This window comes from Papilio machaon, chromosome 9, assembly GCF_912999745.1.
Source record: "Papilio machaon chromosome 9, ilPapMach1.1, whole genome shotgun sequence".
Taxonomy (NCBI): Eukaryota; Metazoa; Arthropoda; class Insecta; order Lepidoptera; family Papilionidae; genus Papilio; species Papilio machaon.
This window is the reverse complement of record NC_059994.1, coordinates 6044707-6116795: the sequence shown is the minus strand read 5'-3', so window position 1 is coordinate 6116795 and position 72089 is coordinate 6044707. Positions and strand designations below refer to the sequence as shown.

Sequence of the window (72089 nt, the reverse complement as noted above, 5' to 3'; positions counted from 1 at the left end):
ATATATTTAATTAATTGAAGTAATACATGAACGCGTAATAACGTAAAATAGCAAAACATTTATTACTTTCAGTTGGTATTTTCGTTATATTTTGATCCCTCTTCAAGCCCCTCTTTCTACATGTCCATTTCAACGACGTCCCCTTCCCCTGTATACGTATCCCCTTTTTGGAGGAGTGTTGATTAGATCAGCTTCACTGGATTACAGAGGGATAGCTGACCACTCGGCCATTGGGAATTGGGAATTAACACGTCTTCTGTCGGACTCTTGGTATGAAATTATTGTTACCCCAATGGATAAAGTTCAAGAACAATTTCCTTTTGAGTTTCAACTTTTTAACTACCTATTCAGCTTTGAGAAATACATGCATTTACTAGATGTTATAAATTAATTTAATTATTAACGAAAATTATTTTTTACGGTTTCCGGTAAATTAAGAAAAAAACGAATTAAAAGTTACATAAAACCTAACACAAACGAAAAATTTCACCGTGTATCTGATTAAAAAAAAACAAAATATGAATTAAGAAATATTATTAAGAGAAAAATAGATCAGGAAACCTTATCTCCGCCGTAGATTCTTCACTGCACTTTTTGAACAACCCTATTGCGGTATTTCCAAATTTTTATCACTGGACAGTCATTCAAAAAGAGGACGTGCTTCTAGTCAAAGCATCTAATAGTCAGGATCACTTAAGCTGTTTTAACTCTTAGCTCATTTGCCCCTTAACTTAAAAAGTAATGCGAAGTTCATTTAAAATGTGTTGTCCATCAAGTGCAATAACTCTGTTTGATTGCGGTGTTGCTAATTGTACGCATAAATAATTCTAATTTCGTATTCACTGCATTTTGATTGCACGTTTCATAATTTTCATTATAATAATATTAAATTTTTAATTCAACAAAATTAATTAAAAACAAAATACATCATCCATTCCTAAGAAAAATTAACGACAGCTCATCTGACTTGTGCTGTATTTTGATGAATAAAAATATTTCCATTCAAGCTGCAATTGAAAATTAAAATACATTGTTAAAACAATTGTATTGACATCAAAATATAATTGATTATGTATATATAATAATACCTGGTGACAAAAAAACAAAAGCACTTACATTAAACACTCGTACTCCCAGTTATCACTTCTCTATGCCCGCGCCGGTCACCGTCCAATAAAACTGTAAAGAGCCAACAAGTTATTGTTTATACTTGATTAAATAGACTTTATATAATTTCTATAAGGGAGTTATTATAATAAAATCATTGCCTACCTAACATAAATGTTTTCAAGACAACGCGTCCTGCTTTGTACGACCCAGTACAATATCATGACATCTTTGTTTACATTAATTAAGACGATTAATTTAATACTAAATATTATAAGAACATGGAAAGGAAAAGAAGAAAGTATTTACCTTAAATCTTCGCCGCCGTTTTAGTTCAAAGTTATTTAACACTCCACTGCACTGTTTCAACATAAAACCTCACCGTACCCCGCAGACCGATTCTCAGTTTGTTACTTACCTTGGTGCAAGTACTATAAAATGAACATCAATTGAATTCCTTTTAAAACTTATATATAAAGTTAATAAGAGAAAGCAACATTTGTAATGTAATAATTGATATCTTGTAAGTAAATTAGGAATTTTCTAATGCAATTGCATTTGATAACTCTTAGTAACAATTAACATTTGATATGAAATTCATGTAAGAAAATTTGAATTAAGAGACACTGCATTGATTTGTAAATAGATACGAGTATGAAAATTAAAACGAAGTTATTTAACTGCTACGTTATAACTGGTGATTACAAAAATACGTTCTTTAAACCAATTAAAAGCTAAACTTAGTTACCATTTAAAAATACTTTTACATGTGATGCGGAAACAATAATAAATGTAACAAATTATTCTTCTACGGATATATATGGAGATAATGCATATTAAAATTACATACATGAAATTAATGGATATACATCTTTATAGCCTGGCCAAAAATATAAAAACCCTCATCATAATGCGAAAAGGCATCGAATTAGTGATGTTAAGAGAGGTCAATTGTAGCGCTCCCAGGCAAGGGTTTTATTTCTTGGTTAAGTTTTACTTATCTTTGTTTCAAATGCTTTAAAATCTAACTAGGTTTAAACTTCTATATTGATAACTAGTTTTTTTGCATCATAGTGTTAAAATTATTTCATAGTAAATAAGACATGAATTTAATTAAACGATGCGTCGCAGTCGGACGAATACGAGTATAGTGAAGAATGTTCTTAAACTCACATTGTCCTCGCGGAAATGGAAAAACGGTGACATCTACGACTGACGCATTTGAACGCATTGAATGGTGCAATTTCACGCGTCATAAAGCATCGCCTTCGGATTCAAAATTTCGACGTGCGAGATGAAAACCGAGCGGGGTGACGGCGGCCGGGTCGAATGAAATTAATCGATTTTTCAATAGTGACATCATTATTTTTGATATGGGATCGAAAGGCATTGACAGTGTGACAAACTGAAGAAACAGATAAAAAATATACAATGTTGCTGAGTTTATTATGAACGCTGCAGATTTCAACAATTTAAATCACATCCCAAACTAGAGAATTTAATTTGATTATATTGAAAGATTTCTGTCACTTCGTAGGCGTGCATTAAGAAAGGATTTTACTATGTCCACCCTGTAAAGATCTTGGGTTTCATTAAAAATTGATTGTCCTCACAGATCAAATCGTGGGCGCTAGTTAATATATAGTATGTAACAATGAAAGTAAATTTATTACATTGATATATTTAATCAAAGTTAATTAAAACTTTTACGTAAATTGGAAGAAAGACATTTTTTTTAATCAGACTTTTTAAGCTTAGTGTGTAATGGATGCACAAATAATTGCCAGTACGTAACTATTTGGATAACTTAAAAATAGGTTTAGCGCTTTTTGATCATTTAAATAACGATATAACTTAATTTTATAACGATGTTATAACAGTTAAAAAATAAGTACAAGCTACTTTTATACATAAATCAATACAATGACTTTGAATTAAAATTTTCGCATATAAATTAATATTTCAAACATCATTTCAACTAAAACACAAATTTATTTGCAAGATAAAGCAATATTGATTTATTTTATTTATAATTAAGTTTAACGTTATTGAATTGACGTCTATTTCTTTAGGGGATTTGTGTTTTAACAAACCTGGACGTGGTGTATGTACATCTACGGGGTTCACAAGGTGATTGTTACTACTATTCTTAAGTGAAATAGTGCAAATTGTGTTATAAAAAGTGTTGTTAAAGTGATGTGATGTAAAAGAAAATTTCAAAGGAGTTTGACTGGTGTCGTTAACCCTGTATGTCAACAATGTTACTATCACCCAAAAATGTCGATGTGAAATGACCATTGGCACATTTATACCAGAAAATTTGCAAATACGTGGACTTTAATAAATAAGTAAGCTTGCTTCTTGAAGTACTTGTATTGGGAAAGCCGAACTGAAGAATCTACAGAAGCCTTTGTTAAGGTTTAAATGTGATGATTACTCATTTTTCTTATGTTAAATTCTTTTACTTCGTATGTATTCATACAACTAACGTGTTATTGAATACTAACTAAAATAAAATAAAAAAAATATAAGTTGGTTTTAATTTTTTTTAATTAAATGGTTCTTAAAAGTCACTTATTAATTATATTTTGCGTTCAGGGTCACGGCCGTGATTTCGTTTATTTCTTACATATATATTTTAAGCTGTCATAAAGAAAATCTGGTTAATGAAGCAAAATAGGGCGGCGTTTCGTCTTTAAGTTTATATTTAGTCTGTGGCAAAGATCGGAACACGACACGGCTTGGATGTGTGATTAATTGTCATGTCTGTCACATAACTTTGGCATACAAACAAACCGATAGTAATGTTTCAAGGCGTTTCCAACGAAAATAGCTATGCAACTTCGAGTTTAATGAATAAATGAAATACGTATAATGTTCAATATCACATTGTAATGTGTAACGCAAATTTTATTTAACGTTCAGTCATTAAATAAAAAAAAAACTGTTGCTTAATTAATATTTTAACAAACTTGAGGTAATCGAGTAAAAAAAAAAAATTTTATACTCGTATATGGCCGATATACGTTATCAGAGCTAAAAAAAACTTAGTACATAATATAGTGAAATTTATTGAAAAGTATTACAAAAGTTAAAAACATTACACGTAGCATAAAAATTTATGTGTGTGTGCTCTTCTATGTTAAATTTAAGTAGAGATAATGAAGTACTATCACTACCTAACAAAATGAACATAACAATAGACATACAATCCTCCAAATAATTAAAATACTGGTAGCAAAACAACACCGCGTTATGCCCATGAACCATCAGCCTCCGTTTTTGTAAGCCAAAAATTTACGCGCTTGCAACACGTACACATGGTCATTAAGATATCTGCAATATTGCTTAAATATATTCACGCGAGTTTGATTCTTGGCACACAGGAATTGAGGATATAATCGGTTGGAAGGTGTGTAACTGTCAGTAACGATCAATGTTAGCTTCAGTTCTCATTGAAGGTGTAACCCGTTGACCTACATCCTTCAATCATTTCGTTTTGTATTTAGCTCGCTGTATCGTGCTGCTTGAAAAATAGCTTTGCGAATGAAAAACTCGAAGTTCTCGGAGACAAAAGGAGTGCGTAGGCGATTTGAATGTTAAGACGATCATTAAGGAGCCATTGTTGAAAATATCAGGGAGTTTTGCGAGCCAGTGGTGCTCAAACTATGACCTTAATTAATCATAATATCTTTAAAGTTATAATTAGATTCATCGTACAGTTGTCACAAAATAATACTCTGACCTTTGTGTACGTTTGCCTTGCATAAGGTTATGATTGAATTTTCCTCCAACCTCACTTGTAAAATTTTTAATGCATATAACTTATTACGATCTCAAAATTATATCCACTTTTAAGCAAGCAAGCTTGCAAGTATTGAATTGCCAATTTAATAAACTCAATAAACATAAAAGCGCATACTACTTTCTTATAAGGGTCCGTACCCTTTTTTATTTTAATGTGACAAAAGTTTGAGAGCAACAGTCAATGTGATACAGTTATATTATCAGTATAGGGTAGCAGCTAGTAACTGACCTACAAAAGCTCGTGACTTGCAGAACCATGGCTATTGTCGCGCAGACCACCTAACAGCCGCCATAAATTACCCCCAGCTTGGTATAATTGTAACAGTGCGAAACAGTAGTTACTAAAATTCGCAAAAGGGTTAACATTGTCAGCTGTATTGGCAATAAATCAATAGTCATTATCTATGCTATGCTGTGACATTTCGTATGCGGTAGTCATTTTAAAGATCTTTTTAAAATACTTTTGGGTCAAAAAAAGAGTAGTTCTGTGTGAATTAGTTGTTACAATTTGTTTGTGCTTGTTCATCGACCGGTTAAAAACGGTTAAACTAACTTGAAATAACGAGTAAATCGCGAGCTACACCGCAAGTTACATAGATATGAACACTCTATGAAATTTCGCAACATTAAAGCCTTTTAACACTTACATTAAAATTGAATTGATTATATGGTGTGGAGAACTTAAGTGCTACCGTGTCAGAATAATTACGGTCTATAAAAGATTTAGAAATCCACATTATTTAATATTAGCATTTTTAACGAATCTTTATTTATATTAAATTCTGTCTTCTGCTCAGTTAAGGTGGCAATCTGTTTAGCTGCAGTGTATGACTCAGCGCGCAACCCTTGCACAAACGACACATGCTACCAAATATCAGATGCATCAATTAACAAATTGACAGATTATTTAAAAAAAATGTGTGAAAGGGTTGTTTTAATTCTTGGTTTTTACACATGGTATTTAGGGAAAGTTTCGCAATTTTACAGACTATGAGGTTTAAGTTTTGATTTTAAGTACTACTGATTTTGTCCTCATGCTATAAATGGTAGAGACTTTATTCTCATCTCTTTCTGTTCAATGTTATTTTTCTTTCCATCATATTTTTTTAAAATACTTTAGACTGACGTTGTGTCATAATTTTCCTTTTGGATTTTGGTCTTTAACAAAAGTGATTCCCCTATTTTTTTTTAAATCATAATAGATAAAATTATTCCCCTTTAATTTTATTTCAAAACAAAACACTGAGTTATCGAAGATTCCACGAAGTATCTGTGTATTGTATACGGTAGGATAGTGGTGGAATATCGAAGGTTTACTAGCCCTAGCCCTAGTGAGCGGCATGGTGTGGGTAGAGCGTGCAACTAAAACTTGTGATTAATGATGGCTCGCGGCGGGCGCCGGCCGACGACTGCGGCCTTATACTACTGGCAAAGAATAAGAACGCAGAAACGCTAAATTATAATTTTGTGCCTAATCCATTTTTTTAAATAAAAGTAGGACTTTAGAACTGGTTATATTGGAACTTTAAAAAACTTAACTAATAAGTTTTGTGTTGATATTAATATTTTTCTTAGTTCATTTTACTCATAACATTTAAGGTTACTTAATAATAGATTTAACTTATTTCATTCATTTAGGATTTCATTGTTATAATTAAGTTTTTCAACTTCATCATTAGTACATTCTCTATATTATTTGTGTTCTAATGTACTAACACCAGCAAAGTTGATTATAGTTAAATATTAATTACTAGAGAAAACAAAATATCATATTTTAATAAAAATGTGGATTGTCTGCGTGTGATAGATTATGTTGTTCTATGATCATAGTAAATCGTTTCTCTGGGACTTGATTAAAAGTTCGCTGTGCAATGTTGCAATGGGATTTCGATATGGAAAATGCAATATTGTAAACTTAAAGTTCTTATTTTAGTACTTTAACAAGAATCACTTATTTATTTATGTAATTGTTATGTAAGTTTGCAAAATAATTTATTTAAGCTTAAATCCTTTTTGTTGATTTTAAATTTTCATGATTATATGACTCAACATTAAAAAATTGTACCCTTTCTCAATTCACAAATCCTATTTTCCTCAGAGCCTGAAAAATTAAAAATTGTTTGCCTTCTTAATTAAAAAAAAGCTTCAGATAACAACTGTGTATCTGTAAGATCTATAAAAATACTCCACAATCTATCTCTATAATTGAATTTAAATTAAAAAGTTTAAACTTGTTAATGTCTATTAAATAAATTGCACAAGGTAGGTAGGTAGAAACTGCAAAATTTTTTAATTATTTTTTTTTTTTTGTAAAAAAGGGTCCTTTATAAAAATCAGCCGGAACATTTCAAACGTAAACGGCATGAATAATAGTTTTAAAAGTATTTGAATAAGCAGTTCATTAATTATCTGCCAGGGTATAATAGTAATTTTTGACGGGACCCTTCCTGCTTTCAATAGTTGGTTCAGTTACACAATTCCTGATGTGGGGGCTTATTCTAGCATGAATTTTCTAATATTCGTGTGAATTTAGACATCTGTCGCGATTATATATTTGCCAATTATATAAAAATGTTACATTACACTCTTTAACTTTTGATGGTAAAAAAATTGCAAAAATTGCTATTTGTTTTAAGGCAACTTTAATATTTTTCGTGAAATTTTATCGTGATCGTTTGATTGTTCAGTCGTTCAAACAATTTAATTTGGATCTTTATCTGTGGTGGCTTTCGTTATTCACGATAATGTTCTTACTTTAACCGATTTAAAAAACCTTAAAGACATAATGCAAACCCTTAAATTAAATGTGAGACAGAAGAGATAGTCCAGTTTGAAATTTATTTAAAAATCGAACGACATCAGAATAGACCCCAGTTTACATACATTTTTTTATAATCCCTTAAGTTCATTAGTTTTAGCACAGATGTCGGGGTTTAAGATGCTGGCCCGTGTTAGCGGACTCTTAAGAGTAAAACCGGTCTAAGACGCTACTGGGGTCGGTTCATATGATTAATAGTTTTCATTACTAGGAAAGGTGAGCCTCTGTATGTCGGATTTCCATGTCCCTGTATCTCGTTACATCCGTTGTCCGTTACTTAGATAAATTAGTAAGAGGTTTTGTAATTGCTTGTTCAGTCTACAAGCTATGGGTCCAAAAGGTTTGTCAGTTTTCAGAAAATATTCAGTCAGAGTGAATCAAAATCATTCAAAGTTCAAAAATTTTTCACACAATATCGGCTTCGACTGAACAACATAATTTCTTATGATGGCAATGCGTGTATTCTCGATGTAAACGTTTTGTTACACTCTGTGTTTAAATAATTTTTTTGCAACGTTTAATTTTATTAGCTATTTGTGTAAAATTTTAAAAAAAAACTCAAGGAATCGAAGCGTCACTGAAAGCTGAAAGGGCTCGCTCAGCAGAGCTCAGCGGTTCGGTCCAATTATGAAAATAGCGCACCTGCGCTTGTCAAACACGGCCGCGCTTGTCGGCCGGCCTGCACTAATCATTAATCTTCTTCGTTCCTTCTACATTCCTGGTATCTCGCACCGGTTTCGCGATATCAAAATTTGTTATCTTTGGAAATAGCTACATGTTTTTACGACATTTAGCTGCCTCTGAGTGTATCTAAATGGATACTAAAAGCATCCCTTAGTAACTTTTTAATGAGTATGACATTAAGTGAAAATAAAATCCAAATTCTCATTATAAATCTTTGTTTCTTTTACTTAACTTAGCAATAATGTTTAAAGCGGTATGAATATGAATTTTCTCAACTCTTTTGGTGTATACTAGTATATTGTTCTACCACTTTTTAATCGATAAACTTGACAACCTTGCCATGATATCAAACCTTGAATTAAAGTCATCGGATCATATGGCTTTCATGATGTTTTACATTGAAATTAGAGTTTCTTGTAGAAAGTTTTGTTTAAAATATATTATTAATCAAGTTTAGTGTTTTTCATTTGTTGTTGCATTCGAAAAAATCAATACTTTTCTTTTTTCAAGAAAAGAGTGACATCTAACGCCATCTATCGACTAGCGGCATAGCGTATAAGTTTCGTGTTTTAAGTTTTGTTTTTAGTATTAGTCTTTTAACGCCATCTATTGTCAAGTGGCAATAGCTGTGTGAAACAAGATTAAAAAAAAGGCACTGTATTGATTTTTGAATACACTAATAAATTATAATTACATACGTTATCACCATTTTGACTCTAGTATCTCTGATGCTTATATAATTGAATAAATACCATTTTACGTAAATTTATTTTTAGTCATTACTTTAATTCCAAGGCATAATATCGAAGCTGGAAAGCGTAAACGCTGTAACCCCGAAAGTATGAACTTTACAGGAGAGCCAAAAAATCATAACTCGTGAGCTGATACGCCTACAAGCATGCGGTATTTAGCAATGTTGTGTAGTTTGTGCTAACCTATAATAAAATCATTATCGTTTGATAATGGTCGAAATTATTAACGCGTGAAAAACATATTCGCGATTTCAAGGGTTACAGCGTTTATACTTTCCAGCGTCGATATATAGATTTTCTTATCTTAGATTACATTGAAACTAATTTGTATATTGTTGTCATCATTTAATGTTTTCTTTCTTAACATTACATGCCTAACATAATTTGTAGACCAACATATTTTGTTTAGCACTCGAATCGTCTGACTTAACAAAGCCTATACGAATATCATAAGGAGGAAAGATTTGATTGTTTGTTTGTTTGCATTGAATATGCTCCGAAGCTACTGAACCTATTTGTAAACAATTTGGAAGCTACGCTATCCCCAGGTGACATTTATAACTAGATATTTTTTTAATTACGCAAGGACAAAGTCGCGGTTAATTGATAGTATTAAATAAACGATATAACATTAATTTCAATTCAGTGAAAAAAAATCTTCAGTATTACAAACATGTCAGACACAAGTACTTTTTAGACCTAACCTTACCTACTGTGTTGATTTAAGTATAGGAAATGTTAGCATTGTTATAGAATGCAAAATATGAAATAAAAGAACTGACATAATTTTAAAAACGTTTAATACTTTCAATTAATTCTTTCCAGCATCGAAACCGACACAAAACATTTATATCTCAACATTTTAAAAAACGTTATATCATTGAGCGTTCCAGCAATGGAACTGAATGGAATCCAAGGTACCGTACTCTGTGACTTCGTAACCTCATAATAATTTATTTAAGATTAACTCTAAGACTATTTTAACAATTTCATTCATTATTTTTTTATTATTACTAATGAACACTATTTAATTATAACTTACTTGAGCATGATTTATCAATGTATTCCGCAAGATGAAGAAAAAAATAATTACATACTGTGTCTTTGTCCTTTACCTACATTGTAATTTAAAATTAGTTTTTTATCATTAAACTTTCATAGTTAATATAAATCACTGCATCTTGCAAAAGGTCTTTGTTCGTCAACTTAAAATAAACTTAAGTAATCTATTGTTTTTCTTTTTCAAAAATAAATATAATTTATTAATGAAAATCTTAAAAATTGAATTTGTGTAAAATAATAATTATTCATATTGTTATAATATGCTTTATTGATTTCCTAAATATCGTAAAACGTTTTGATAAAGCTGTTATTTTGTGGTACAATAAATTGAATATAAATTCTATAACAATATAATTTTCATAAAAATAAACAAAGGTGAAATTCACTTGTATAACACTTGTATAATTCTAAATACATGTATCAAATAATACAGAGTTATCTCAACTTTTAAAAGTAAAGAATAATTAACTATTTTTATAAAAGTTTTTTGATAGTGAAAATAGATAAATACAATTTTTAATTCAATTAATATATTACAAGAACAATGTTGAAGTTCGTCGCAATTTTTTTCGCAGTCATATATTTAGATATGCGATCACATGTGCGTCTCTAACATGGTGACTTCATAGTGTACTTCATTAATAAAACTTTATCATAAGACATCTAGCAATGAATATTTTGCAGTTGAAGTGAGTTTTCTCAGACAAAATATTAATGCTAAAACAGTTTTTTTACAAATACAATGAAAAATATTTTTTACAGGTTTTTTGTATTGGAATCTCACAGTTCTATTCTTGTATTCGATTAATACAAATTTTAATAATAACTACTAAAATTTGGGTCGTCATTTATCTATATATCTAAAAAACATATCATTCATTTATTTAAACATTAGACAAACAAACTTAAAGTAAGATAGATTCAATACTAAGAGCGTGACTTTTTTTTTATTTAATACAAAATTAACGCACTAATTGTCACACTCTGTTATTTATTTGTAACAGATGAAGCATGTCTTTAGTGTATATTTATCATACTAAATCTACACTTAGGGGCTTGATGTATGTGTACATTAAATCTATACGATCTTCTTTGACTATTATTGCATAAAACATAACATGTAAATTTAAAAGATGTTTTTAATCAAATCATAAAAATATGTTTAGACAGTGGAATTAGCAACGTATCCAAAATTCAATAAAGAATATTGGAGCCGACGCAGATTGTCTTTTCTTTTCTTCTTTATTCCCCTTTGTCTGGTTGGTCTTCTCTTCATGGGATCGTAGCAGTGCATGCACCACACAAACCTCTCTAGAACCGAATTTGTCGCCTCACTTCAAACAAATTCGGATCTACAGGGTAGATGTAGGGCACTAATATTGATGCCGATGGCACCAAATTTTGATGAACTTCTTTCTTGAAACTGAAAAAGAATCTTAAAACTAATACATATATGTAAAGCTATCGAAGACAAAAATTAAATAACAAAATTATTAAAAGTAATTTAAACGCGAAATATCGTAAGAGTTCATCTGATTAAAATAATGAAATGTTCCCGTAGTAGGGACGCCGCTCACTCGCTCACCCAACACGCAGACTCGATCTGAAATAACAAAAAAAAAAATGTAAAAATTTTGTTCAACCGGTTTATGAATCACTTCGCGTCTATATTTAAAACAAACTGTCAAAACATGTATATCCATCACAATTTGTAGTAGTGATGTCAACGCGCGCAGCGGAATTTTTATCGATTACAGTAAAATTAGCGAGCGTCGAGAGCTTGTTACACGCACAATGAACATATTGTAGCGTGCAACAGACACGCGCGGCGCGGCGGGACACGGCGCGATCGATCATCACAACACTAGTACGCCATTTATAAACGAGCGTTTTAAAATAAACACCGACGACAAGTGAGGACGTCCGTGTTTGTACAGACTTCACTAGCTTCAACAAATCGTGATCGAATCAACGTGACAAGGTTAGAAAGCGACAGGTGAAATGAGCCGTTTGGAATTATTTTCGAAGCGTATTACGTAAACCTAAGCAACGGAAGGAAACCGTACATAATGTCAGGAATGCCTTTTAGATACTGACCGCTAATCAAAATTCAAAGTACGTTGCGCGGACACGTAATAAAATATTGAGCTTCGCGATTGTTTCATCATCTTGAATAACTGACGAGTCGTTTGTTTCTTTATCTTATGTTTTCGATCACTCAAATTAAATTCATGGTTTAATAATTTCGATACACACGAGGTACGGCTTAATATTGATTTGACTTTAAGGCGTGTCCGTAGAACGAGAGCCGCGTCGGTAAGTCTGTCGGCGGCGCTACTTGCCCGTGTGATTCGCCAGCCTTGGTGTAACGAGGCCGGCATCCGCCGCGGCGCCGCATCTGGGTCAGAGGACGCGCATGCGCCCGGACGCCGGCAATGAGCGCCGCCCCCGGCCCGGGATCGAATCAAACATGGACCCCCACTTTTACATCAACCGCTGTACTCTGACCTCCCCTTCTTGTACCCGACCCCTGTAATATAGATTTATCCGTGAAAGCTCCGAAGCTCTTCATCCATTGGGCGTCGCTTAAGCGGCCGTTGGATAAATCTGTTTAACGTTCAACCCACTAGTTGCTAAACTGAATCTAGGATATTTTATTAGATCCATTGTCGTCCGCGTAGACATTTCATTACTGTTAGCGACTATGAGCCGACCTAATAACGCCGCCTACTGGAAGACTTATTGATCTATGGAACGTTCTACTTGTTTCTCTTATGGCTTACGTCATGTTTCGTATGATAGAACGAAAGGAAATTATCACGTAGAGGACATCAAAGTCCCAGTACATTAGGATACAAATTTACAAATTAATTGTTTGCAATTATACAAAGTTCCTTTTTCAAATTTAATGTTATATCAATTATATTGTAAACACTAGCTGTCGCCCGCGACTCTGGCCGTGAAGCATTATATAAAAAGATAAATAAGTAGCCTATGTGTTCTTCCAGACTATGTTCTAAAACCGTGCCAAATTTTATCAAGATCCGTTGAGCCGTTCTGGACATACCTTCAAACAAACATCAATCCATCTAAACATTCGCATTTATAATATTAGTAAGATAATATTTCCACTTTATAACAAGACAGTTAAGCCTAGTACTAACTTATTAGTAAGCTTAATCGTAATCCAGCAAAATAAATTCACCGGTGACCGTTATTACCATAAAATATAAAATAAAATAAATAAAATTTGTTTAGAATTTATTTACATCAAATTAGGCAGCTATAAGAACATTAGATACGGCAACTCTACAAATTCGTACAAAAAGATTGACAGTTTTGTGTCAATGGACACTTGTAAGGTCTTGGGTAGAAAAAAAGATGTCTATATTTGAATTTATTAATATTGTAATACTGAATGTAAAAACATACATATTAAATGTTTGAATGACCTGGTATGAATAATATGGCAATAACATGTTGTACAAGTGAAGTAATAATTGAAGCAATGGTCAGTAAATAAAAGCAAGGGAAGTATGAAAATATTTTTAAAACACTCACCGATAGATAGGCTATTTATTAAACTAAAAAAGTACTAGATGACATCACAGAATAACAACTAACGAACGAAATATAGGAATAACTAACTAAGATAGATCAGAAGTGTGATGTTCTCTCAACGAGAGCCGATCTTGGTCTGATGTGTTCGCGCGGAGCATCGTCGATATTGGTGATGAAAACTGTTAGCATGCCACTAATTGTACCGCAGCCTACATAGAGGTGGCGGTAATTGGCCCATTTACACGTTTTGTTAGTCCGCTCTGCATAATTGTTGGATGTTTATACGTGAGATATGAACGCGCGAACCACGCACCGAATACAAAATAAGGAAATTATGTCGACCATTTAACTGAATCAACACAATTAATTAATGTACGGAAATGCTAATTAATTTGTAAAATTTGGTGGAAATTTTGTGGAATTCCCATAATCTTTATTCTCAGTCATTCAAAATTTGATGTATTTATTGAATTTTACTAAAATTTTAACGGAAAATATTGTGCACAAAACTAATGATTTAGTTTATTTAAAAAAATAAACGTTTTTACTTTAAGCCTCTTCGAAAAATTCCAAATTTTTTTTAATCAAACAGTGAGTATTGTGTTGAAATCAAAAAGATGAACTCTGAATGTTTAATAAATCAGACTTTCGTATTAACCCTCTACAAACTTTTAATACGCAATAATGAGTTCCTTTTCGCTCGCTCTTCGTTTAAAGTTAATTATACTCAACATTTGTAAATTTGAAAATACTTTCATCATGATAAAAGATAAAATATTTTCCAGCGAAATATTTTGTACCTCTCAGAAATGATCGTACAAACACCCGAATGGGTCATAAAACACAATAATTGTTGCAAAACAATGTACCAGATGAAACAATAATGAAAGTTTCCAAAATATTAAAAGCTTTTGTATGCGTGATGCTAATAAACATGACCCAGAAAACGGTTATGGTTTACAATTATCAGGATGCCTTTGTTAAGTGAACTAATATCTGAATATACATAGAATCTATTGTCTATGAAACTTTAAATTTTATGGGTGCAATTTGAACTTTTTAAGAATTGCCGCTTTGAATACAAAAAGCTTATTTATCTTGTAATAATACTTATCTAACAGTTGCAAGCTGTTTAAAACTACGGAGTAAAAAAAGACGATTGCAATATTCAGGTCTAAAATTAATTCCGAAAGATTATATCCGAAATTTTCTTCAAGTAATGAATTTTAAAAAGCAGTGTTAAAGATGATTAAATTTATACTTACATATTTAGCAGGCTTGATGCACCCGTGACGCTTGTTGGAAAAAATTGATGTGCCCTGAAAATAATTTATCATCTTTGTAATATTTTATAAGTTAAAATGTAGGTATTTCTTCGAATGGATTTTACCGTTTTAAAATATTCTAATAACATTATGTCGATATTCAATGTACAGATATCGGACCAACCTTGTTCATCCCGCTCCGTACGCGCCAAACTGGCGCTTGACAGACCCGCCAAACATGGCGGCCACTCGTGTGGGAAGCGGAAATACACGAATTACTACGAGTCGAAAAAGGATGGTACAATCTGAACCCGTGTGCAAAAACGAGACGGGAGGCAGGTCCCTGTTATTCCATAGTGTTGAACAGGGACAACTATATGGAATTTGGCGGGCGGGTGAAAGGATAGGAATCCCGTCTAAACGGTTTTTAGGGTGGAGTTGTCTGGAGTCCGGGACCGGCGCGGCGCGCAGATGGTAACAAAAAGGGACCGGACCCGACTAAAATTTGGGAATAAATTGAACGACATTTTTGCCACATTGCTACGCTGCCCTTTTCTCATTGCAAGGACACACATTTTAGTTTTTACGCTGACTTGCATTCTTTACAAGTATTTGTATTATTTTCACTTGTACGTCTAACATTTACGTTGCATGGTCATAATAAAATAATTCTACTACTGATATTACGTAGTACTACTATGATAAAAGAATGTATGTGCCAAAACTTGTTTCTCACAGTCGAATTAGTCATATTCAAGTCACGAGGTCACTGACTCCAGAGTTATTGTTCGCTTCCTGCGTTTTATTAAACTTCACATTTATAGAGCTAAATGTAAGCAATATGAAACGCCGTTTCAATTACTATTCTTTTCTTCTTTCGCCTTGACACGCATATACAATTTCTATTTTTACTACATAGGATCGATTTAAACAAAACAGTAGCAATGAATTGATCATTTGTTAACATGTCATGAACTAATTTAATATCTAAGGGCAAACTTCGTAAAATCCACAACACTGTTTAAGATTAAATGGATTCGATAGGAAGCGGAGTTAACTGGCTTGTTAAGCTTTAACATAATCCTAAAGTAGTCACTCATCTGACTAGTTCCGAAGTGGTCCATTCTAAATCCTTATAGGTGTGGTCTAAATGTTCCAGTTTTATTTTAAATCGAGAGAAAAATTATGTTAATCTCCATCGTGCTATAGTCGAATATATTTTCAACATTAAGAACATGGTTTAAAGATAACCGATTATATATTTAACCTTATTAACGGTTTAAATTTACTTTATAATAAGGTTTGAGCCAGATAAGAGATTAAGGCGGCGGAAGCTGAGATATCAGATGTTTGCTTGCACCTTATGACTTCATATCAATGTTGATTATACCTGTATATTGTTTGTCATGCGTTGAACGGGTAGCTACTGATAAAACTATATTTGAACAATATACCTCAGATTATCGCACGAAAGAAATATGGTATCTAGCTTAGACACGAGGCCGCGATGATATCTAAAATAGTTTAATAGTTTGAATGAACAAGTTGATAATAAAAATGGGACAATGTGACAAGCGTTAGCTTTCAAACAAAAAAGAATCATCAAAATCGGTTCACCAGTAGCGAAGGTCTGAAGTAACAAACATAAAAGATATGAAGAACTGGGAATTAGTGAGGTAACAGAGATCTTTTTTTAAAGTCAGTTAAAAATCAGAATTATGGAATGAAATATGAATCAATGGCTGATATGTCGGATTATTTATTTGAAAATTAATTTCGGTATTGTATAAACTTATGTCTTGCATGTCACCAATAAGTTTTTAGAAGTTTAATAACGAATTTAAATAAATTCAAATAGAAATACATTATTTCTGAATAGATTACATACAATCACGACAAAAGAATATACGTATATAATTGATTTGCAAGAATATTTACGAAGCAAAGTTTTAATGTGAATAACTTTGTAGCTTAATGAATTATATTTGATATATTTTAGTCACGCAACTTAACGGTTCTCTTTTCATAACGAAGTTTTAAGGGGAAATTTTATAGCTAACATAAAACTTACAACAGCTTTATTTCGATACTTATCATGACATCTTGTTTTACGATAAGTTATTTTCGACATGATTTTGTCATATAAAAGACATTGACAGACATTACAGTCTTTGTACAATTATATTGTCAAGTAGATTTAGAATAATTTTGTACTTCGTACTAATGGTACGAGTTTCCAGTGCGTAAACATTTGTACAAACATATTTTCATCACTATCAGTCTTTATACAAAATCATATTACCTCTTTCAACTTCAACCAAATTTAGAATCGTAAAACAGTCGAACGTGAATAAGTGAGGCATTGTTCGGTCCCGACAGGCGACCTACTCAAGCGAGAAACTCGTGTTAGAGAGATACTTCGATTAGCGAGAAAAATATCGCGGTCCTTACGACTCTCACCTATCCAGGTTCAACTATATATTCTTATCGTTTTTTGGTAGTTTACGGATATGTTCATATTTTTCCCGTACTCTATAAGTAATAATATAAACAACCAGTGATCTGTCTTTACTGATATAGAAACTTACATTGCAATTGGAAACAATGTCTGAAGTAAGATTTTGTTTATTCGAAGGGTGCGAGCGTATGGTTACCACAGCAACACTCATAGGGAGGGACAGAATTACGGACATGGATCCAAATTATATAAATGTGTAAGAGAAAGAATAATAAGTACAGAACGAACAAATACATTTTCCATAGACGGTAGCGCGTTCTAATAAAAATACCATTCAACCACATCTAAAGGGTGTTGTAAAGTGCAATAGGGAACTAAGTTTATGCAAAAAAAAATTATCAAAAAGGTACTACACAAGGTGTTTAGCTTTTAGTTAACCCAAACTTAATAAAGATGAAAAAAATATTTCAGAGCATCTTCGGTAAATAATACATTGTTAGATAGTTTAAAAATATCTAATCAACGAAAATATAATAGTATTTAAAAGAAGAATGTTTTTTGTGCAATTCTCCTTTATATTAAACTTATTATGGCATTGCGATAGATATCAAAGTAATATTCAAGACCATACATACCAAACCTATTTATATTCCATACAATGTAACACATCTTGTTTTATAGTGATGCGTATCCGTTCTGAACCATAGCATAATTAAGATTGTCGCTATGTCATCGATAAATCAAATAAAAAAATATCAGTTTTATTTGTCAATCGAGTTTATTAATTCTATCGTTTCTGATAAAGTTGCCAGTTCTTTGCAAAGTTTCATAAATATCATGAATTACTCGTATACGTATAGATTAAGATACTTTTGTAAATAGTATATTAACAATGTATTCTGAATTAATCGATATTAATAAAGATCATAACGATAGAAATCGTAGAATAAGTAGATTTGTGAATTTTTTCCATTGTTTTGTAACGCTGTCATATAAAGTGACTTTGTGATTTTTTATGTCGTCAGTCGGTGACGTCATCATTGTTTAATACATGGAAACTTTCCGCGATTACTTGCTTTAGATTTATGATTAACAATGTAGGTCATTTGTAAGATAATTGTAAACTTCGAATAGATAAAAATTTGATGTTTTGTAGTTGTTTAATAACATAACTAAGTAAAAGTTGTATTTTATATTTAGCTGTCATTTTAACTAAGGCGTTTCATATTTGCTCGTAAATTATGTCATTTCGTTTGAGTCGTAAATGTAGTTTTTTGTTCCACACATATTTAATTACAATTTAATGGAAATATGTGTTGTCTCCCTCATTTCCGGTGTATTCAAAATGCTTGGGTATTGCAGAAAAACCAATGGAAATGGTTGCTTTATTGACTTTGTTTATATAAAAAAAAAAAAAAAAATCAGTCGAATTGATAACCTCCTTCTTTTTGAAGTCGGCTAATAAAAAGATGTTAGGATGTTACACACTTGGATTCCTGACAAGTATAGTGACCATACCTCTCTTGCAGATGGTTATGTTGCTTTATTGTTATAATTATAGTTAAGTATAATGAACACATTTAAAGTAAATTTAAAATCAAAGTATTGCACTAGTAACAGAGATAGATTATATGAGTAAAGATAGTCGCTAGTTTATTCCTTATATGACTTAATTTTTTTAATTGATTTAACTAAAAGTAAGCCCAGATATTATATTAAATAAATGAATAAATATTCCACCATTAAATATTGTTACCTAACGTTTAGGTATGTAGGAGGATGGGCCGTTAAGCGTCTGAGGCGTTCCGCACATGCGCAGTGCAGGATTTGATATCGACAAGTTGGGGCGCGACGCAAGCTCTGTTCCACCCCAACCTATACAAATATAAGTAAATCTCCCTGTTGCTAAGTATACTATGTTAAATTTGGTATACGCGTGTACATCGATTAGTTTATTATAATACAATCTGAATCTACTGCAGTAATATGAGGAAAAGCAAGAAGATTCCATTCTATTTGTTTGACTCCTTAGATCACAAATACTGACCGGAATTATTCTAAACTATTGTAATATTCAAGATTGGCAATTTAACAGTAACTGAGTTTTTGGAATACGTTGGTACTTTATATGGTTTCTTAAAATACTATATGTTACCTATTGATTGAATTTCATACTAATACTGATGTAAAAACAAAGGAAAACATAAAAAGTCTTCTAAAAAAACTCTCAACATTACTTTAAGTTATACCCTGTTAATTTTAAACCTTTTCGTGTTTGTGGTATATACCACAAACACGAAAAAGCCCCGTCAAAGTACCGGTCTAACATATATATGTTATTTCGATACCATCTATAATCAGAAAAAAAAAAGAAGCTCAGGAAACTAATTTTGATAGAGAAAACAATTTAATATATTAATATAATTCCTATTCCTAATACCTATTTGTTATACTCATTGTCTATTTTGTATGATGCAATAGAAATGGAAGTAATTGGCTTCTTAAATACAAGTGAACCTAGTTAAGGGGCCAAGGCGATGATGCTGTAATAATTTAAGTATGCATTAAAGAATCTTTACAAAAACAATCATTCATATGAAAAATAAACGTTTAACTACTGTTGTTAGTTCATTGTTTCTATTGGGTTGATATAGCAATATAATCTGTAGGAACTATTGTATTGGACATATAAATTTGACAAGCAATTTAGACCATTATAGGCAGACTGCGATGACGCGTCTTGTATTGTTGGACCGATTTCTTTAGAGATACCAAAGCTAAAAACCAGTCGCATCAACTAAACAAAGGCGAAAAGGTATACATAACTTTGAGATAAATCATGTCAGAAAAACGAAATACCTACATACGATGAAATCTAACTCTTTTTTGCCGATTAACTTTAATTTTAGGTTACATTTTATAAATTTGTTAAGTACAAATTATCTATTTAATTGTAAGGAGAAATGAAATAATCCAAGAGTTCTTGTTGTTAATTAATTGATTCTGATAAAAATAATTACATTATGTCGTAATGTCCGTATACGACTTGTACGTATTGTATGAAATATATTATAAAACTTATGGCTATTATGTAGGTAATTTTCTAGCTATGTAAAACAATTACAATAAAATTGATAGTGGTAAATTTGAACGGGCTTACTGACAACACCAAATTTTAACTAACTTTATAAAGTAGGGCCTTTTTCTTTTTACGATTAGTTCGGTATATTCCAAATTAATTTAATCTAAGTATAAAAATAACCAAACTTTTTATAATGTTGATAATATTTTGTGTAATATCTTTAAAACTTTCTGTCAATAATTTTAATTATAAATAACTACTAGAGCAAATTAAAAATGATATGAATCTCTAACGATATGTGAATGAGAACGATTATTAAATGAAAAAAAAAAATCTAAAAATTATTAAAAATCCTTACCATTTGTCAATGTGGCCGCATAACCACCACCTAGAAAAATAATTATATCAGAAATATTGTCTTAAGGTAACAAAGGCGAACACTGTAGGTAAAAGAGATTTCTTACCGTCTGCGCAGTCGTGTGGGGCGGCCGCTCCGAGTGCAGGGCGAGAGCGCACAGAGCCGGCCCAGCCCCCGCCCCCGCCCCGCGCGCGCCTCCGCCTCACCCCGCACCCCGCAGGGGCCATCATTCGCCCACCCGGGGTTGCCAGTCGCCCGGGCTTTCCCAACTTTATTACATTGGAAGTCTCAGATAATTTAGTTTAAATTTTATCGGGAAACGTTAATTCATTAATTATTAAGAAGTTCTGAGGACTTATTTTCTACAGAAATTAGATGTGTGATTTTGTAATCCGAAATTAACAATTTCAATACATATTTTTATTCTGATACGCTGGACGTTCCCAATCTAATACTTGGTTGTGACTCAATTTTTGGGATGCTAGCTGTCGCCCACGACTCCGTCGCGTGGTTAACAATTCTAAATTAGTAGCCTATGTGTTCTTCCAGACTATGTTCTATATCTATGGCAAATTTCATCAAGATCCGTTTAGCCATTCAGGAGATACATTCTAACAAACATCCATCTAAACTTTCGCATTTATAAAATTACTATCTGTCGCCCGCGACTCCGACCGCGTGAAAAAAAAAATAGCCTATGTGTTAAATTTCATCGAGATCCGTTGAACCGTTCTGGAGATACCTACCAACAAACATCCATCCATCTAAACATTCGCATTTATAATATTAGTATGATAAAGATTAAGAAGCATGGTGTATTGTTTGGGATTTTTTTGTGACCCTATATTGCATTTTCGACGTGCTTGAATTTTTAAAATCATTTTACATTAAAACACCTATGTATTAAAATTAACTTCAAAAAGTAGAATACGATAACAAACAAATTAATAACATCAATATTTCCTTGCGACTATTTGATACGGTATAGATACGAGCCTAAAACCTAAAGCGCATTTGACGTTAAAGTTAGTCCAGCAGAGATTTCCAATCTAATTAATTTTTAATAAGCTAATTGGTTCTAAATTGTTTAGACATTATTCATATTTATTAAGACCACGGTATTGATCATAAAGCTGAGGTATTATAACGGAGACAAACGCGATTGCTGTAATATTTTCAAGTTATTCTAAGTGAATTAATAATTCCTTAAATATGTTGCACGATACGTTTACTTTGTCTTATGTGAAACGGAAAGGAATATAGTTTTAAATGTATTCATTGCATATCAACTTTTTCTGTAACTAGTGTTTACAAAAATGTATATAGATTTTGCTACTTTAAGCCCTTCAAAATATGTAATGTATTTGTTTTCAGAATTGTAATTGTTTGTATCGAAATACAGGCAAAAAATAAATTTATAGAAATGCAAATTATTACAAAATGAACCACAACAAAGATTATTTGCGAATATACTTATGACATCGACGTTACGTAAATTATTACGAGTATAAAAATACACAACAAATTTGTACTAACAAAAGTGGCTATTGACAGCGAAACCGTTAATACTCGGACGCGTGGAGTGACGTAACCCATAGTAGCCTGAATGTAAAGATATGTTCACACTGCCAGTACTCATCAGTATGAGAAATGCACTCAAATTAAAAAAAAACTTGTCATTTTATATTATATTAAAAATTCCACAACTCGATTGTTTTTAATTTACATTTAAAAAAAAATAGAATTGCAAAAAGGTGACGAATCATTCTTTAGTTGATTCCATTTTCCTTATAAATTAACCGTTTTATATGTTATGTATCTAATTGTGTCTGTACGTACACTTTGCGCTATATTTTGTGGCTACATGTGGTATTAAACAAGCGCTGGTAAATTATCTTGTGCGTTTCCCTTCGCGTACAGATATCGAATTATTGCTTCTTGACTCAAAACATTCTAAATCAAAAGGACCTAATATCGACCTACAACAGGTCCAAATCCAATCTGTATTTGGACGGCGAGAGACCGAAGACAGTAGATACTTTTGCAGTTGCAGATCTAGGAACTCTGAGTAATTTAGCTAAGATCCTAGGTCGTCGTCGACAGCTCATATATGTTCCCAACAAAATGCTCGGAACCTACCTAAGTTAGGAGTGATCTAGGTGTAGGTGGATAGGCCATAGCTAACCATGATGGCCCAGTAAGGGGTCAAGCCCAAAATCCTATTAATTAATTTATAGGCACTACGTCAAAATCGGCAGCATTTGAGTTTTAATAATGAAATATAGACAAATAAAAAAGCTATCATTGTGATCTACGCTTAGTTAGTGGCACGTCCGTCCGGTCTACTGTCTAACGAGATGCCATATGGTGTGTGTGGTGACTCAATACTACGCAGACAATCTGAGAAGAAACCAAAACGGGTTTTTAGCAATATTATCTAACATGAATTTAATAGACAACAACGGTATATTGAAATGCAAAAAAAAACAGTAGAATCTCATAGTACATATATTATTTGTAAAAAATTAAAAATATTTGTGGGCAATATATATACAAAAAATGAAGTAAATAAATATTATTGATGGAAATAATGTTGATGTAACAATTATCTAAAAAAATTTAACCTTTTTTTCCCTTTAAAGTCATGGAGTCAAGTACAACTTTATGTTAAAAAGTCCTTCTAAGCGCCTAAAGAAGTAAGGCCCTTTTTGTAACACTAGAAACAGCTTTGGTTATGTGAAATGCAACAGACTTAAGACCCTATCGCAAAATCATTAGAATTTTTTATGCTAAATTAATAACGACTTTTACCTTTTATTTTTGAACCAATAATTTTTAGTCTACTTAATAAAATTATTAGCGAGCTTTCCGACTTAATTGCTTTAGCTCGTTACAGTGTTCTTTTTTAATTATCCTACCACGAAAAAAATCATACCTAAAAATAGATACGTTGATATACATTTACAAGAAACGATTCTGAATTCGACCTGAAATTATTTATTAACTTTTAAACGAACTTTTAGTTTTGTATAAACGCATGTTACTTTTTTACCAACAAAACTTTTGCTAAAAAAAAGCAGCCGACTACATCGGTGTGTGTCAATCAGCCCTAAAATTATTTCGCACCACCGCGCCTGGCCAATCCGGTACCACCCCTTCCCCTATTGGTGAATTTTAAAACAGAATTAAATATGCTCCCCTTCAGACAGCTGACGAGACCTTTTAAAAATGAACATTTTGCAGATCTGACACCGGCAGATTGTATTATAAGATGTTTTTAGTTACACAGTTACCGTAATAGAATTAAAACTGGCAAAGTTTCTTCGAGATTTTCCTCTTTTCTGTACCTTAATTTTGTATTTAGTACTATAAAAATAAATTAACTTATTTTACAATTTTCTACGCTTAACAAAACCCTTAGTTTTATATCACTTAAAAACCGATGACCAATAGGTCTTACTATCTCAAGAATAATAAAAAATCAAATCACAATTGCATATAGCGCCATCTAGTTAAAACGAAACTTAAGTTTTAGTTATACTTTTATTTCTTAATGGAAAAGGAAAACAAATGGAATTTATGTATAACTAGGTTCGAAATATTGAATCCACTTTCCACGCTTTCCTTTACTTCTTTCCTGTGTTCTAAAGTCTGACAATATATTAAACGAGTCCACAATAAAGAAGCTGCTTTGAGTTTCTTGCATTTTACTTAGTAGTAAGTCGTTATATCACTTAAAAACCGATGATCAATTGGCCTTACTACATCTCAAGAATAATAAAAAAATCAAATCACAATTACATATGGCGCCATCTAGTTAAAATGAAACTTAATTAAGTTGTTCTTTTAATTCTTAATGGAAAAGGGAAACAAATGGAATTAATGTATAGGTTGGAAATATTGAATCGCCTTCCGATGACTTCTTTGTCTTGTTTTCCTTTACTTCTTTCCTGTGTTCTTAATAAAGTCTGACATAATATTAAATGAGTCCATAAAGAAGAAGCCCTTTTAACTTTCTTGCTTTTTACTTGGTGGTATGTCTTGTAATAGACTGTAAAAAAAAATGTTGAAACACTAACCTTAAATTTTGATTTCAATGTTCGGTATGCAGCAAACACGATGATAAAACGCCAACATCTTCGTAGAAGTCGGCCACCAGCTCTTGTCCTATTAAAATTAAGTAGATATTAAAAACAGTTTCAGAAAACTTAACACATATTGACCACTTCTAATAAAAATCAGAATTAAAATCTGAACCTTTGTAAATTATAGAATCAAGAGTAATCGCTAATCATAAAATAAAAATATATATTAGTTCAATTATGGAAATTGAGTTTAATTAACTGTAATATTATTTAAGCTTTACAAAACTTAAGATTCAGCTTTACTGGACTAAGCACTGACTACGTATCTGAGAACTATAGTATGTTTAAAAACACTAATAAATATATTGAGTTATATACTAATTATATATTTGAGTTATGAATTAAAATAAAGATTATTATTTAGAATTATAAACAATTCATGTAGTTATAATCGATGTCTGATGATGCTCATCCATTCGGTTCGGCTCTAAACTTTGAAGCTCCCGGTTGCGCCGCCATCGCGTTTTCGCGCATGCGCAAACTCATACTTTATTTATGAATTCACGATTTTTAAATACAATGTCTCTGTTACTTAGGAAATAAAAAACGTGAAAGGACAAAATAAACTATTGCAACTGTAATAAATTTTTTTGTAAAATAATAAAAAATAATTTTTAATAAATCAAATAGAATTATTTTCAATTACTAATTTACGAATCGATCTTCTTTCAAGTTGTTAAATGACCGTGGATCGTGTTTTTCGAAAGATGTTTAAAATTCTAATAACGACACCTAGCGTTTTGTAACGGAAACAGAAGTACAGCTGAATTATCGATGGAAATGGCTAAGAGATGGCGCTGTAAAAATTTCATTTATCAGAAAGGTATCTAGATTTTAATTGTTCGTATTCGCTCTTTCGTAAATTACGCAATTAATACAGATGTAAATAAATTACTCAAATAAATATCTAAACTATCCAAAAACAAAATTTTATCCAGAAATTAAATACTTAATATTACTGAGATTAAGTTATAAATTGCTTACTTTATAGTATTAAAAATAGGTTAATCTAAAGCAAAAACAATTATAGTTTACCGTATACCATCAAAGAAACGCGTCAATACAACGCGTCAGCTTAAACAAGGCGCGGGGAGTTTTCGATGCAAGTCCCCGCTCCCCGAGGCAAAATCAATACTCCCGATTGCTTTGTATCGAAGCCGCATAAGGCTATATTTAGACTAGATTATTTTTTTCCTCATCAAATCTAACTTCTATTTTCAAATCTTAGCCACTGCAGCTATTTTTTTTCAATAAACGATTAAAATAACGTGAAAATGCAAAATTATTTATAAAACATGAACCTGCATTTTACATAGAAAGTATAAAAATAATCCTAATAAAGAGATCCTATTATATGTCCTTTAATATATTTTTAAAAGTAAAAAATTGTTAAATTAAAAATTTTAAACGTTTTTTCTTAAAAATAAGAATACGAAAAAACAAAACAAAAGGCGAAAGCATCTAAACATGGTTTAGTTTTATCCGTATATATTCTTTATTATCACATCCAATTAATTTTTTAATACTTATGTTATCTACATGGAACGCTAAAGCAAAGCAAATCTAAACGAGATTAGAAATAAATAATAAATCTATTTCTTTTTCTATTTTTTAATAATATTCACAATAAAATATGCCCAAGCACAATTTAAAGTAACGTTATATTATACAAGTCGAAGAGAAGAAAAAATTTTCACTCCAGTATGAACATAAGCTGTCCCGATTTGGTTCAATCACTGCGCATGTCCGAACTCAACGCAAGCGCACTAGAGGTGCCTTTGTGGCGGCCATATTTTATTGCTTTTTTTTTTGGTCAGCCTTTAAACAGAAATATCGCCATTCATGGAAGTCAGGTATAAATTTCATGTTAACAGTTTTTATGCCAGGGGCCTAATGCAACGGAGGGCTACTATACGCCGCCCGGGGATTAACTAAAATTCTTTTAGTTTTGTTTGGTTAGAATTTTTGTTGTCGAAAATATCGATACGAATGCTTTGTTAAATTGTTTCCTTTATAGGATTAAAAGGTATTTGCGTCTAATATCTTGTTAAGTCAACGTTTTTTTTACTTAGCTAAAAATTTGAATGACATGCCTGATTCAACCATTTTGCTACTCCCATTAAAATGAAAATTTGGGCGTAGCAGTCTGGAAAATCATTATGACAATTTTTTGCTTAGCGACATGAATATATTATTAAAAATAAACGAATGCTTACAAATTTTAATGGTATTAACTCAAAAATTGCTCAGCGTTAATAAAATTCGTAGTATTCTAATTAAGAATGTTAGTTAACAAATTTAAAGAATTGAAATCAATTAAAAAACAGATGCAATGAGTTAAATTGATAAATATTTCTCTTTTATTTTTTCACTTACCTGTTAAAATCCTTATCGATTGCATTTTGCGCATCGGGGCGGGTTGGCAGTCAGCACTACATCTTCTACTGGCTGTCGTATTGGCACCATAGATAAAATACTAATATATGGTATAGATATGTCACTCCTTGTATATTTTTAAGAGGCAAAATATGCAAGTTTTGTCTACTGTCCTAGAGATGGCATTACTTAAATGGCTGAAAATTGCATACCATCAACCAGATGGCGCTAGAACCTATGTATTTATCATTGGTTATACATACATTTCCTACAATTTAAAATATTTATCATTTAGCAATAAAAAACAGTCTAATTGAATGTTCTGGTAATAACACATAATAGTAAATGAAACAAGTTAAAAAAAATCATTTTTGTTTATTTTTACTTTTTTTTAAATAACGAGTATAAGCCTGTAACTTCACTTCGTCTCTTTGATCAAAATTAACAATTTTTCCCTGTAAAATTCGATTTACTCCCTTACACCAACTGTGGACAATAACATTAATTGCTATGTTGGCGATATATTCTATTAGCAAAGATCTATGTGCTTTACAAGATATAATGTCGAAATTAATATCAATATTAATAAAATTTTTTATCTTTTCTTTTAAATTTTTGTCCTCTGGCAAATCTCGTAAGCATAAAATTATTATGTCATATATTTTTTTCGTTAAATCCACAAATCCGTCTTTTGCATAAATAAGGGACTTTTTTGTATAGTCCCTATAGTATGTGTATGATGCAGGGTCCCTATCGTTATTAAAGAACGTTTTTTTACACGATAGGCAAGATTTAAATATATTTTTTTGACATTTCTTAATTATGTACCCTGCAACATACCGTTTCGACTCTTTATGTAAAATATCCAGATCATCGCCGGGAGGAAGATGTGATAAATTTTCGACAAAAGTATCAATATTAAAAGCAACATTTTTTTTATCTTGATTACCATATTTTACATTACTATGCAATAGATAAGCCAACGAGTTAAAGCATTTACTATCATCTGCCTCACAGTTAGCGTTTATAGAATGAGGAGAGCTTAAATTATTCACCAAGAGTGTTTTGTACACATTTATAAATTGCGCACAGGTGGGGTTCGTATTTCGGACGCCATTACTTCTGATACAACAAAAGAAATTTTCGAGGGGGTCCTGATTAAAGTTTCTCATCAACAAATTACTTATGTTGTTTTCTTTTTTTAAAAACTCCCACAATTCCAAAAAAGTCTCTATGTTTGACACCCAATTGTAAATAGATGGCACCTTTTCAAACTTTACAGTACAAGTGCCATCTTTTTTCACAAATTTATTTTCAAATTTAATTGATTTTAAGATGGGTAGAACTTCCGCCCAAAACTGTTGGTGAGGGGAATTGTTTTTAAGACACCCTAATAATTCTTTTGATGTACCAGAATAAGTATGTCCATTAAAAGAATCAAATAACTTATCAAACAGCAACAAAAATTTTGCCGTATCTTGACACTCCGCTGGCAATATATTGTGTCCTGAAATGAGAAAACTCAATTATTACCTTATTTTTGACTTTAATGATATTTTATTAAGCATAAAACACGCCTTATTAAATATGAAAAAAATGTCTATTATGGTGGGGATATTTATTTATTTTCTCGTCTTGTTGGGTTTATAAATAAAAATAAACATATAGAAATATATTACATATATAAAATGAATATATAAATAAAAATAAACATATAATATGTATCATAATTGTATTTTTCAGTGTAATTGAAAAATGTATATTTGTGTATATATAAGTGTACAAAATTTATTGCATGTATAAATACTTTTTTTGGCAATCTGTGGACTATGTTCAACAACTCAAACAGGCTGAAATGATTATGAAGATATGACAATATTTTAAAATTATGCACTATTTAAAATAATATTTAATAACTGAACATACTTGCAAGAAATCCTAATGCAGAAGACACCCTTTGGCTAAATACCTGCGCAGCATATTTCACTTTCATTTTTGGTATTTTATTTTCAAAAACGTGATATTCAGTTAACTTATTTACAAATCTTATCTCGTGTTCACCAACATCCTTTTCAAATAACATTTTTATGTGGTCCCATTTCGCTACTTTTTCTTGGATATCTGAAAACCTTGCATTTTTTCTTAAAAGATTATTTCTTACACCTTTCAAAAGATGTGGCGTGTCATATAAAGGAAATATCTTATGCTCATCGACCTCAAAACCATGAGACTTATATTCCACAGCCTGTCTTAAATATTTTTTCATTGTGTCGTCCTTCAGGCTCTTTATTGCACCCACATTTGTTTGTGACTGGTCACAGACAGTTGCTACGACTTTTAATCCCGAATCGTGGATTTTTCTTATTAATAATTTTATCAGATGTTTTAAGTCATCCTTTTTTGTGCAACTTTTGGTAAAAGTGAAGCAGACAGGTTGTTTAAATTTCCCTTTAATGCTTTTTACCATGAATACTAATGCATGGTCGGCAATCAATTTACTGCTTTTAAAACCAAGGTCTTCAAAGCCAATGATTCTTCCATTGTTAAAGTGAAGTCCCACATCTAAGGCCACTTCATCAAATATGAGAGTACATAATCTTTTTTCTAAAGGCAATCTTCTCACTGCTTTTTTTAAATGAGCAAAGATATGTTCGTTTATTCCAGGCTCCAAAGGAATGTGGCTCAATAGTTTTTGGAGGCTTCTTTTTGAAGGTAACACAAACATTTTATTCAAAAGATTATATGCCTTTGCACTTTGTTTGTACATGGTTAAGGCCAAAATCTTTTCCTCCATTGTATATCTCCTTCCTCTCGGTTTATATTTAGCTTTTAACTGGAGCTTACTAAAAATTTTTATGGGTTCAGGAAACTTTTCAATTTGTTTTAAAAATGCCTGTGAAAGAGATAGATTCCTTGCACATTTAATTTTTTTTGTTTGTGTTGTATATTTCTGGCTAAGCTTCTTTAATCTATACTTTAGATTGCAAATATTTCTTTGCATTTGTCTTGTTGTCTTGTCTTGTGGTACTGCAAGCAAAAAAAAAAAAAAAACATCTAAATAAAAAAAGTTAATTTTGTAAAGGTGACAATAATGTATGGGCATAAATTACTTTTGGAAGTGTATACTGAAATATTCAAAATTGCATTGTTTACTAGGTTTGAGTTTGATACTTATTGCAAAATTGATAGTGCTGTACTTATCTTAAACAAAAAAAAACAATATTCCCTAAATAATTTGTTTCAGAAAAAAGAAAGAACTTTACAAATATTTTCAGTAGTTATATTTGCGTTTCCTCAAGAATAGCTAAAGAATGGGTAAAACATTAGCTCTGAAAGGGTCAGAATAAAACTGTATCTCGGGATTTCAGTCCGACCATTCTAAGCTATTTTGTTACAATAATTTTAAATTTAATACATTTTCCAGTATGCCTTTGCAATTGATGGCTAGAATTCGGCAGTTTGCACCCTCATACAATATTGAACTATTAAGATGCTGCATAATGATTCCACTATAGGTTATGTCAAGCATTGTTAAAAACGCATAGTGGATAGACATTAAGACACGCCATGAAGATAGCTGGCGCTTAGCTAAATTGAATAGGTGGCAAAGCAGTAGTGCCAAATTTTTTTCCACTAAATCTACCAAACACATACCACATTCTTACGTAAAGGGGGATATATACTCAAGTAGTTTATGGAAAAGAAATACGATATCTTACCCACAGGCTTACTAGTGGTTATGCTACCACTTAACTTTGGATCTTTAATGTTTTGAGAAACTTCCATAGACATGTCTTCTGGAATACTTTTAGGTAGTGGTGGTACTTCTTGTTCCATATTATATAAATCTGAAAATAGTTAATGTGTTTATGATAAGCATTGAAATTATAAAGATTAACATGTGTGATTTTTTTTAATAACTTTAATATTTAGACCGAAATATCTTTAATTCCAAACTTCCTTTGATAACAATATGAATGTATGATATGTTCAGAACATTAAGTTCTATATTTTAACATATATTTCGTCTTAAGAGCAAAAAAAATTGTTCAAATAAAATTTGAATGTGAGTTCGCCGTTGTTCTTTACGACTTCAGTAACTTATACTCACCAGTTCAAGGTATTGTCGACAGATCTAGATTTGTTATCACGTTAGCAAAAACTTACCAATATTTAAAGTTGGAACAGCATTCCTCGTAAGTCTTTTACTGGGTGTATGGTAGCATAACTCAAAATGCCTATTACACAATCTTAAATTGTTGTATATATATTGCGGATTTCGTTTCTGCATATTAGGATCTAGAACACTTATCCATGAGTTAAACCTTTCGGGATTATATTGATGATTTGGAAAACGGTGTAAAACGTCTGAAATAATAAATAAATTATATTAAGCAGAATTTAATGAAAACGGTCATGGTAATGTAAACAATTACCAATGTCAATGATATATAAAATATTAAGAAATTATAATATCATACATATGAAATTTATAACTTACCAGTCACTTCACATTTAAAGTAACATTTCCAATACTGATTTGACGACATTTTTAGGTGTTTCTAAATTCGGTAGTCCAAGAAAGCCGAGTTCAAAGTAAGAGATTTAAAACGTGTCCAAAAGAAAAGCCGAGGTCAAAACAAAGGAGATATCAAACGAGTCAAAAGGAATAGCCGAGGTCAAATTATATTTTTAAGAAATGAAAACAAAAGAACAGGTAGTGGCGCAACGAAGTTTTAAAAACTTGTAATGATGCCTACTGACTGGATTGCGTGACTGGTAATTTGAAATCGTTTCATAGACAACACTGCGGCATTAAAGACTATAAATTAACCATAAATTATTAGCACGAAAGACAAGTTTTGTTTAAATTATAGTGATTAAAAATCCCAGAAATAAGTTTCTTAATTGAAAACATTAATTGTTAAAATTAAAAAAAAAAAATGACGCAAAATTCCGGCCAAAAGCGGCATCTAGTGAGCACATGAGTAAACTTACAATATTAATTAGCTCTGCTGTACACAAGACGGCGCTAGTATCTACGTAAAAAAATAGATGTTCGAAAGTTTCATGCCCCTGATTGGCACTACGAAAGCTTTTCAGCGCGCACGAGCGAAACTAGCCTGTGAAAATACTCAAAAGCTGCTTTATCATTGCGTGTTTCAGTTTTAAGTGCCATCTATCGTTAACTTTACAAACTATTAAGTTTGTTTCAACCTTCTCACACTGAGAATATGCACGCGTTATTAACTCAAAATGTTGAATCATAGACAAAGGTTTCATAAATTGATTTTAAAAGATTACCTTTTTTCCATTTTTATAAGTTATTTCGTCTTTACTTCAAAAATTTTAAGTTTTATTATTTCATAAATCTTATTAGAATTTTGCGAGGGGCTTGTTGACCACAACGCCATCTATTCAAATAATTGTACTTAAAATTTCGCTGTTGTCAAATAACATGAGTTCAGTACATTAAACATAGAGGGCGTTTTGCATTTTTGCGCTTAAAAGAAAAATCATTCCGTTTTATTGAAATAGAAAAAAATATTTTTATACATCGCATCGTCAGAAACTTATCTAATTCGACCAACAAGCATATGTTTCAAAACAATTCTAGAAATAGTTTGTCACCATCATCTTAGTTTTATTTTTTCATAACAGATGGGGCTTATTTCAAACAGGAAAAACGTTTTTTAATCTGCTTAGTATTAAAATATATTGTAAAAAAAGAATTGTATCATGTAATCTTCGTTTAGTTTTTCTTCAACCAGGAAAAAATAAAATAAAATTAAAAAAATGATCGTATTTCTTTTTTATATACTATCAAAATGTAGAGGAAAATATTATATTGTAACTGGTGCTATTTTCTATCACATTTCATAAAAGCTAACAACAGCTTTTTATGGTGATTCCGAATAAACCAAGTCATAATACTCCTGTGTAGTTTCTGAGTTATAGATAATATAGGTACCAAGACTTTCTCTTTAATAGTAATGAAGCGATGATTGATAGAGCTCTTGTCCACGATTGTACTCAGCCTTTATACTCCGTCCAGTGCGAGGGAATTTTTACGTTGCGGAGAATTTTCTCACTTCAATAGTTTTCAATGAAGACATTTAGTGTTTATTATAAAGGATATTTATCATTCTTTTGATATGAAAATATTGTACAGGAAAGTATTAATCATTTATTTTGACATTGCATCTATTTATAGAAATAGTAAATTGTAAATACAGTCGAACCTGGATTAGCGAGAGTCCAAGAGATCGCAACATTTTTCTCTCAAACCTTACTTTCTCGCTTATGGAGGTCGTCCATCGGGACCAGACAATAACTCTCGTTTGTAGAGGTGTCTCTCGCTTATCCAGGCTTGACTGTACTCAACTCAATAGACAGTTCGTATTATTTATTCCAACTGTGGGTGACTTTAGGCATTGGAATACCTATACATCTATTTAAGAGGGTTGTGGAACATCTAAAATTTGACGACACCATATTAAAAAAAAAAAACAAGAAATTTATTCCCTTGAATATTTTTGTTACCCATGTTCTTTTTGCAATGTGTAGTCCGTGATTGACATCCTCCAAATGTATAGCAAGATATTCAATAATGCATGTCAAAATGAAGCTATTTTCAGATAGATACTTTAGAAATTCTCATTGACCGTCAGATGAATCTAATCTCTAAAGTTTCATAAATAAAACATATTTTGTCGTTCGATTACTATATAGTTTGTAACAAAATTAAAGTGTATTTAAAATGTATCATCATAATTAATTTTCATTTCATCACCAGCCGTCAAATCCGATAATTCAAAATAATTTCTCAAAATAACATCAAATGGAATCTTATCAGGGTCGTCAAAATGGTGTCTTACGAGGCTTGTACGACACAGCGCGAGGTGAAAAATGATTCGCGACACAGCACACCTTAATGCGAGCTATCTTATGATCGGCCTGCGGTCTCCGGCCCGACGGACAGCGATACATTAATAATATTACTCATTGTTACGATACACTATCCGCGAACGTATCTTAAAGGGCATACCTTTGAAAGTATTCGAGCCTCTTTTTCTTGCACAGATGTCAGAGATTGAATCCTGGTCCCATTGTAATAGAAAAGGAAGGCGTATGTTCTGGTTTTGGATATTAAATTCAAGAATATATATTAATGTAGAATTAGAGCCATCATTCATATGCAATAGACATTGAGAGGTACTATACATAAATTTGAATTATCACTTAAAATTAAAAATGTAACTATTTTATTAGATTGTTATCTAATTGGAATTGTCTCAAATCGGATTCCTTCGTATTGAACGACGAAAGGAATACCTCTGGCATTTCAAGAACATCTCTCAATACTACTGAAAAATACTTAATGATGGTCAATAAACTAAACAGAATGAAGTCGTCAGGTCTCTGTTTTCATTTGAATGTAACTATACAAGAAGTGCATAAGTTTTGAATTTAAAGGCAATTTTATACCTAGATCCTTTTCCCGACACTCGGAATATTAAATCTTTTCCGACCGACAACTGTATCAGAACGAAGCGAACGAAACGAAATATTCGGACGGAATGATTTATAGGTTCAGCCTCCGATACGCGGCCCGCGACCTACAAACTGAGGCAACCTTAACATTTTTCGACAGTCTTTTGTTGGCGGCACGTGGTGCCGGCGCCCCAGGTTCGGCTGTCATGTCATCGCCGCTGCGTTCATTTATCATCACTCAATACTGCTATCAAACCGAGCGGCGTCTGACTGACGCTGCCAGTGCCCTAAAACTCCAGCCCCGAAATTCGTGAGCGAAACCGAATTGTATCATACAAAACATTATTTAAATCAAATACAATCTTGTTTCCGTTCACATTTTTCTAATATCTTTTCAAAGTGTGTGTAATCTTTAATCAAACAATCATGTATCATCATAATTTATTTTATCATCACCAATTTTTCAAATTTAATACACTTTAATCATACAATACAATAATTTAAATGATCAGTGGAGCATAATTCCACCCTACAGATCTCATTTAAATTGGAATGAACGATAAACATATTTATATTTTATTAATTACAATGAAATAACACAACTAAAACAGTATCATACAAAATAGAAGGAAGATCGGGGAACAATAAAACTTAGGCCGCGTTCTATTGCACAGTTATTTAAAAGAACATGATACATCTCATAAAAGTTACTTACGCATATTTTTAATGAATTTGAACATTTTTAAATTGAATTATTCTAATCTTTACCTCTAATATTTACAAACAATAAATAAAGAAACAAATTAAACGGTTCGGGAAATCAAATAGTAACGTGAACACTGAAAGGAAAAAAATCTTTCGAAACTCAAATCGTTGTTTGACTTAAAAATAAAATTTAACAAAATATCACAGTTGACCACGACATTTCTATTATAATGAAATTAATTGCAAGTCCTTCATGGGACAGTGGGTTTGAAAGTAAAAAATATCTACAGACATTTTAGCCGTTTAAGAAAACAATATATTTACTTGCTAAGTATATTTAAGTACATTTTACGAATACGACATTAAATATATTAAGTAGTCACATGTATTGAGTGGTATGCTTTGTGAGAAATTCAAAGATAATATTATCAATATTTTAAATGATAATAAATGTAGTTGATCATGTAAGACGAACCGTGTTAAAGTGATATAAATATTTTACTAAGTATTTACAACTAAGAACAGGAACATAAAACAGTTCTTAAAGAAGTACTAAGCTGAATAATATATTAAATTTCCACCATACAACTACATGACAAAATGTATTTACAATATAAAGCAGAAATTTCTACCTATTCACATTATTTCTTTTCATTTAACTGAGCTTATATTTTCAAATGGTTTCACAGCGTCTTACCAAACATTCAGTTTTATTATCGTGATAGATCACTGGCTGTTCTTAAATCAAATTAACTGATTTGTCATACGATTCGAATGTTTTTCGTAATCGACAATTTTTACTAAATCCCTGTACATTTCCGAATTTGTTGTATGTGGTGACGGCTAACGCATTACCAAATTCAGATTAAACATTATCGGTTACGCGCAGCGCTTCATAAAATAAACGATATCTACCTTAAAGTCTAACTAGCCATCACAATTTACATGATTAAACTTTAAATTATTTTACACTATTAGGAATAGTATGCAGATCAAATTACGGCTTATGACTAGGTAAAATTCTTTCTACAACAATATTTGTCATTGTTTAAACGTTTTTATAAACGTCGAAACAATAATGGTAGTGATCGAAGATATCCTTCGTTCGAAACACCTTTCTGATGACTGTCTCGAACACCTAATAGACTCTATGCATTGAATTAATATTAAATTATGTTACATGTTTGGTCTTAAATTAGGATTTTATTCAAACACACAATTTCTTCTTGTTCTTCACTTTGCACAAACACAAGTCTTTAACTGTCACTGGTAGTGTCACAATTATTTCAACAATTTTTGTTTAGCACATTATGAAATTTTTCGAACAGCGAATAACTGATCCAGTCTGGTTGCTATAACATCAAAAATCTAACTTGGATTAGAGATGGTACAAGCAACCTCGTCTTCTAGACGATCGACTGTGAGTTTAGTAAATCAGTTATCCACTATTCGAAAAATTCCACTGATCCTATGCGGAGAGATGCGCAAATTGACTCGGGTGAAGGTCGAACTGGTACGGATGGCCATATGGATTCATATGGTACGGGACGATATTCATCGATGCCATCTTATGCTCTTTCTTCCACTTCATGCGGCGGTTTTGGAACCAGATCTTAATCTGGCGCTCGGTGAGGCACAATGCGTGCGCGATCTCGATCCTTCTCCTCCGTGTCAGGTACCGGTTGAAGTGGAACTCCTTCTCCAGCTCGAGCGTCTGGTACCGTGTGTACGATGTCCTCTGACGTTTTGTTTCCCCGTTTGCATTCACTGTACCTGAAAAAATATTAAATGAATCGTAAGAAAATTAAAATTACATGTTCGAGTTTGTTTAGTGCAGTTTTATTATAGTCACAAAACGTGAGGCACGCTACTATTTAGAACTGAATGCCCGTTTGAGCGCCAATGAATACTTGGCTCGATCGACTTCGTGCCTTGCTACGCTTGCCCGATTGTGATATACGGCTAGAGGCGATGCGCACGATTCGAGAGCAAGATTAAAAAGAATAAAATAAGAATTACACGCTTCTACAATTTGTTATTTTACTTCCGAGCTGTCGCATAATTCCAATGTTGTAAAACGCATTGTAGCCGACATGTTGCGATATAACTCATGGTTTTCGACACGTGTTATTGCAAGACAGATTGGTGTCCGAAATAGAATCGTGTGGAGATCAAGAGCGAGAATAATATTGTAGTAAATAAATAGTTATTATTTGTGGAAAGTCGGGAGAGATGTGCGGCAGTGAGACGAAATCAAAGGAGTGGTTGTCGAACGACGACGTCGCGAGCGGTCGAGTCATCGGTTGCAGGCGCAGGGCGCACCTGTCGCTCGACGTCGCCGGCCGCCGCCCGCGCGCCTGGCCGCTCGCCATGCCCCGTGATCGATACGCGCTGAGTCTCGAGTATGTCTACAAAATTAAACCGAGCCATTTGTTATATTTCTTTAAGTAGCCTCGCCCGCTAATGAGTTACTTTTGCAATATAATTAAATTGTTTATCAAACTGTTGCACTTAATAGTCCTTGTGTCAAATGAAATTAGTTGTATTACATAAACGAATCAAAAAATAAATTGCTATAAGGAGCAAAGAACAATTGAGTAAAACAATAAAAAGAGCTTAACGAAAACAGTAGTGAGCCGATACTTTCCTTTATTCAGGCCGTGATGGCAGGCCCGCGTCAATAAAGATGTTAAAACGCTATAAATATTTGATGTCCGAAGTACTACACGTGAAGTCGCGGCAAAAACCCTACGGATTGAAATGTTAGTGACAGCCCGATGCACAAACAACCGACTGACAGCATTATTTTAACATAATCCTTGTATAGAGACGAAACGAATGGACGCAATACGAGGACATATGAATTTCAATGCGATCTCACGAATATGTTGATTTTGATAAAACGCCAACATCGAGTTTCTAATTTGAATTAAATATGACGAGACGAGGAAGTGCACATGTTTCAATATTAAATGTCGAACTATTATTGATTTGAAATTATAATATATCCAGATAGATTAGCAAAGGTACGTAAATAACGGTAACAGACAAAGAGCAAAAAAGATCTGTTGAAAACATAGGTCTATTATTCTTAAATGTTGTGGAGTGTTAAAACAACGCAATAAGCAATTGAATTGACATTTGACATAAGTAATTTTAATCTGATAGATGTTGCAATCTTATTAATATTATAAATCCGATAGTTTAGATGGATGGATGGATGTTTGTAAGAAGGTATTTCCGGGACGGCTCAACGGATCTTGATGAAATTTGGCTCATAATCTGGAAGACCACATAGGCTACTTATTATTATTTTTTTATTTCCGCCCGGACGGAGTTTCGGGCGACAGCTAGTTTTTCATATTTCTCTTATTTTTTCATACAAAACATAAAGAACGGAGAGTGAACCCGTGCAATAGGGAGACAGAGATCTCTTTCCCTTCTGGGACAGGTTTGTACAACTCATGTCGTGATAATTACACATATATCTATGATTATATAAATAAAATGTAATAATTTTAAATCTCACGTAGTACCTACTTGTATGTACTTGAGTCTAATAATTTAATAACACAATAAATTCGCTGTCATCAGAATAAAGATAAAATTATTTACGATCAAAGTGAATAATTACTCTTGTCGTTAAATTTACATAAAACATTGAATAGTTGATTTCTGCAATGTTTGTCTTAATGCTTATACGATACTTACTTTATATCTATACTTATGTTTTAAAGGAGAGAAAGATTTGATTGTTTGCATTAAATAGGCTCCGATAACTCCTGAACCGATATGAAAAATTCTTTCATTGCTGGAAATATAGAGTTTTTTGGAGTATTTTTAATTCCACGCCGAAGAAGTCACGGGCAACAGATAGATGTCATTATAATTAGTAATTCTAAAGTTGTAACATAGTTCTGTCGTTTAACATGAAAAAAAATTAGAGAAATAAAATTTCTCGTATTCAAAAAATATCTTACAAAATCTGTATTTTACTCCTTAATAATCTTACTAATATTATAAAAGCGAATGATTAGATGTATGGATGGATGGATGTTTGTTCGAAGGTATCTCCAGAACGGCTGCATGGCCTATAAGAACATATAGGCTATTAATTAAGTTTTTTTTTTAATCAGCTTGAACGGAGACGCGGTCTTCAGTTAGTATATGTTATATACGGCCTTTCAGCATTTTTAACATGTTCAAATGTCATTGTGAATTTCTAAAGATTGAAAAAAAACCGAAATTAGTGTTTAAAAATATATACTAGTAAAAGATGTTATAGCCGGTTAACTATTGCATAAAAACTGCGGCATTCGTAAATGTGAAGAACTTTAAATTAACGTAAGTTGTTACGTAATCAATAAAGTCGCTAGATAGCAAAAAAAATCTCGATGGAAACTTGTCGTAGACATCGACGCCACAAATAGGCAGTTTTTATCCGAAGCAGGTAATTCTAGGTCACAAACCATTGATATTCCGTCTGCCTGGATCTAGACATATTGCATGGTCGAATTTTAAACGAATGGCATCGTAATACTTATGGATGAGACAATATTTGTTAACTAAAACAGCTAGTGTCTGGTGACGGCTTCATGCCTTTTTTTATGTGAATTTAGTTTTCAAAGGAATTGCAGAGTTTTTTTTTTGTTATTATTTTAAAATATTTTTTATTTATTAATGCTCAATATAACACGGTTTTAATGTTAATATTAGTTTTAATTTAGGTTTAACTTTTGAAAAAAAAAAACTAGTTTTAGCCCATTTAACGTAGGTAATATCGATTTTCATTTTTTTGTAAATATTATAAGGTGGCAAACGAGTTTACGGCAACCTGAATTCGCCGAAATGGCGAAGTGACCGCTGACCATAAACGAACTCGAAACGACGAAATCTAAATTAGATCTGAATAGTACCTATATGTGTATTAGCTATTGATTAAGAGACCTGTTAATAAGTTATTAGCCATTAAATGGCTTACGTGAATATATTCGTAATTTTTCTAGATGTTTGTAAAGAAAATGACTACTAAATTTTATAATCACCGAATGATTTTGAAGCAAATGGTCCTATGAAAATAGCTTAATGACTTATGATGTAACTTTTTGCGTCCCCTAAAAGCTTAATCATTGTAATTAATATAACTTTGTCAGTTATATTTGACTCATTTTTAGTTTACAAGAATATGGAATTTATATAACTTAGGACATTGTAAATGTAATCGACCTTGATGACAACCTTAGAGTTCGTCGCAATGGACATTGATAAATAAAGCTTTACATAATAGTAGGCATTTCCAAGATAACAATAATGACACCCATCAATAAACAAAACACACAATCGCGCAAAAAATATTATTGATTCAGCGAATATATTTTTTTTTTATCCGAATGTAAAAAATGGTAATTATGAATGGAAATGTGATTACACAAATTTGTATTACATAAATTTTATTTACCAGTTTATTATATAATTCTATATGACTACGTCATATCCATAAGAAAACAGTGAACACGATAAATACAAGTTGTAACATTTTTCTATCGGGCTTATATCTTTCCATCAACGTAACATACTTAATAAGCTCGCGTCTCTGAATATGCCAACATAAAAATGTTTAGCGATAAAACATCAAAGACGCCATGACTAATGATATCTAGATGAAAACAGAATACATGCAATAAAAGTGTCACGTGTTTTTTATAGCCGCAGTCAAATTAACTACAGCCACAGAGCAAAAGGGTCGTAGATTTGGCTTACCAGCAAATATTTGCTATGGTTAGTCGTAATTTCGCACTGACGTTTTTGAGAGGTAGAAGCTGGTAAACGTGCAAACTGTCACGATATGTGTCAAAAATGATGACGCGAAAAAAAAAAATGAATCAGCGATAAGACGGCCTATATATATCTGCACTACTGCTGTACTGCCTTCTTTTAATAGACAGATTTACTGAAAAAGGATATTTTCCCTTTTCTACCCAATCCTTTCGCTGCCTGATCCACTTCTATCCTTTCCTTCTAGAAAAAAGATAACGACGATGTAAATCCGTCATCGTCACGAATCGTCCGAATACGAATAAAGATCTTCTTTAAATACTTTTGTGATACTTGCAACTGTATAAAAATTAATAATTTCTTGTGATATTTTTATGACCGATTTTCTACAAAGCACATCCATTACGATTTTTTTATTGCTCACGTTTTATGATTTAAATATAATGAATAGAATTGCTAAGTCAAATAGAAAGAAGAATTTCAAATTTTCTTGGTGAAAGACATTTTTATCAATTTAAATGGAGATGAAAGATTTTAGTGTATTTGTTTTATAAGGGTTGCGTAATGCACTAGCAAATTCTGCAAGACAGTTACATTCTGTTCAACATATTACCAATATATAGTTCATAGAATGTTGTGTACCTAGTGTATAGTTACTAATTTTTACGGTTAAAATTATTTATTTATTTATTTTATTTTATTTATTTATTTGGTTTATCAACAAAAGTACATGTGTTCATACATCAGTTTTAGACACTATTACAGCAGGTTTCAGGTAACATGTAATTTCACTTACAGATAAACACAACTTGTATAAATTAAGGTTAAAACATACATCTGTATGTTTATTATCGTGTTTTGTTATTTTCTATACAATTGCACATGTCTATTGGCAGCGTTCGCTTCGCTATTTCGGAAAATTTAGCAGACCGCTTGCTCGTTTGCCACTTTATATAAAAAAGTACCGAAAAAATAATGTTTTGAAATAAAAAAATATAACGATGCGATTTATACCGTAACTAATGAAAAAAGTTAGAAGTAGGAAAATATATCAAGTGGTTAATTTGAATATCCGTCTTCAAAAAATCAGGTGTAAATCACATTATTCTTCAAATAAAGTAACTATAACAAATGATATTGTCACAGTCATGGTAATCATAAACAGTCGCCAAGGCGTCTTCGCGTCTGTATGTATAACATCTGCCTATTACAAGTAGTCGGTGCATCGTCAAACAGGTCATCTCACAATATTCAATACAGGCTAACAGACACATTAATCATGAAGAACGGGTGAATTTTTAACTTGCAAACACGGCTAGAGTTTTAATAAAATGATGTAGATATAGTCAACAACTGAAATAGGCAGTGAACATAATAATATACATAATACAGTATTAATTATATTAAATATACATAAAGAAATAAAATGCATTGTTGTCTATATTTACATTATTTTTATTAATGACATTATGTTGACACATTATTGATTATAATATCACTGGCTTACCGGCCAGTGACTTAATTACGAAAGAGGTGATACACCACAGTTTCTCCCCCCTAGCTTTGGACCAAGGGAGCAGCTAGGAGCTGGTCAATGTGCCTACGCCAGACAGAGCCTTCATCAGTTATTATTTTATAATGTAGTCTCCCTAAACGTTCCTGAATGGTCCCGAAACGCCAGCGCTGCGTGGAGCCGACGGTATAATCACGGGCCTGGATGCGGTCGCCTGGATTGAACTCTTTGATAAGATGTGGCTGGTGTTTAACTGATGGTCGTCGTCGTTCCCCTCTCATGAACATGGCATGTAGCGACGTGCGTACCTCCCTACCAAACATAAGCTCGTAGGGGGTCTGGCCGTTAGCGTCCGGCGTTCGACGAAGTCGTGTTTTAGTCGTGAGGAGCTTTTGATATATTGTGCCTCCTTCCCCCTCTAAGCTTCGTAGTATCCTTTTCACGGTTTGAACGTATCGTTCGGCTTGACCGTTCGTTGCTGGATGGTATGGAGCAGACGTCTTATGAACGATCATACTGTCTTTGAGGAATGCTTCAAACTCTTCTGAGATAAATTGTCGTCCGTTGTCAGAGACTAAAATTCGTGGTATTCCAAAGGTGCAAAATAATTCTTTCAGTTTTTGGACGCACCAAGTAGTTGTTGTGGTTTTGGTAGGTATTACCTCAATCCATTTTGAAAATGCATCTACTATTATAAAAAGTTGGTGACCCTGGAAAGGTCCTGCAAAATCAATGTGCAATCTTTGCCAAGGTCCATCAGGTCGTTCCCAATGGTGAAGTGGTGCTTTTTCAGGTTCATTCTGTTGTAGTCTGCAAGTTCTGCACGATTTCACCTTCTTTTCGATGTCGTTATCAATCCCCTTCCAATATACAAAACTGCGCGCCAATAGTTTCATCTTAACTATTCCTGGATGGCCGAGATGTAGTTCATTTAGCACGCGTTCTTGAAGTGTTCTAGGGATAAGAACGCGCGCTCCTCTTAGTATACAGCCGTCATGTAATGTGAACTCATTGTCCTTGAAACCGAGTGTTCTTAGCGAGATGCCTGAATTAAGTGCCTGTAGTAGAGGTCTATGTTCTGAATCATTTTTAGTCTCAGTTGCTATCGTATTTGGGTTGATGTCTATAGTATTAATTTGCTCTAATTGGAATTGTGTTTATTAATCCTTGTAGACTCTATTGGAAATCTTGATAGGTAGTCGGCATTGGAGTTATTCGCTGAAGTTCTATATTCAATATTGTAGTCAAATCCGGACAAGAAGTGGGCGTAATGAAATAACCTCATAGTGCTCATTGCTGGTAAGGTTTTATTTGGATGAAATATGCTTGTAAGTGGTTTGTGGTCTGTTATGAGGGTAAATTTTCGGCCGTAGATATAGTAGAAAAATTTTTTTAATCCCCAGTGAATCGCCGTAGCTTCTTTGTCAATTTGACTATATCTTTTCTCGCTGTCTGATAATGTCCTCGAGGCAAACGCAACATGCCTCTCTGATCCGTCAGTAAGTCTGTGTGATAGGACTGCACCAAGCCCTAGTGGTGAAGCGTCAGTGGCCAATACTAGTGGTTTTGTTGGATCAAAGTGTGTCAATACTCTTTCGCTTAATATTTCTTTTTTGATTCTGGTGAAGGCTTCTTCGCACTGTGTAGTCCATTGGAAGCTTGATTCTTTCTTTAATAAATTGTTCAAGGGATTCGTGATGGATGCGAGATTGGGTATGAATTTATTATAGAAATTTGCCATACCGAGGAACGTTCTCAATCCTGCAGTGTTTACTGGGCGTTCTGTTTTTATTATAGCATTTATCTTGTCCTTGTTTTTGTGCAGGCCATCTTTATCTATAGTGTACCCTAGGTAATTTATACTTGTTTTAAAAAATTGGCACTTATCCTTGTTTACTCTGAGATTGCTTTCTTTCAGTTTATCAAGCACAAGCTTAAGTCTTTGTAACAATTTTTCCTTTGAATCTCCTTGAATAATTATATCATCGAAAAAGCATTTGACTCCTTCCAGCCCCTGCAAGAGTCTGTCTATAAATCTTTGCCACAAGCTCGGCGCGACTTTCACACCGAACATAAGTCTGTTTACTTTGTATGTACCTTTGTGTGTACTGAGTGTTTGTAGCATTGCGCTTTCGTCGTCCATGACCATATTAAGGTATGCTTGAGTTATGTCGAGTGTACAAAATAGCTTGCCGCCGTTCATTTCTGCAAAGATATCCTCTATCATCGGTATTGGGTATTGTTCATCCAATATAACTTTATTTAGTGTAACTTTGTAGTCTGCGCAAAGTCGGATTGACCCGTTCGGCTTGACAACTGGTACCACTGGTGTTCCCCACTCAGAGTGGTCAACTTTCGTAATGACCCCTAGCTTGCAAAGTCGCTCTATTTCTTCATCCACTTTAGTTTTTAAAGCGTAGGGTATTCTTCGAGGTTTGATAAAAATTGGTTGTGTGTTTTCTTTAAGGTTAAAGTGTCCCTTGTAATTAGGTATTTTACCCAGGTCGGAGTTAAAGACTGAAGTTTTATAAAGATGTAAGAGTTGGTCTAGTTCTAAGTTCTTTGAATGTTGTATAGTTTTTATATCTGCTAAGTTCAAGTTTTCCAGTTCCTTCATCCAACTGCGTCCAAAAATAGGATCTACATTGCCATTGATTAAATATAGTTTACCGTGAAATTCCTTCTCTTGGTATTTGCATTTAACGTAAGTGACTCCGACTGGTTTTATTACTTCTCCTGTGTAAGTACGAAGTTTAATATCTGTGTGGAACAGTCTTTTTCCAATATTCAGTTTTCTATAGTCTCGCATTGACATTGACGTTAATGTTGCTCCAGTATCAAATTCCATTTTCAGCTTTGCGTTCTCGATCTGTACTGATATCATGAATTTGTCAGTTCTTTCGCCAGATATCATATTGATGTCGTTCCAGTCATCATTATCGCTATTGTTCGGCTCTTCTAGTTGGTGCGAATTGGGTCTTGGTGTCTTGTAGTGCAGATTAGGGTTGCGTTGTAGGCAAACGCGGGCAAGATGGCCGATTTTATTGCATTTCCGGCAGGTGACATTGCTGGCGTTACATATTCTGCTTTCATGAGAAGATCCGCAGCGAAAACATTTACCTAATAAATCTCGGCGTGTGATTTGTCTTGAGTTTGAAGTTTTAGGTCGATATGTGTTTGTAGAAACTTTGTCAATACTGCCGTTACTCGTGCCGGGCAATACATTTGTAGCAAAAGTGTCGTTTTCTGATTTTCCCATTTCGATTGATGTTGCTATTTGCACTAGTTCTTTAAATGTGCATTTATTTTGATCTTGTAAAATTTTTGTTCGTGCGTCATTATCTTTTAAGCCTCGTATGAATTGTAGGCAAAGGAAACTTTCTGATGTGTTCTTCTCACAATGTTGGCAATTAAATTCGCAGTTTGTTGTTAATTTTTTTAGTTCCGCTGTGAATTGAGCTATAGTTTCATCAGATTTTTGTATTCTTGATATGAATTTATGTTGTAGGGCCCATTTGCTAGGTTTTGGATCTACATATTCATTAAGTGTTTCGGTGATGAGATCAAATGACATATTAATTGGTTCTTCTGGGCATACTAAGTCACAGAGCTTTTCATGGAGCTCTGGTGATAATGTAGATAGTATAATGTTTGTTTTTGTTTGATCTTTGGTAATATTATTCAATCGAAAGTAAGCTTCCAGTCTTCTCTTAAAGTTGTTGAAAGTTTCTGATGCTCCTAGTGGTTGAAATTGTATTTTAGGTATGCTCTCACGTATCTGCTGCTGGTCATGCAACTGTTGTTCATTATGATGTTGCGCTCGCTGTTGTTGTTCTTGCTGTCGTTGGTTTAGTTTCTTTTTCGTTAATAGTTTCGTGATAATTGTTGTGTACAGCTCTTCGAAATCGTACCTGTACTCCTGTTCTTGCTCGTAAGCGGTCTCGTCATGCTGGTCGACGGTGTGGTCTTCGATCGTTCGCTGAAGCTCTCGCAGAGACTTTATCGCTGTATTAAGGCTCTCAGAGCGAGCATCGATGTCCTCGTCAGACATCGACGCCCTCGATGTTACATATTTTTCTATTCTAGTGAGTAACCCTCTTTGGGTACTCCGCTGTTTTTTTACTTTTTCCATGTGATCGTGGGTTTAAAACTCGTCGCCAATATTAAATATACATAAAGAAATAAAATGCATTGTTGTCTATATTTACATTATTTTTATTAATGACATTATGTTGACACATTATTGATTATAATATCACTGGCTTACCGGCCAGTGACTTAATTACGAAAGAGGTGATACACCACAAATTACATGAATACATCATTTGTTAAAATTAATATAAGTAAATATATGTTAAATATTAAAATAAAAAAAATCTGACACTTTTTTGTATTTCGTCAAATATAAGAAGTAAGTAACTACAGTCAAAATCTGTTATAACGACATCGAAGGGACTGCTCATATTGAGTCGTAAAAACCGATAGTTGTAACAACCGGTGACAGGTATTAATAGGAAAGATATGTAATAACATTCAGCCAGGACCTTTGATTTTGGTCAATTTAACCGGTATGTTGTTCTAAACGATGTCGCTATAAACGGTTTTGACTGTAGTAGTAAGATAAAGCATTTCTTTAGATGTTCACGTTAACGTTTAAGTACAGGTCGTAAAATTAAGCCAAAACTTTAAGGTTTATAAAACCTTGTGTGACGACGCAAGAGAGTGGGATATAGCCAGGGAGATGATGATGTTAACATTTAAGTACAGTTCGTAAGAAATTAATAGATCACACGGCATGACAGGCTTAAAAGTCACAGAACTCGTTTCCTGGTAATTGACGTACATTTTGAATTTTAACTTCAAATTAGAATTTTCGAATTTGAAGTTAAAATTCACTTCGAATTTTAACGCTATGAGATTTTTACTCACACCTTCTAATGAAACTAAGGTTAGTACATAACGTTTATTTTACTAGCAGCTTTTAAATAACTTAAACGATAGTTCCGCTCTATTTGATATTTTGAAACACAATTCTAGCACTTTTGTATAAGGAAAATTTTGCAGCGTTAAATCTAGTTTACTACCTTGAATTTTGAAAGGCTTTTGTTGTTGCATGAATAAGTAATATCTACTGAAGAAGTATTATTGCAACATAAGATCTACTTCAAAATGTGATCGAAATAATTTGTCTGAAGTACGTCCGCACTAGTAGTTTTTTCATACTCCCAACATGTAGATTTAATGATTTGGCAAATGGTTTTTATAAATTAACGTTAAAAACTGTTTTTATGTCATAAATGTATGTTCAAAACTCAAAGCACGTTTTACATAATTAATGCAATAGCGACAGTGTAGACACACCTTTATGGCGCCAATTCACCTGCGTGTAGCGTAGCCTGTCACCGCGACTTGTCAGTGCTGAGTGACAGCCACAAGGTGGACTGTCAAGACACTCCCGACTTAGAGTTCCTGTTCCTGATTTTTATTACTATTTGCTCAATGTCACGAAATTTTTTTTATGACTGTATTTAAAGTACACCGAATTAAATTCGTTATGCCTAAAATTTAAGTAAATAAGCACAAAACATATAAAAAAAAAGAAAACTGTTATTTATATATCATCAAAGAGTAAAACATGATAAAAAAATATTAGCGGCCTATGCGTTATTTTAGACTATGTTCTCTATATGCTATATTTCATCGAGGATCTGATTCTGGAGACGCCATCTAACAAACATGCATCTTGTTTAGATGATATTAGATGATAGATTCTCATTTATTATTATTAATAAGATTACTAATAATCACATTTACTATTCTATCATGTTAAAACTTAATCTATTAGAAATAAACAAACCGAATTATTTAAAATAAACTAAAAAAGCTTAAAAGGTTATGTTTAATCTGTATAAGAGTTTCAAATCAAAAAGGCCGACGAACATGGAGGGCTCACTGCAAGGCAATTATTTTACCATGTCGCCTACCTATCACGATTCTACCTACTTTTAAACGCTTACCGCGTTTCGTGATACGGAGTGCAGGCATCTCTTATTTATTTTTTCGTATCTCTTGAGGGCTATCGTAATATGTTGGTCAGTCCCGCGGTGAGACTTTAAGGAACTTTTGATTTACTTTGCTCAACAAGTTTTTCCTTTTTAATTTACGATGCTATCTTTAAGAAGCTAAAGTACGATAAATGCGATCTGGATGTTTAATTCTGTAATCTTTTATAAAATAAATAGCCACCTTTTTAAAAGAATGCAGATTAAATATGTTTCTTTTACCCTTAGTCTTTGTTGTCGTAACTTATTTAGGTCTTATTAAATGTATACTTACTGTTTTAGTTTGAATAAATACCTAATAGACAGATAGACTAAAGACACATGTCATGTTAGATATAAATAGAGAAATATTAATCAAATTTATATTGCTAGGAAGAGTCTTGTAAACTTGCTATACTAGCTTCGTCTTCAGAAAACATATTGTATAAAATAATAATGACTAATTAACAGTTCGCATGATATATTATATCTAATTTTAACTACAGTCGAGAACTTAAATGAAGGAAATAAGCTTTAGAAATAAGTGCCCTATTGTCTTAACCATACGGACTAAATTAGAAATCATTGTTTCTGATTGAGAATACAATTCACACATTTAAGAATAGGTTGGTTGATGTCACAGGCGGCTGGGAGTCACGGGAGCGTATAAAATGTAGGTAATGAAATATGGACGTGCGCCGCTGCGCACACGCACGTACCAAATTATGTCATCAAGTAGAGCGACGCATCGTGTTCTGTTGGTCCAAATGTCATTGCCTATCCTCTTATTGCTTGGCGCACTGCCTTGCTATTAAATTAAACGTTGGAAGGAAAGCTCTCTCAATATCCTGTATATATGATAACGGTGTCTAAACTTTTTTGCGTTTATTAAATGAACGGTCAAAGCTCTTTTTTAACCATCTTTACAAGAGAGATATAATTTCCGTAGCTTTGCATCAATGAGTTTATCACGTCATATATTGCTCCGTGGATCGTTGGCGTATTATCCACAGAAATTATCATTAAGTATCTTAAAAGTAACTTTGTTTTCAGTAAAATTGGTGTTATATTAGTTATCACTTTAATACTTGCCAAATGTCATGACATTAATAATAAGAATTCAAAATTAAACAAAGCGGGTTTAATCCGATAATAAAAAAAAATCCAGTATTAACTTAGAAAGGGGCGTGTACAGTCAGTGCAATGAGGTTAAATATCTATTTACGTCCCGAGACGCCACGAAGGAATAATGCACGACGTTTAAAAGTGAATCCGAAGATGTCTGATTGGGAAGCCGAGGGAAGCACGAAGAGCATTAAAAGTGAACATCTCACGTTTATGGTTCACTAATCACGGCGCAGAAATATTAAGGACACTAATATCTTGTACACATTTACATAACATGCAATAAATCACGTGCGCAGGCGCAACGACGGCGCCGTTGATAAATTCCTACTTGAACTTTTTGATGGTCTATTTCGATACAACAGTGTTTATACTGATTCAATCTCAAAGCGTGCTTTCGCATTTTTATATGCATTAAGTTATACCTTACTCTTGTTTTACTAATTGTTTAAACTTTCTTAAGGTATTTTAAGAACAATCAATACAAGTTATAAATTTCATTAAAAAATAAGTTTCCAATCTAAGAGATTTTTCATACTCTATTTGGTTCCGAGCACAATCTCACGATGTAAAACCGGTAATAATTTCAAAAGTATCGCCCAATAAATGATGCCATAAATTTAAATTAATAATACGCACGCCCAGCGCAACGAAGGCCTCATGTGCGGAAAGCTAATTGAATATTAATTTCATATTAAATCTGACGGAGTCACTCTCTACACATGCTCTTTAATTTATCTTTTACGTAAGCAATGAATTAATGTAAATTATAAAATAACTTTGCTTTACATGTACTTAACTTGCTGCATGTGCTTAACATAATAAAATAACTTTTTAAATATTGAACAAGAGTTCGCACCATATGTTTGTCTTCAACTGTTGGTCTTTAAGATCCGTTGTTCAGAAAGAAGTACCGTATGTACTTGTATCAACATTGAACAGCAATAGTTGTAAGTTCTCTTAGTTATTCTACAACTGGTATAAAACTCATCAATAAATCCCTTTTTTCGAAGCCGTACGAGTTAAAATTTTATTGAAAGTGATAAATGAGTAATTATATCGAATCACGTCTCACAATTTGACAAGTCTTGGCATATTGAAATACATCACCTAATATCGTGGGACGAGTCTCATATGGCGCGCATAACAAACATCTTCCGTTTCTTGTAATTTATTACTTTTATCTCGAGCACGGTCTGGTCACCGCGCACAAACAAACGACGTCTCGGACAATAAGACAAATCGACCGATTACAGAACACTACCTGTCCGTGGTAGGCCGGGTAATGTCCATGCAAATTGTCATGCTTTTTGTAATACGGTCATTATTACTTTCTTTTAGTACAAGTAAAAGTGGAGCCACTTTCTTTGACGTCCATTAGTATATTAATTGCTATGCCATTATGTAAAATGTCCTTTCGATTTTACTTGTTTTCGAGACAATAGAACGATCTGGGAAAAAAAGTATTTCAATGGTAGTTGACCTGGTCAGATAAAGCACGCAAGCCGACATGGGGTTTGCAACATTTGGTAAGATTCGCACAGACTCATGATTTATTGTTTGTACTAAATGCGCTTTGTTATTTTGAAGTAAGAAACCACGTTGTTTTTAAAACGCTTGCTGTAAATTTAAAGTAGGGTTACAAAATCAAATGCGACGTAAAACATTCCGAGAATTTACAAAGGATATACATATAATGAGTTTTATCTGAGGCATTTGCACATTTCCAGGCAGAGAGGTTTGGACCTCTGGTTAGTAATAAGTTATTCCTAACTATAGGTTAAAAAACCTCCCACATACACCCACAGCCACGATTCACAATAGTGTATTTACAGGTTGAACAATACACTAGATTTACACTTAACAAAAAACTTCAAAGAAACTTAACTTCAAATATACTAAGAAATCCTTATACCCATTTCGTAGATGTATATTTTATATTCTGGTAAATACGAGTATCCTAATCTCTTTTCTATATAAGATCTTTAAAGTTTTTCTATCACTAATTTTCCAATAAACAAGTTTGTACAATGTTGAATAAAAGGTCTTGATGTTTTTGCGTATGTAATTTAAGTCAGTAATAAGCTATAAATAGAATATGACATCATCAAAAGGACTTGTCTGTTCACTTTGAGGATTGCCTATCAATTAATTCAAATGTCGAATCATTAGTAAAACTATATGACACAAAGATTGCAATCGTGTACATATAGCTATAACTTCTGTATTATGTCTACGTGTTGCGGAAGAAAACGGTATCGTTTATCAAATACGGGCATTAATCTTAAGACTAGATAAAGGCCAATACACGGCACCCAGTGCGTCGAAAGAAATCTCCATACAAAACATTACTCGAGTGTGTTGAGCGATTTATGCGACGGCCAGCCCACAGAGCACGGCGCGCTCCTTATTGTATATTATTGTAGTGACACCGACTAATTTGTTGGCCGATTGATGAACAGGAATGGACTGCATTAACGAAATATCGATGATCTCGAAACTATAAGAGTAACACACATAAAGTGCACATAGTTTCAACTTTTCCAGTCATCTGTTTATAGAATCGATGTTTGCCAGTTATGTAAATAAAGAAAACGAAATTGAAAATAGATTATTTGCAAAGAATTGTATATCTAAGTAAAATTTATGGCTTTGATGAATTTATAACCTACAAACAGTAGCTATTTCAACATTACCATTTACTACCTACTTGAAGTTTGAATTGGATTTTTTGAAAATATCAATTCTCGTAACATCGACAAAATTTCAATTGTTCGCTTTTAAAATGAAATGGATATTATTCAAGAAAATAATTAACAAATTTCTAATTTAACGTAGTAATTAAATATTTATGACGAAAATGTATTATAAACTTTGAGAAGATGAATATTTTCCACATTTAAATGTGGATGCAATCAATGTATTAATCAAGTCCAATCAATGTGGACGTTTCATCTTAGCGAGTGGATTTATTTAATCCGCCATCGTACAAGAGTTGCGCGGGCGCTGTCACCGCCACTGACACGGGCTGCGCACGCGCCGCTTCGCTTTACATTTTCAGACAGTGCCCACGTAAAATTGTCGTTTATTTATTAAAACATCGATGTTTGAATATATTGGATCGGGTATTCGTAACACATCACAGTTATTATTAAATAGGCAAATTTGTAAACGACCTACATTATAATTCCGACTATTCAAACAATCTTGACGTAATTGAAAAAGTATTTTTTCTAGGAAAAAAATTGAAAACTACCAGGTCAACCAGTCAACAATATTATAGACAACGCAAGAGGTTGACGTTAAACACAGTTGACTCTAATTCGTATATAAAGGTAATACTATAAGCGTACTTGTAGTTGTCTTATACCAGTGCATTGACTTAGTTATCAGTCACAATATGAACATTCTTAAAAACTGTTTCTTGATTACCTGCAACTTCTTCCTTTGTTTATTACATCGTGTAGTTTTAAAAATGATCTGTGTTAAACACTGAAGGAATATGAATTATTGAATGCTACAGATTTCTAATAATTGTTGTCAATTTGATTGTTATGTCTAAATTATTACTTTTGCATGGTACTCACTACAAATTTAGAAATAATATTTTCAGTTGATCTAATTTAAAAGTAAGCTTAAGAATGAATCTGCTAATGTAATTATAGTTTTAATGAATTCCGCAAAATTGAATCGACAACAGCAACGAGTTTTAAATGAAAATTCAACATTTTTGTATCGAGGAGCGTACAATTTGATAGGAAACGAGTGGTTCTTCGTTCACGACCGACATTTCAAAACAAACGTACGCGCACGTTCGTACGTCGGTATTTGGACGTGCGGCGCGCTGGACTCGTATCCTCTTTGAACATGTTTTGACTAGCTAAATCGGTGTATAAACCGCTGCTCTTATTAATATACTTCGGTTCAGTTTTAATTATTGCTCGTTCATGTTTTATTGCTTTCACACGATCGAGGAAAACATCTTATCTTTGAAACTATCAATTATGACTTCAGTTGATTTAAATTGTTTTTGTAAATACATTGTTAGATTAATTTAGAGAGAATCTTCTTAGATGTGTAGCTGTTGTTGCATTAATCCGATAACTTACATTACAAGACAAGATTTTATAATACTAGCGGTCGCCCTCGACTCCGTCCGCGCGGAATTAAAAACTTATTTAGTAGTCTACGTGTTCTTCAACAATGTGTTCTACATCCACGAAATTTCCTCGAAATCCGTTGAGTTGTTCTGGAGATACCTTCTAACAAACATCCATTCATACACATAAACTTTCGCATTAATATTAGTAGGTAAGGCAGCTTTCCAAGTTACATTTTTGAACAGTTTTAATTTGATTCGATTTTGGAATAAAATCTTTGTTACCATATGTATATGTAGCACATTCCTAATACTTAGTAAAGACTTTTCTTATTTGCTTGAACAAATTCTTAAAAAGAATAACAAAACAGTTTTATTCTTTAATTCTCATTTACATATAACTTAGGTTCATCCAATCCTAATCACTGCAAGGCCAGAACAGGTTTTTCGCTCGCTGCATACACGTCTATAGGCAGAGTGCACTATAGCTGCACTGCGGTACCCGGTAGGTTATGCGTATGCATTTGCACGTGCGCGACCCCGCCCAGTCCGGCTGATAATAATTATCCAATTACAGAATGACAACCAATCGCCGCCATTTTAATTGGTTCGCGTCGCTTCGATTCGCTATGCATTGATCCATAAATCTGTCGCAAGACAGAAAACGTATGCAGATATATTCATCGTTGCGTTCTGATATTTATTCAGGAAGTGTTTAGTACAAGATATCGTATAAAGTACTGATTGCTTGACTGATGGTTGGTGTTCATTCCTAGCGATTGACATAACAAATTGGTGTTTTTACTCATACATAGATAGGTGCACTAATCGTTATTCGTTTAATGGTAATGTATAGACATTACAATTTCAACATGAATTAGGTTAGGAGTTAGTGATATTTTGTAAATGAGAATCTAAGTTACTTGATTTTAACGGTAAAAAGTAATTAATCAAAGCATTCTAAATCACGTATCGTATTCTACAATCATTAAAATTATTATGTTTTTTGTGTAATTTTGAATAGTAACTTGGAGTTTTGTAAACATCGAAAAATGTACATTTATCAAATTATATTATTCCATCAATTAATCAAACCATCAATCTGGTATTGGCGTTTTAATTGCGCATTGTTTATTGCGCTTTAAAAGACCAGAGAAACGGATACGCAACAATATTTTTTTTTATATAACCATTAATATCTGTCGGCGTTGCCTTGGTGAGCGTTTCGCCCCAGTCAGCTTGGGGTAGTTTTAACGCGCTTCATACAATTGCTGCTCCGAAACATTTGTTTATAACTATTAGTTACAATCACTTAAAAAATTTACATCGAGGTTTTAAACTTACTAATGCGATAACATTTTTTTTTGTTAACTTATTACAAAAAATAAAAGCAATGGTTAACTCTATTTAACATTGGCACCAAAACTAAAATAGTTGCGTCATAATCATTCTGTTCATAAGTTAATGTATTGAAATATAAAACATATTTGAATAAAATTGTTTATTGATTCGAATAAGACCGCAAATTTGGTTCTCTTCGTAACAGCGAGAATAGTTGCGCTCGGCTCGAGTGGCACTGTTCAGTGAGTTTGTTCTATTGAACAGACGTTGTTCAAGAATTAATGAAGTTGGCACGTCGACCCCTGTCACCGCTGACGTGTGCCCCGTCCTGCGCTCCTGACTTCACCTTAACATCACTGACCTTTTGTTGGAATGTCGATACAATACGTGGAGACTTTAGCAATGTCGATTGCTTTGAGTGATGCTCTAGATACAACACGACACAAGGGATAGATCGTTGACGGTTTTGGCATCAACAGCACTAAACGTCCTTTTTTTGTCAACTAGTTGATTTTGTCAACTAGTTAATCATACATTCAATAAACAAAGACCCGAGGACTGGCGAAGAAAAGACGACTAGTGATTCCTATGTAAATTTACGTTGAATTTAACTAGTTAATTAAAAAACGGCCAACGGTTGAAACGTTGAAGAGTGATTCAACTGGTTCGTCGAATCAACACCCATCCCTACACGACATGTCTGTACTTAACATGTCTGTATCGTACCAAATATATTACGACAAAATCGCCATCCCCCTCTCTTTCTTTAAAACAAAAACAAAAGCAAGCGTTTTTACATTCCAGACACAAGTAGATCATAAAAATACAAGGACAAACTTATAAGAGTGTATTCTAAATTAGACCTCGATTTACTTTACTATATTTATAGTGACTGATAATTTTAATAAAATGAAAACCCTATAGTTTAAATTGTGCACGATATTGAAATGCACGTATTTAGCTCTTATACAATAAGTGCAGTCTAAAGACTTTAAAAACATAAATTAACCTAATTCATACGCGTACATAAACAGTTTAATTTACATAAAAATTCTAATAAACGATGATTATATACCAAAGGGTACGAAGACTCTTATATCTTAAAAAAATAATCCTTTTATTTTTCCATACCAAAAAAGGAATAACGGCTGCAATAAGGGAAAATAGACTATAAACCAATTCGCTAAAGAGCTAATTTACATTGTTGATCATTGAGATACGTCTTTCTTATGCTGTGAATAAATTCCAGTTGCTCGTGGTTGAGGCTCTGAAGCTGTCTTTAGACTATTTAAATTCCAGTTCGGTTCGTTGCTTTGCTGGTTTATACGTTGCCGTTAATTTTAGCGAAATTGTATTAGGGACTACTATCGATCTTATGTTGTTGATTGGATCCAAGTTCCAAAAGTTTAGATTATCAAGAGAAAAATAGGAAATGATCGAAGTTAGTTAAATAAAAGTTAAAAAATAATTTTTAAGGAGTATCAGAAGTAGTTTTAAGCTTAATAAGGCTTTACAAATATAAATATCGAACTAACAAATTAATTCAAGGTGTTAAAGGTTACCGCTAATTAAAAACTTCTAGACATATAATTATAATAGGCCTTTTCAATCGAGTTATGGTTATTATTAGTAGCATTTTGGGACACCTACATAAAACTGTGATACCTACTTACAGTATGTTCGACGATTTCCGAAAAACAGTTTGATGTTAATCTAATTAACGCTTAAGACGGAAAGGGCATCAACAAAAGAGATAGTAAAGCTGAATGTAAATTTAATTGTATCAAAATACAAAGCAGACGCATCGCGGCCGCGGACAGATGTTTTGACAGCTCCGATATTAATTGTGACGTCGGCCTGTCGTTAGGGCATCGCCCAGAACGCTCTTCCGCTTCCATGTCATTAATAAAATGAGCAATAGTCGAAATATTTATCAATGGCATAATCGATACAGAAACAATTATAACCACATCCATCAAAATTCCCGACTCCGCTACAGTTGTAAGGTGTTCGAATTCTTCGATTTCACCATTCGATTTTCGACTTTCACTTCAGTCTGTTACAATACTAAATCTGATCACTGCAGTCTATTCACGTCGTTAGGTGAATTTTGATTCTTATTACGTCGGAATAAAATTAAAATTTCAATGAATTGTGTAAGGGACGAAGTACAGTACATCGTGGTACCTATCGAGTAACATTAACATTCTTATCTCTGGTCTGTCACACAGCGAGAACGTCAAAGTTCGAAGTGAAGAACGCATTATAATTAATAGTCGATGATACGCGTGGATCGTAAACAAAAGCTTTGATAAATGGATTAAAGTCTGATACTAGATAATGGGCGCTGTGGGATGTAAATCGTAGTTCCGTAAGTACGACGGCCAACGGCTTACATTTTTTGACCGTCGACTTTCTAATCTAGTTACAAGAAATACGAGTATAACTAATTTCGCACTCCAGTCTGTTGCAAATTAATGACAAGTGACTATCACTATCTTGTATGTTAATTATAAAACGATATGAAGCGTTTTTTAAGAATCGGTATTAATACGTCTGAAATTGAAAAAGACGTTTAATTAATTTAACTAAGCAAAAAATGTTAACAATCCAAATGTAACATTTTGATTTTAAGCTAAAGGGAAAGACATTTATGGAAAAAATGAACTCTACAGCAATTGCTTGAGTATAAGTTACTGTTGCGGCATTTTAATAGATGGTTCTAAAGCATTTAATGTTACGACGATGATGGTCTATCATTCGTCACATCGTTGGAGGTGTTACATACAACCATTAGGAGTCAATATGCTTTGTTATTGATTGCGTTTGACAATAATTTGTAGTTAGCCTTTTATAGTGTGAGAATTAGGCTGGTGGTATCAATAAAAGACTTATAATGATCACCTTTCACCGCCGATTCAATTTTATAGTTGTAGATAGCTGAAACATTTTATCAAAACTTTTATAGTGTAACAAGTATAAGACACGCAAACATAATTCGGTTGTGCTTTGTACGAATGTAGAAGTTAGTTTGATCGTCAGTTAGAAATCGTTACTCGATCTTGTATTGGTTGGTTTTCAATTGCGGTTATATTTATATTTACAAAATAATGTTCTGATTAAAAAACATAATATTAAGCAATCTTAAGTGTTATTTGGGAAACGCAAAAGTGGATTCTGGCATTGTTAACAATCAATTTGAATGATTAGATCTCAGGATTAATTACGTAGTCACGCCTTAGGGCGTTTCATCGTAATCAATTATTGCATGAATAATGCAAATACGTATATTTGTATAATTCGACAAGCATCTTAGTGCCTAGGCGAGTCTAATGTGCAGGTGCAAATTTAACTAATGAGTGACGATCTTCCATTATTATGCCTTTATGTAACAAGATAAATCTATTAAACTTGGCATACTTATGCCCTGAAACGAGATCAGTCTAGAAACCTAGAAACTAATCTAATATTAAAGTTCTACTACAAATAGGTATAGTTATGTCTAGTGAAGGCAAGGTCTTAAGTTCCTTTATATTCTGATACAAGAAACATAATATTATAGTGTAGATTTTAAAGTAGTAGAAGGTCATTCTTTTTCTTTTTCACATCAATAATGCACCTTCCAAAATATTATACTTACGCGTTTTAAAGAAACTCACTTAAGTATCAACTCTATTTGACTATCATATTTACGACGTGCTAAATGAAACATTTATCCGCTATACCTACGGTCGTAACTCGCGGTGGAAACAGTCTCGACACGTGTGGTTCCGAAATCAAATTAAAATCATGTTTGATAAGATCGAGTGGCAGTTATGGGAATTTATGACTATATTACCTGCGCCGGCGCATGGCGACCGACAAAAACCAGGTCCGGACTACGCAATTATTTATGGGCCCCGCAAATGATTATAGTTTACGATCGTTTGAATGGATACGCCTCTGGCGTGTGTGGCGGCACATCTAATTGAATCGGAAAGTATAGTTAGGTGTAGTAAAAAAAACATTTTTCTAACACTTCAACATTGTTTATCTAGTGTTTTAGAACTGGTATGTAGGATAAAGTCGCTTAAAATACCAACCATAAAACATGGAACGCACACAAAAATGTGTTGACCGCAAAAGATACAGAAATAAATCAGACAGATGACAATTTAAAGTGGTTAACCCACTAACTGTGACCATTTTAGATACTTTGATCAGATCTTGTCGAAACCGAACCTGTGGTGAATAGAACAATCAATTATAAGCTATAAACCGTTGGGATAAAGAACATATTCGCAAAAAGCTAACATCCGAAGCATAAACTAGTGGGTGTTTGTTCTACAGTCTTTAGAGTCAGTATTAGAGATTTATGTTTTTATTTAAGAATTAATGATATAGTGTGAGTAATCGCCGTTATGCTAATTTACGCATTTAAAATCTCAGCTCGTAAAGATAACTAAAATGAATGTTGTGGAGTTACCTGCTCATTGGTAGCCTTTAAAACATTTCATGATTAAAATCTAATTAATTTCCGCGGAATATTAAAACTGTTTTTGTTAATAACACTTTCAACTTAGCTGTTTTATAATATGAGAGAAGTTTTCAGATAATGTTGCATATACCAAGATTGCATGACTGTCTAGGTAGCCATTATATTTATTGTTATTTTTAACTCAGTATGTTCTATTGTATCTCCAAAAGTTAGTTATCTTCTTATACGGCGATTTTTAGAAAATAATGCTTCTTATCTTGTTAAGATTTAAGAATTCGGATTTTTAATATAATTTAGATGTTTTATAAAACGTACGGAACCTGAACTGTATCTTTACAATTTATGCTTGCTTGCTTCTTGTAAATTAATTTTATAGTAATTTCAAAGGCAATATTTTACAATCACTTAAACCTCGCGATTAAATTTATTACATTTTGAATATTTAAACAAAACTCACTATTATTAACCTAATGTGTGTCTAATTATATCACGATGCCAAGGTTGGCAATTTAGTGTTAAAAACCTATAAGACCGAAGTAAAGTTATTGAATGTTAACTTTTCTTATGACTTATTGCCTTAAATGCTAACGAGTATATAGGAATGAAATTGCGAGATTCTAAATGTAGAATCCTTATCTCTTCGAAAAAAATCTGTTTATTTTAATTATGTACCTTCATAGGAAAGATCACATTGCCTAGTTTTGTCTACCATTAAAGTTTTTAATTGCATATTCTAGTTATCAATAATCTATGTAATGTATTGTTCGAGTATCTTGTATAAATTGATTGAAAAAAGGACTCGCATTTCAGACGTTTATAAGCTTGATTTTTGCAATAATTTCCCCTAAACGCTTTCAATCGGCACCTGGCGCCGTCCCCGATACTTACTTTACTTTACGATCTGTTAAAAGACTGGCTTTACTGCCCAAATTAACACGAAATAAAAATGAAACCGAACCGCACAAAAAATAAGCGAAGGTAGAAGATAAAAGCTTTAAAAAAGGTCCACGTCAAAACATTTGATTGTATTAATATTTATAGGCCGCACCGCCGCAGGAAAGTTGGTTCATCGGCTTGAGATTGAAAAAAAAATGTTTATCAGCCAGTTTAGCTTTTGTGTAAACCGCGAAATCTTTTGTAAAAGATATTTATGGCCTCGAAAACAATTGCAGTGTTACCATTATATCAATACAGACAGCAATGACACTATTAAAGTTTTTTTTTTTCATGTTTCGGACATGAAATTGAGACGTTTACTTCGTTTTTGATCAACCAACAATGCCATTGTATTTTTATTTCGTATGGCAATAACGTTTTTACTTTTTTCCACCTTACGGCTCAATTATTTTTTGTGACAGCAAGGGTTTTAATATGTATTTTTTTTACATCATAACTCATATTTTTTTGTATCTATTTTTTAATTATAATTTAAATACGTAAATCCAAAGTCTTAAGATGGTTTTAAGACAGGATAATTTGATTCAGAATAACTGGAGCTATGCAGACGTCGTAAGGAAGGAGTATTATTTCGACAATACACGACTTATTTCGCCAAGAGATTAAATAGTTAACACATTATGTTATCGACTACCAACAGTGTATCCCTTTTATCACTATATTCATATTCTATAATAACTTAAGCTAACACTGGCATGAAAGAAGCCAATTGAAAATTAAATTGATAATAAAACGAAGACAAGGACTGCTGTAATGAAAACGGACTAAGTGTTTTAATTTCGTTTCAATAAGCCGTGTCGCCGTTCAGACACTGATTAAGTTCCTCATAAGGGCTCCTCAGATGCGAGCATGTGTTGCGCCTGCGCAGTATATTGCATATTCGAAATTAGCATAGGCATCTTGGGTCGTTACCTCACACAGAACCGGTCTGCACTTTCGAGAACTTCAATTATTAAATTTTAATTGGCAATGTATTTACTCGTGAACTTTCGTACATTTAAACAAAATATAATGAAAGTAACAGGTTTTGCAGCTTAAGACAAAAAAGTCAAGACTTTTTTGTTTAAAAAGTAAATTTGAATACCTAGTAAATCTTTTAAAATATATCATGTTATCAATTTCCTCATCTTTCAAACTTTTATTAATTAACCTCATTAAATTTGTTAAGTAAATAATTTTTGATAATTAATTTATTTGTGACATCTGAATTTCTATGTATATTTTAACATGTTAAATAAGTACCTAAACAACTTAAGCAGTCAATGTTGAAAATATTGAAAAGAGCAGATTTATAAATAACATATTAGTTTTGAAATATTAATTAATTAAAGGAATCATATTCACATTAAATGTCCTGTTTACATATACTGTAAAACAAGACCGGCATTTAAGTAATTTTTTAATGTAATTTAAAATTACTTTTATGTATAATTCTAATTAATACCAAGACATTGCTAGAAATAAATTCACAATAGGACACCTGTTTCTACCAATTACCATTTATCAATATTTTTTTCTAACAGTTTTAAAGAGCATTACATTATTTAAACATGTTGTGATAGAGCAACTTGAATTTGCCATGCAAACTAATATAAATAAGCAACAAATTGCACGATTAATATTTGAAAATGGAAACTAGCATGTAGTTTTTTAAAAATTAATCACAAGTTCTAACCGCACCGTTGTGGTTATATTTTATAAGGCTCAAAGTTTTCATCAATAATTGAAAGAGAAACATCTCGAGGGAATAGCGAAGGGTTTATGGGAATCTTGATGTCGAACTTACTTTTATTTATACCCCATGTCTTAAGAGAGAAACTCTATTTTGTAGTGAACTAACGACAGATTTAAAATTTCAAGTTGAAGTTTAAATTTAAAGATACCAACGTCAACTATAAAGAATTCAATATATCTCTATCCAAATGGATTTGATAATATATTTACTTAATACGAGGGTTTTCTTCTTTTCTATAATTTCTTTTTCATTTTCCTATTCAAAAATTATCTGGCCCTTCACTTCTAGTCGACTGCTATTGTAGCCGTTAGGAATAAAACACTTCTCTATTCTGTACGCAGAAAGTAATTTAATGGTATATCATATAGTGACGTCACATATTAGAGGTTCGCAGATTTCGCAGGCGATCTAATTCTGCAATATCATCGTCGCCATCGCACGGCCCCGAGAGTCGACCACGCCTCCGCCTGACTACTCCCCTTACCTCTTTTATTTATTTATTTTTTAACCAGTAAACTTTTAGAGGTTTTGTTTGTGAATCTTTGTGTACATGTTATATTATCTCCGTGCTATTCAGATACTTTATAGGGTCTAGAATTTTTACTACCAAAAATAGTGTAAAAATCATGTAATTGCATCTATTCCATTAAATTCATAATATAAATTATATAATTATATAAAAATATGTATTATTAATCTTTTTCCCATTTATATATAACAATATTCAGGGGCTCATAGAAACAAAAATTGTGCATGCTATGCTGTTCTTGGAATGCAAGTTCACAGAAGTCCTGTGTTTTTAATTTTAACAATTTAAATAAAATCTTATCATAAATATTGGTATCACGAGTCAAGTGGCAGTCGAGACATGCATCAACCGTTCAGATATCATTTATTATACAAATGATGGCTGAGAGAGAATTATATAGCACATACTGTACTCTGTATATTACCCATGCAAAGAATCAATTAGGTAATTCCGTTCAGTTATCGCAACGCTGAGTGCTCATTCTTTAAATTAGTAACAATTACTTGCCTTGTACGATATTATACTCCCTAAGAGTAAGAGTAATTTTGAATAATGGTAGCTACCAAAATTGGTAGATAAAAGACAATATTATGACGTTGTTTTTGTGTTATTCCTTTATAGCATATTAATGTAAAAATAAACGTAAATGTAAAAGTTATTTCTCATAAAAACAATGAACACGTTCATTAAAACACCGAAGCGTTTCACTGTTCCGAACTAAACTTGAAACATGCTAACTAAGAACAGCACGAAGCATGCCTTACCATAATATTATTTGAGTCATAATTTACTGCGTACGGCGCGACCGAACGACTTGATTTATGTATATGTAAGACTCGGCCGCTAATCTTTACTGGAATTTAATTTGTTATTTATTTACTAATCGCCGCCGGAGTGTATCTCGGAACAGGTAAGTTTTGCATGTAATTTGAATCGAGCGAGATATCCTGTTGGTCGCGGTGAGGAGCTTTTAACGAATCCGCATCCGTAACCATAAGTTATATGAGAACGGAATAAACTTAATCTGTAATTGTATTTTCGCTGTATTGCACTGTATAAAAATATTTGGTCATCGCTCTTTTTCTTTTCATAGAAACAGAGACGGATATATATTTAAACGTATCTAAAGATGAATAGACACAAACAATGTTGAATTCTAAAGTAAACGTTTGCCAAGTAATATAGAGGTTTCATCATCGATTTAGCTGTCTATAGTTTACTGAACACAGATATCCCTCACAGTTCAATCTTACGATAGGTAATTGACATAATTGGTGCCCTCGTGGGGTCAACTTCCCTCCGGACGTTGCTGTACTATGATTTCCAATAAACGATTAGGTCCTACTCCGGTTAAAGGCAATCGAAAGGAACAACTATCTTTTTTTATAACCACAGATATCTTATGGTGTTGGAAAAAACATGCAGGAGTTGAGAAATAAGTCGAAGAAATAATAAAATTAATTAGTGTACTATGAAGTTGCATTCCTCATACTAAATTAGAATAACAAAACCGTAAATTTATCCCGAATTAAGTTGTAAAAGAAAGTCACGCGATTACGCCTAATTCGGTTATGTACTAAGGCATAATTTATTTTATACTCAAAAATGTGTATATCAAAAATATTTCCTAAATAGTTAGAAGTGGTCAGATTTATTTTTATTTATTAAATAGCACATACATATACTTCATAATTGCCCAAACAATCAAACCTTTATACCGAATATAAAACAAGCTAGCAGAAAAACCAATCTGGTTATCGCAGTTAATAGAGAACTGGTGCATTGAAAACACAAATCAATACTTTTAACTTACAATATTTTTTTATCTAAGTTTATAAGCTGCTCGTCATTGTAAATAAACCGAAACGAGTGTTTGCGGAGGGATCGACACGCATACCTCTAGGTCGCTGCCACTTGCGCCACGTCCTGAGTAATGGCCACGAGGCATGAAAGAATCGACCTACGGCCCCGTTTTAACTTTATTACCATACTTTGCCATGCTTCTGAAAAGCAGCTTCTTTGTACTAGAGAATATATTCAGTATTAATAGAGTTTTAGCTCTCTATGAAAGTTGGTTACGCGAAAGAAGAGTTTGGTAATTATAATTCGCTAATCGACTTCTATTGGAGTACTAATATGTATTGACTAACTGTTTTGTTCCTTGTTAGTAACTTTTCAACGTCAAATACCGTTGCTTAGGAGCTTACGATGAATAGTGAAGGTAAAATAAAAAAGCAAGGCTAATATTTTATAGAATAAAAAGTTGCACCATATTCATAAAAAAATAAAATAAAAAATGCATAAAATGGGAATCAGAAAAGAAATTGTGTCAGAAAGTGACAAAACTGTGTAGAATATGTTTTCAATATCCTTTGCTTATCTATTTTACATAAGATGATGAGATCTCAGTATATTTTTGTATGTAATTAAATAAATTAAATGTAATTTAATTTAAATTTCCAATAAATTAGAATGAATTTAAATGCTAATGTTTCGGTATTTTATTCAAATATAATTTAAATGTGTATTTATCTTTTCGCCTTTGAAATTGATTAATTCACTGTTTAATTTACAACGTTTTAGTTTTAATTTCACATGAAGGTATAAAATAAATTCCACAAAAACATTATAACGTATCGATTTCACCCAATGTTAGGTTCCAGGCGTTAAAAGATAAACTGCTCGCTAGTAATTAAACAAACGTTATCTTTGCCGGTAAACGCTATTTTTCTTTTATTTAAAGAGTATTCGATCTTATCTTTTAAGTGTTTAATAACGTAAACAATTAAGGAAAAGTAGGCATTAAAGATCGACTTAATTCAAAATTTTGTGTTAACTATACGTGTGTAGTAGGTTTCCATTTCCAAAACAGTCATTATAAACAAATTGTCATCCCTTTGCTTTTGTACAGATTTTACTTTAGTGGAATCCCACGGTCTTTATGTGTAAAAAGAAATCAATGATAAAATTATACTACACACGATTTTCTATCGCCTTTTATTTGGAGTCTACATTCTTAAAATCAAAACTACTGTAGGCGTCGTAAACAGTGAAAAAAGTTTTGCCTGGTGAAGATATTGCGCTGTAGAATATAGGTGTGTTATACTTTATACAACTAAAATAGAACAATTCTAATGATTTTTTACAAACCTTGGCAAGGTCAGAACTTGTTGAACGTCAGTAAAACAATAGTGTGTCAGCGAGATTCCCGGAACGGCGTGCGACATCTGCGCCCGTCTTTATCTCAGGACATCTAACGCGACAGCCGTTGCGTTCGTACGTCTCATGTTCTTTATTATTACTTCCACCGCTTTTATTTCACTTTTAATTGCTTTGACACTACTGAGTTGACTACGACTTAACACGTTGTCTATGATGACTACACTACGAACTGTCTGGCATACTGCATTACTCTGTGTTGGGATATGAAAAAGAAAACGTACTATTGAGTGGTAAAAATACCTGTACTTTTGATAAGTATAAGAAATATATTACTTAAATTTACCACAAAATTTGGTAAACGTCGTTGTTTAATTTAATTTCAAATTTACTCAAGTTCCTATATCCCTTTTATGCTACAAACTGTTATAATATAATCTCGTTATTGTTGACCCTCTTATGTGCTAGTAATATGGTTGCATCGAAGTCTAAACCGAATGTAGCAATAAGAATATTTTCAAAAGCAGTGAACTATTAAAAACAGATTAACCTCTATCAAAAAATCTGATTCACTGTTAACACCAGAAGTTTTGAATCCGTCAAATCCCACGTCACGGTGACGGCGTACTTTCTTCATCATTAGGAGTCCAACAGAAAAAAAAGTGTTCGACGCTCCGCCGTAAGCGCCCGCCAACAAACAAAGCCATTACGCCTTATTATGGACTCCATCCATCAGACATCCATATTGATCAGACAGTAATGCATGCTAATGTTTTATAAATAGATACATAATTTGTTTTGTCTCCACCTTGGCATCCAATTGATGGATCGTTTCATATTAGAGCGAAAAGTAGATTTTAACGTAGGCGTGGTTTGGACGCCGGCATCGACGAGGAAGCTCGCGCTATTAATGATTTCACGCCGATGGAAAAAAAGTGTGAATCGAGTTTTTCCACCATTCATTGTTCTCGCGCTCTATGAGCACGATCAAGCAATACAGTTATTAATTCGGCATGCGCAAGAGAGAAAAAAAAAACAAAAAATACTCACTTTGTCCAAGATGCACTCTTTTCATCCACGGGTAAATCTGCGGAGGATTCGCTTGCGAGTTCGACGCCTTGGAGTTCTTTGTGTTGTTCGAGCTGGAGTTATTCGCTTCGTTGCTTTCATTGCTCGACGTACTGGACGCCGGACTGGAAATGTTCTGGTTCACGTTGGCCTTGTGCTCCACCGGCGACGCAATCGGGGTTGTCAGGCCGAGCTTGGCGCTGGTGTTGCCGGCGGCGTTCTGACCGACCGGTCCGAAGCCAGGGGAGGTTCTACCCGGTCCGGACGACGTGGACAGATCTTGAGGAGAGGCTACGCCGGTAGTAGAGGTTGAATCAGCGAATTTGCAACTCGCGTTTGCCGCCTGGCTAGGCGTCGTTGACATCAGGTTGGGCGAGAGAGCGCCAGGGCTGGGGTTCGAGTGCTGGTGCATATGACTCGGGGTACCTCCGAGTCTTTGCGGGTGAAGCTGAGTGTAGTCGATCATCGTTTGCGGCTGCATGTGAGCGCCCGTCGCTGGTGTTGCATAAGGATGTTGCGGGTAATGGTGACCGACCTGCGGTGGTGAATAACACGTATTCGGATACGCCGTCGCCGCCGCGTTCGGGTTGTAGTAGTCGGCCCCCGGAGTGGGCAAACCCGGATGTCCGCCTTGTTCGACGGGCGTCCCCGTGCGCCCGGGCGCCTGGTTTCCATAGCAAGACGCCAGTGAGTTGACGAATTGATAGGAACTCATCCCGGCGTTGTAATTTAGGTCGTTCATCGGTAACAGATTGTCTTCGCCTTTTTTCTCAAGTTCACTCGAAAGCTATCATTCTTTAGACGAGCGGTGAATAGTCTAGATGGACATGTTAAGTGCTTCGGACGTTTGCGCTCCAGTACAATTGTCCTCTCGTAGCGGAGTTTGATCGATGGACCTGTGATAGAATGAGACACATTAGTTGGTCAAGTGTGATATCCTGTTAGGGAAGACTTATGGTATTGTACGTGACAGATGTAAGGCTGTGTTCAACGAGCACGTGTTCTGGATTGTCTACGTTGTAACATAGTTTTAGAAAATAAATGGTTCGTTTGAGTAGTATAGACACAATAGGCGATATATAAATTTCTTATAAGTGTTCACGTGTGTTGTTCCCTGTTAATTAACACGCTATAATTAGCGCTCGATTGCTATTTTAATTTCGAGATGCACGAAGTGTGAACAACAGACACGCGATCACAATATAACTAGTTATAATAATCTTGTTTTTGCATGAAGTCAATGCGCATTCACAAGGCAAATGTATCAAGATCGCAGAAAGAAACGTTGTACAGACGTAAGCAATTGTATTTAAATTAACATTACAAAAATACTTTTTCATTATGCATTATGAGTGTAAGCGTATGCATGATTTAAAAAATGTTTTGTTAAATAGTAAGATAAACGAAACGGATGACAGGACCGAGAAATAAATGAGTTGGCTTGTTGGATGACTGAATTCATAATAGGCAGAATTAGGAAAATTAAAACTATACTGTTTAATTTTTAAGTGTATTTTTGTTAGCTTTAGGCTACCAAATCATTGGATTGGAGGAAGCATGCATTAAATAACGGCTAAAGCGATCACATCTAAATACAAAATGTCGGATAGAGAACTTGATAATATAAATTACAGTTTTGTTCAATTTACAAAATCTGTATAAAGTTAACGCTCTTAACAGCAGTATAGCATACACGGGGGTCTATTACAAAACGATAAATTAATAAAGCGACTTTCATGTCTAACGCGCACACATGTCAAGTGCGGAAAAAATCAGCTTCGCCACGTGGTCGGGCTATAAAAGTGTCCGCGGAGGTTTATGGGTGTGCGCGGTAGGCCGAATGTGACTGCGCCCGATTTATGGACGTACCTCGATGCATACATCTTTAAGAGCAAATTAGCAGTCATTGTGCATTCGATTTATTCGTCGCTTACGCAGCACCGGTGACAAATGTGTGAAATTTCGACCGGTACTTGTGATATTTTAGTGCGCTTGCGACGGATGATGTTCACTTTTTTGAACATTATTTTTAATTTAGGTTCGAACATACAATAGAATTAGTTTTATAATTTTGTATAAACAATATGACATGATGAATTTGTGTATGTAAAATGCTTGCACATAACTTAAATGTGTACCAACAATAATTTTCGAAAGAGAGGATATATTATTTTTTGATGATGTTTACCCAAGAAAGAGGTTCCTAAATAAAAAAATAACGTTAAGAAGAAAGATTAAGAAAATATTTTATGCAGACCTCATTCCAAAGACTTAACACTCGTTATTAATGTTTTGTACAATAGAAAGATTGTAGGAGTAATATGTCATCCGATATTAAGTGATCAAGACTACAAATAGACATACACCCGAGAATCAACAGAAGCATTATTGTCCTAAAAAGATTATCCACGTTATATTCCTTAAGAACTATTAGACGTGAAGGTACGGAGATAGAGCTCTTAAATTCATTTTCATAAATAAATCTCCGTCATTTCCATAATTATCTTTTAATACGTTAGGACAAGTACGAGTAACTATTAATTTTTGAAAGTTAGTTCGTTTTTTATCTTTCTTGCAATTATTACAGTGATAATATTGATACATCTATTTAATAGTAGTACATAAAATGGGATAAAAGAATTTAATTGTTATTTGATGTCGTATAATAACATATTTCTTAACATACATATCCATATCCTTTTTACCCCCTAGTTTAATCCGTGTGTGTGCAGTGACATCAAGACGACATGTGTTCGGTTTATTTCAGTTTTAAATTTTTGTCACTCCCGTCCGGTCCAAATTAAATGGGCCGAACGATTTCATTGCTTTTGTTGTTTTACTTCATTTCTCTAACATCTTGAAGCGGATTCAAACACGACATCCTTTGATGAGGCGACATAGTTTTAGAAGTTTGTATTTTGTGATACGATTTTTTTTTTGTAGCAATCCTTAGGAGAGGACATAATAGTAACTTATATAATGCTCTATGTTTACTAAGATCTTAGTATGAATATTTATTGATTATAATTTAAAGCTATAAGTAAACATAATATTTACAAGAGTACACTCTTGGTCATATATGGACTTTAATTACCTAAAGTCTATATTACCAATTTATCTTTGCAATTTAAGAATAATATACATTCAAAAAAGAATAAAATTGAACTGATCATGTGAAAGCTTACGTCGATTCTATACATGTTTTATATATACACTAGTGATAAGAGACTAAGCTAATAGTGCCTAGACAAAGTAATATAACTTTGTCTAGGCACTCTTAGCTTAGTCGAAAATATATTTTAATTTAAATGATAAGCTCACCATTTATGTATGTTCAGAAAACGACTACAAGTTGTAGTATGAACGTTACAAAATATTTTATGATCATAAATCTAATAGACATGATGAAAGCATGCGTCTGTCGCAATTAACATTTATTTTATTAGGCAATAATGCCAAGAGGCCCCGAGTTATTATAAACTGCGCCACATCAAGTGGCCAATTCGAATCCACAAAGTCCGCGAAGATTTACTGCGCTACGCTTTGATTTTATGACTTCGCGCCTTCGTTACTCAGAAAATATTAAACGTACATTACGATACTTGACAAAAAATATTATTCAAATATTATGTAACATTAATATACTCACTTTGGCTACGCTCAAATTGGACACTAAAAAGAACTTTTACAAACACATTCAAGAGAAAGTATTTCACATCAACATCCCACTAGTGTTTTCAAAATAATCTGACACTACACAGATACCAAATTTGAAAATAAATTATATAAAATTAATTTTCAAAATTCGAATAGAATACTATCGCGTTTCGAAATTTGAACTTTCGACTGAGGCGCGCTCGGATAGTCGTCCGAAAGTTCGGCGCGCGGCGGAAAACGGCTCGTGTTTTCCCGGCGTTCGGGCATCGAGTGCAGCGCGCGTCTGGCTGAGGTGAGCGCTGGCCGAGCGCGGGGCGCCCGCGGGGCGCGAGGTGCGCGCGGGAGGCAGCGCGGGGGGCGGGGCACCTGGCCCGCTACCAGCCACCACGTGTGCGCGCCCGCGCCCGCACCCGCTTCCGCGCCCGCCGACAGCGATTAGTGTAATTAGAGTACCTACACCGTCGCAGCACCACCTATCGGATTTCAATGGACCGATTGATGATTATTGATGGTAAACGATCGACTGCTACATGTTTTGTGGCACTCATACTACGCCGATATGCAATTATGGTTATTTTTTTATGTTTCAATTCACTTCGAAACATTGAATCGAAATTGTTATATCGCTACCTGTTGTATATATTGAATATGACACTTGAACAGATTTTCCTTTAGAAATTCGTACATAATACTCGTACATAAGGAAATATACAAGTCAATCCATTTAGTCAATTTCCTTTGAAAGTTTTAAGGTTTACCTGCGTATTCCTTTCATTGTTGCTAGATCCAGATTCCATGAATTTTTCAGGGGTCGTGTCAAAATATTATTATTGCGCCGTAGCCGTTAAATATATTTCAGTTATTAATGTGTCGATCGTCTTGTCCTACGGCTCTACAAAAAGCATTAGTCGGTAATTAAAGTTATTTCTTACATACAAT

The 72089-nt window shown here is 33.1% G+C and overlaps 2 protein-coding genes across 3 annotated transcripts; both read right to left on the bottom strand.

Annotated features, from left to right (window-relative positions):
- Positions 1 to 27952: 27952 nt before the first annotated feature.
- On the bottom strand, positions 27953 to 32135 carry LOC106716651. The gene is made up of 6 exons (XM_045679480.1): positions 31977 to 32135; positions 31643 to 31843; positions 31195 to 31323; positions 29402 to 30502; positions 28741 to 28982; positions 27953 to 27961 (listed from the first exon to the last, which is right to left on the bottom strand). Exons 1-6 carry the CDS (start codon positions 32023 to 32025, stop codon positions 27953 to 27955), a joined length of 1731 nt encoding a protein of 576 aa, XP_045535436.1. The 5' UTR covers positions 32026 to 32135.
- A 4176-nt stretch (positions 32136 to 36311) lies between these two features.
- LOC106711423 (homeotic protein Sex combs reduced) lies at positions 36312 to 71414 on the bottom strand. 2 transcript variants are annotated; one of them, XM_014503730.2, is made up of 3 exons: positions 71143 to 71414; positions 67476 to 68389; positions 36312 to 37447 (listed from the first exon to the last, which is right to left on the bottom strand). In XM_014503730.2, exons 2-3 carry the CDS (start codon positions 68233 to 68235, stop codon positions 37143 to 37145), a joined length of 1065 nt encoding a protein of 354 aa, XP_014359216.1. In that variant the 5' UTR covers positions 68236 to 68389; positions 71143 to 71414; the 3' UTR covers positions 36312 to 37142. The 2 variants fall into 2 exon arrangements, with proteins under 2 accessions (XP_014359216.1, XP_014359217.1); XM_014503731.2 differs by lacking the exon at positions 71143 to 71414 and adding an exon at positions 70815 to 70837.
- Between the last annotated feature and the right edge of the window lie 675 nt (positions 71415 to 72089).

Bases quoted from the DNA above. Each gene is read 5' to 3' on its own strand.
- LOC106716651 (XM_045679480.1), bottom strand. From the start codon at position 32,025: ATGTCGTCAAATCAGTATTGGAAATGTTACTTTAAATGTGAAGTGACT. The intron at 31,844-31,976 runs GTAAGTTATAAA...TTATTATTTCAG, and splicing joins CTTTAAATGTGAAGTGACTG to ACGTTTTACACCGTTTTCCA. The intron at 31,324-31,642 runs GTAAGTTTTTGC...AACTATTTTCAG, and splicing joins TGTTCCAACTTTAAATATTG to ATTTATATAATATGGAACAA.
- LOC106711423 (XM_014503730.2), bottom strand. From the start codon at position 68,235: ATGAACGACCTAAATTACAACGCCGGGATGAGTTCCTATCAATTCGTC. The intron at 37,448-67,475 runs GTGAGTATTTTT...ATATTTTTTCAG, and splicing joins AAGAGTGCATCTTGGACAAA to GTACAGTGAATGCAAACGGG.